The sequence below is a fragment of the Bacillus rossius genome, chromosome 15 (genome assembly GCF_032445375.1).
Source record: "Bacillus rossius redtenbacheri isolate Brsri chromosome 15, Brsri_v3, whole genome shotgun sequence".
In the NCBI taxonomy this organism is placed as follows: Eukaryota; Metazoa; Arthropoda; class Insecta; order Phasmatodea; family Bacillidae; genus Bacillus; species Bacillus rossius.
In genome coordinates this window covers 16866163-16938251 of record NC_086342.1, presented here as the reverse complement: position 1 = coordinate 16938251, position 72089 = coordinate 16866163, and the positions used below count along the sequence as shown (strand labels likewise).

At 39.1% G+C, this 72089-nt stretch overlaps 2 protein-coding genes and 1 non-coding gene across 4 annotated transcripts; all 3 read right to left on the bottom strand.

Moving 5' to 3' along the window:
* Nucleotides 1-7048: 7048 nt before the first annotated feature.
* Nucleotides 7049-7120, bottom strand: Trnaa-ugc (transfer RNA alanine (anticodon UGC)). Its single transcript has one exon. It is a non-coding gene; the product is annotated as a tRNA-Ala (tRNA).
* Nucleotides 7121-27856: 20736 nt separating this feature from the next.
* LOC134539397 (uncharacterized) lies at nucleotides 27857-41349 on the bottom strand. 2 transcript variants are annotated; one of them, XM_063381397.1, is made up of 5 exons: nucleotides 41315-41349; nucleotides 36619-36726; nucleotides 34708-34883; nucleotides 32248-32329; nucleotides 27857-29955 (listed from the first exon to the last, which is right to left on the bottom strand). In XM_063381397.1, the coding sequence occupies exons 2-5, from the start codon at nucleotides 36683-36685 to the stop codon at nucleotides 29777-29779; spliced, it is 504 nt and encodes a 167-aa protein (XP_063237467.1). In that variant the 5' UTR covers nucleotides 36686-36726; nucleotides 41315-41349; the 3' UTR covers nucleotides 27857-29776. The 2 variants fall into 2 exon arrangements, with proteins under 2 accessions (XP_063237467.1, XP_063237466.1); XM_063381396.1 differs by lacking the exon at nucleotides 41315-41349 and adding an exon at nucleotides 40259-40319.
* An 11081-nt stretch (nucleotides 41350-52430) lies between these two features.
* LOC134539307 (SIFamide-related peptide) lies at nucleotides 52431-64529 on the bottom strand. The gene is made up of 4 exons (XM_063381225.1): nucleotides 64456-64529; nucleotides 56454-56606; nucleotides 54972-55107; nucleotides 52431-52831 (listed from the first exon to the last, which is right to left on the bottom strand). Exons 2-3 carry the CDS (start codon nucleotides 56593-56595, stop codon nucleotides 55016-55018), a joined length of 234 nt encoding a protein of 77 aa, XP_063237295.1. The 5' UTR covers nucleotides 56596-56606; nucleotides 64456-64529; the 3' UTR covers nucleotides 52431-52831; nucleotides 54972-55015.
* Nucleotides 64530-72089: the final 7560 nt, after the last annotated feature.

Here is a 72089-nt window from a genome sequence, read left to right as displayed (position 1 = left end):
GTCCTGCTTGCAGACGATGCATTCCCTCTGCAACCAAACATCATGAAACCATTTCCAGGCCTCCACGATAAAGAAAGTCTTGAACGAACCTTTAACTATCGCCAATGCCGTGCGCGTAGAGTCGTCGAAAATGTGTTTGGAATTGTATCGGTAGTGTTTAGAGTACTCAGAAAACCACTTCTTCTTGAACCAGAAAACGCTGAAAGAATTGTATTAACATGCGCGCATCTGCAAAACTTTTTAAGGAGGAGCGAGTCGTCAAGTGCATCGTACAATCCCTCAGGGATGTACGATAGTGAAGATGCAAGTAGAACTCTTGTACCTGGCCAGTGGAGGGTGGATGGAATGCCCCAAGGGACACTTCTCCGTCTAAAGCGGATTCCTAGGAAACCCTCAGAGCTAGCAAAGGAGATCCGAAAAGAGTTTGCAGAATATTTTAAGAGTCCTCAAGGATCAGTCTCCTGGCAGGATAAGCATTAGGTTAAGGCAATGTGAAGTCGTAGTGTAATCCTGATTTAATATTAGCACAAACTTACATTAGTGTCTTTTAATTGTAAAAATGTTTATTGTAAATTGTAAATTTTTTTCAGTAAAAATATACGTAATTATTAAAAAAGCTTACCTGTGGGCCTACTGCTTCTTGCTTCCCCGCTGTCTCTCGAGCTTGCCTGGGGGTCGTTTTGTCCTTCAGGAACATCATTGGTTGAAAAAACTTCCACTTGGTTTTCCCATCGTCGGCCCCCGATCCAGACTTATTCCCCTTTTTAGCTTCTCTATTGAATTGAATAATGAGGTTCTTCATTTCATTTTGTACCTCTGCCTTGCTTAAATTCATTTCACGTGAAATGTCATTCCATGCGTAGGTTTTCATGTTTTTATTTTTGTAATCGGGAATAGTTTGGTTCCACAGGACTTGCTGCTCTCTGTACAAGCTAATTAACTTTAGAATGTTGTCTTCTCCCCACTCCATCTCACTCAGTAAATTTTCCATTGTCACTCACCACTGATCACTCACAACACACACGAGTGATCACGTGAGTGAGAGTGGAGGTGGCAGCGAAGGGGATGGCGGGGAAATGTTTCTGTTTCGTGTTTCAACGGCACATAGTGACTGAAACCAGTGTTGCAAACAAAAGTTTGCAACTCCCTTTGATCTTTACCGACTTCAGATGGAAACAAAAATTTATGTTGCAAACACTGAAAAACTGTTTGCAACAGCGAAATGTTTCGTCTAAAAATGCGCGTTTTTAGAGATGTTTGCAATTTCTGTTTGCAACTCGTGTTTCAAACTCCGGTGTTAACGCGCCTTTAGAAACACAAACGTCGAACCACATAACTTAAAAAAAAAACACCATAACCTATAAATATTATGACCTAGAAACACACAACAAGAACTGTCATAATTTAGAAACACGTAAGTTAGACACACCTAACGCCGAACTACATAACTTATAATCGCCATAACTTAGAAACACACAACTTATAACAAGTATAACTTAGAAAATTCTATATTGTGTGTTTCTAAGCTGAAAAATTTGAATTACGAGTACGGACATCACCATCTGTATCTGATGTCATGAAAATTATTCGCCAATGAGAAGCATGGTGAGTACAAAAAAACTGTAAAATATTGCGAAAATGATAATTTTCTAGCCAAAATTTTAATTTTAGGCCTATATATTCATAATGTCGTATTGGGCACAATTATGTTATATTTGTTTTCCGTTAGGTTTTAAAACGGAAAAAGCAAGTCCGCGAAATTGAAAACAACTTATACTATCACGCGAACCATATGACTGGGGCAAAGTGAATGTCGCACGCTACAGACAGCACAGTCGGAAAACACTGTCGGATAGCCCAGACACACGCTACTGCAGGAATGTCGCAGAGACTTTACTGTCCGTTATCTACTTCACCCTCGTTTGCTGTTCATTGGACGATATTTCATGACAATTCGTACAAAATACTTGGATTTATACACGATGTTGAACAAAACAGTAAAGTAAAATTATCTACAAACAAACAAAATTATTTATGGAGATGTCGGGGATCGAACCCGAGACCTTTCACATGCAAAGCGAACGCTCTACCACTTTTTTTTTTTCACTTTTTTTATTTTATTTATTTACAATTAGCTTCATGCGGGTGGCATGGTACATGTACATAGGAAAGGTATAGGGCAGAGGCTCAAGTGCGCATGCCCACCCTTTCACATTTTACATTTTACATTTTACATTTTACATTTTTACATTCACTCAGACATTACCATTACATTACTTGGTTCGGTACACAGATCAAAAGAAAAACAGGTAAGGACCAAACCGAGGTTGCAGCGTTTTGTAATTGATCATACTCCACCGGGCACGGCGAAGTTGGTCGACAAAGTCACGTACAGAATACGGCGTTGGGGTGTGTAAGGAAAAGTCAAGCAGGTTCATGATGAGCCACACTATTGCTCTACGTTTGACGGTCGGAAACACTGTGAAATCAAAAAAGCAAATTTTCTGTACGATTATGTCCTGGATCGGGACATTGAGTTGTCTTGCTACACGTCTCCTGCACCAGAGCCACAGAGGTTTAGAGTAGACACAACTAGAGACTCGGTGAAGCGCTGTATCACATTGGCCACATAGGTCACAAATGTCGTCATTGTCGAGGGAGATTTGTCGTCTTCTAATCTTCGTAGGGGTGAGATCATTGACAAAGGCAAAAGCTGACGCTCGGAGAGATGTTGATAATTCGTCGTCCGCTATGTTCTTCCAGATACGCGTCCAGTTGAAGTACGGCCATTTTGACTGTATTTTGGGAGTAATTTTGACCGTTTGGCAATATTTGTCGTATAATAGCGGGGTAGTTACACACTCCCCGTCGGGCAATTCATTTATCTGCGATCGCAAGTCATGAAGTGCTACTATATAGGTGCGCGGAAGAAGCCTCTCATTCGTCCACACGGCGTGATGTAATGCCGCGAAGACTACATCGTCGGTCATTAATCGTTGGACAATAGTTTTCCCAAACAGGGCTTTGGCCTTCAGATGGTGGTCAATTAGCCCCAATCCACCAATATGAGGTTTCTGTGTAATCTGCTCACGACCTGTTCGGAATAGAAATCCATGCCATACGAACCAACCGACATATTGTCGTATTTGTGCCTCTGTACCACGAGACATGGGGATCAGCTGTGCGACGTACCACAATTTGGATAACATGTACATGTTAACTATGTGCACTCTCTGAATAATGTTTATATCTCGTAGACGTGCAGCTACAAGTGTTCCTCGTACGTTGTTTACCACAGAGTCCCAATTAACCTTGTCCATTTGACTTGTATTTTGCATGAAGGTGATTCCTAGTGTGCGTAAAGTTTCGGTTCTGGTGTATGGCCTCACCTGCTGCAGCAGATGGGGCGCCATCTTGAGGTCTACTATTTTTGTTTTTACGGCATTTACTTGGGTGGTAGAGGCTTGGCTGAAATTGGTCAAGGCGGCTGATGTCCTGAGTACATCATCTTCACTCCGAATTATGCAGGTGACATCGTCAGCATAGGCACTGCATGTGATCCGGTGGCTGGCAATGCTAATTCCTGTTAAAGTCTCATGGAGTGTCCGGAGCAATGGTTCTATATACAGTACAAACAGTGCCATGGACAAGGGGCACCCTTGACGCACGGAAGAGCGGATATTAATTTCTTCGCCCAGTTTCCCATTAATATAAATCTGCGTCGTAGAGCATTTACGCAGAGTGTGAAGCATGCGGACCGTAATTTGTGGAAATCCGACATGAGTTAGGAGTCTGTCGAGAAAACCCCAGTGTATCCTGTCGAAGGCTTTATCAAGGTCAACGTTGAGTAATGCCACTGGACCGGGCAAGGATTTGGCAAGGAGCTGTACATCACGTAGTACCGCAATCCCCTGTATAATAGATTTATTTGGAACTGCGCAACATTGCTCGGGTCCAACGAGTTCGGGCAGTACACGTTTCAATTTTTGTGCAATTGTACGGGCAATGATTTTATAGTCCGTGCACAGTAGAGTTATAGGCCTGTAATCCACCAGGTTTATCGGTTTATTTTTCTTTGGAATTAAAACCAGGATACCGTTTGTTTGAGACTTGCAAAGGGCACCGCGTTGAAGCACTGTACGTGCCATTTTACAAAAATCGGTTTTTATTATTGTCCAGTATGTTTGATAAAATTCATACGGTATTCCATCCTTTCCCGGAGATTTTCTTTTCGGAGCATCATGAACAACTTGCGCAATTTCTTCGTCTGTAATCTCACTCTCCAGAAGATCCCGCGCATTGTCGCTCAGGCGGGCTGTTACTCGTTGTATGAAGGAAGTTCCGGCGTCAAAATCGACCTGGTGTTCCGAGTATAAGTCGGTATAATGAATACGGAAGGCGGTCGCAATGGCCGTTGTGTCTCGGAGAGTACTGCCATCAGCTGTCGTCAACGCGTCAATCTGTCGTTTAGTCTTACATTTTTGTTCGTTTGCCAAGGAATATAAGCTGAGCCTCTCATTTTGTAATGCGCTATTTGTGTGAAGGAAGTGCAGCCGTTCTTCCATATATTTCCTATGAATGGTCATAATTTTTTCTTTGAGCCGACGCTCTTTTGCCTTGACGTTCGTCACTGTCATAGCTGCCGCGCCGAGATCTCGCAGAGCCCGCTCATATAGGTACAAGAGTGAGGCTTGCTCCCGTCGGACACGTGCTCCATGGTATTGAAAGAGGCGTCGAATGCCCGGTTTTACACAATGTTCCCACCATTCCGCGACATCAGCGTATCGGTGTTTCTGCCTAGTCCACAAAATCCACCGTTGCTGGAATTCCACATCCACCTCATCTTGTCCCAATAATCGTGTCTGCAGGCGCCAGTAGTTTCGCCCGCGAACAGGGTTGAGTGTGGGGTAAGAGAGAGTGCAAAGTACAAGGGAGTGATCTGTGAAGGCCGCCGGTATGACGTCATAACTGACCACTGAATTGCGGTTGCTTTTGGAAAAGTAAAACCGGTCCAACCGCGTACTAGACGCATGGCCATGGAACGTAAAGTGGGGTCGAGGAACTAGCAGAATATCAACTGCATCCTCAACTTGTATGGCTGAGAATAAATCTTGTAACGCTGTGTTAGTCGTATATGCTCCTCCATGGTGGTCAATAAGGTTCAGCACACAGTTGAAATCACCACCAAATATTATTTTGTTGCGGTCACCTTCCAAGAATGGTAATATTTCTTGTCTGTAAAAGTTCGTCCTGGCTTGCCTGTTTTGTGAACCCGAAGGGGCGTACACGTTCACACATAGAGCTAGTTCCAACAAGTCATTTCCAGGTGGTAGAGAAGGCATGACAAGAGTTCCTGCAATGATTCGTCCCGAGGGGTGTGCTCGGATATTTATTAGCTGATATCCATTCCGTGTAATGATACCCGTACCTCTTCCGTGGGAGCCAACATTTGTATACACATTGCAGTTATCGAAGTGCGGGATCTGATTTATTGGTAATTCTTGTAAAAAAATTACGTCGATGGCGTGAGCGTAAGCTAGTGTATATAACACACGGTATTTGCATGCCATCTCCATGGCACAGACATTTACAGTTGCAACTGTCAAAACGCTGGCCATGACCCCTCTGGTGATGAACGTTTATGGAGTTATCACCGAAGGCAAGCCGTGTGAGTCCTCACACTTTCCTATGGCTTGTTTGGCTACGGCAAGAGGGTGAGCTCGTTGTGATTGAGGGCTGTCAGGGACAATTTTATTCCGTCTGGGACTTCGACTGTTTTGACGAAATTTCTTCCCTGTACGTCCTTCCCCGCGCACATCCTCAGTACTCCCTTTTTTACGTGGATGTTGTTTATCGCCACGTTTCCCTGTCATTTCGTCATCTGCCTGTTCTCTGTCCCCAATGTGTGCGTCTGTGGTTCCTGCACTAACATCCCCGCCCTCAGTAGTGAGTAACTCCCCCATGTCAATTTCCAGCAATGGTGAAGTGTTTGCCAATATACCCTTTATTGAAACCATGTCCCGAGCACTCCCAGTCGGGTGTTCCCCCGCTGGGGTTTGAACCGGAGGTCTACGGAAGGTAGCGCTGCTCTCCCGCGCCGCTGCGGTGTCACGTGTGTCACTCTTGTCCGAAGCCGCGCCGCGCACCCCGCCGACGAGCGCCTGCGCCCACGAGCGCCCGGCCGCGGCCGCGGCAGGGGCAGGCGTGTCGCGGCGCGGTGCAATGGGGCAGGCGGCCCGCGCATGTCCCGGCGTGTGGCATATACTGCATGTCTGAGGCTGGCCGTCGTACAGGGCCACGCCTGTGTGACCCTCGACCGTCAGTACTGATGGTATGTCCTTATCTAACTCAATCTTGACCACACGTACACCGGTTTTAACTTTGTATTTGCAGTGTCCCCCCCAAAGTTCGTCAATTAAGGACAATACTTTACCGTATGGAGTCAGCGCCTTAACTATATTATCATTAGTGACTTCAACAGGAAGGTTTATCACACGTACAGTTTTTAGGTTGTCTAGGGCAATTTCAATGTCAGCCAAAATAGACTCACCCGATGCTGTTAGAATCTGCGATGAACCGCCAGTCAGTCTCATGATCCGTTCGCAGTGGAGCATGGATGTTAACTTGATAAATATGCAGCGTTGACGCCCGTCCATTTGGACAGCCACCAGCTCGTCTTCTTTTATTCGGAGAGTCTCGTCCATCCAGTTGTGAAGATCCATGGCGAATGGCTTCGTTTGACACTTCACACTAAGCGTGTTGACGCGTTTGGTAGGTGTATGCACATCCATATTAATAGGATAATATGGCTGTGGTAGCAATGTAGATTAATGTAAGCAGGCCGAGCCTAGCTGAACACTTCTGAAATCGCGCGGCACGAACTGTACTCACGTAAGTCGAATGCACTCGCATGTAAACACGTCCGCGCGCCTCGGAATCCCAAGGCAGACTGATATTTCATGACAATTCGTACAAAATACTTGGATTTATACACGATGTTGAACAAAACAGTAAAGTAAAATTATCTACAAACAAACAAAATTATTTATGGAGATGTCGGGGATCGAACCCGAGACCTTTCACATGCAAAGCGAACGCTCTACCACTGAGCTACATCCCCACTTAAAAGACTGATGACCGAGATGTGTTTTCTTTTCATTCGTAAATCCGAATGTTGTCTGTTTACGAAAAGCATTTAAGAATACGTTGGGGATGGATGGGTATTTCTGTTTTTAAACTTTTATTTAGGCACGGTAATGTATGTTGAAAGCACCCAAGAGCCTTTCTTTACACCTTATTATCTTCAATTCTCTGCCATTTAATTTAATGTTTACCGCTCAAAATTCATGATTGTCGTATGCGCGACGAGAAGACTGCGCGCCAGTTCAGAGCCTTGCGCTTAGAGGCGATATCGCGCTAGAAGCACCAGCGAGCGTCGCCCCTGACACCCCTGACTAGGCGGGCCCCTAAGTTAATAAAGAACAAGAACACTCTGTTTGAGCACAAATGTATGATTTTTATTAGGAACTGGTTTACCGCTGGCGATTTATTTCGGCGATAAAGACCCTTTTCGCAATGACATGGAAACGTGAAAACTGAACGGGATAATAGAACCACAAAATATTTAAGTTTCATTACCCGTCTGCCACTTCAACTGTGCACAGAAACGTAACAAATGTAAACCAGTTGGATTGAATTTCACGGTTACGTAAAAATAATTTATTTGGAAAAAAAATTGAGATTCGAGAACATACATAATAATAATAATAAATTTATTATTATTATTATTATTTGAGTGCATACCAACCGTCACAGCCTTTAACAGGTGGGCACTTAACAAATATAATAATAAACTAGAAAGTAATCAGAGAACCAAGGCCAAATACTCAGCTACTATTGACCGTAATGAATGGTAACGTAAACGGAAGAGCAGAGAATTGCCGAGCTAATCCGTACGGGTCCGTGTCCGTATGCGTGACATCGTAGATTCGCCGTTCCGTGAGATCCGTCACAGCTTCCGTTTGATTGTAGAACGGGCCTAATAAGTAAACTTTTTACGTTAGCAATTTCAAATGTGCTAACGAATGTAACGGAACGAATGTCTCTTTTCCTCTTTAAGTGTATTCGGAGAAATATTTAACCAAATCAAATTCTTGAATGAATTTTCATCCCGTAAGGGTGTGTAATTTTGTGGGGGGGGGGGGGACGGTTAAACGCAAATACTGTTTTATAATTTAGATTAAGCCACCTTCCACATTTCCAGTTTCTGTGATTCGGCTATAAATCATTGACTAAATAAAATTTAAATAATGCAATTTTTACTTTATTAGAAAAACTGTGAAAAAAACTGGCATTTTTATTTTGAAAGTAGGATACGAATACAAATTTTATTAATTTATTCCACGAGCTTCTCACGACTTTCCCCTTTCCACCAAAGGTATAAAAAAATATAAAAAATCGACTCGTCTTTATTTTTAGCGTAAAATATGTATGTGAAAATTACCAATTTTTCTTCCGAAATATTTTAAGCATGTTTAAACAAAACACATACACTTTTCACTTAATTGTAATTGAAAACTCAACAATTAATATTAAAAACATAGAATAGTTAATATTTTTTAATGTGTATACGTCAGGCCCAGTTTTTTGTCTCTCACTTTGTTGGGTTCGGATGTATTAATTATTCTTTATAAAACCAATTTGTTTCCACTTTGTAGATGTGGCATTTCCAAAATCGGCAACGAGAAGTTGGTGGTTTTTGTATGTTTATTGTTCATATCATTACAGATAAAATAAGATCTGAAGCTGTCATTTCCCACAATTTATTTCATTAAGTAAATTGAAGCGCTTTGTTTGCCATATAAATGGATTAGCCAGACATTTACCAAAATGTTTCTCAGCGATAATGGAATAATATTCAGCTGTCGAACTAATAACTTTGATAAAATTACCTGTCATAAAAGTTTTCTCGTTTCGTGGTATATGCGAGTAATATGCGTCCAATAAAGTACAGCTGTTCTTCAAAGCTCGGTAATGAATCAAAGGGCATCTCGAAAGATACTCGTCCGCACAATCCTTCAGATTATGTTTTATTCATCATTTTGCATATGAATAACGAAAGGGAGAATGTAGCCTACACCTGAAGCTATTTTCTCTGGTATCTGTATAGGGGAACACAAGCACAAAGCAATAAATGAGAGCTGGAATTCGTGGAAACACAGTTGATGTACACGCACGCAAGAAATTCAATCATCCAAAGCCGCAAGTGATCAAATTGTTCTCTCTTTATATATATATATATATATTTTTTGTGTGTGTGGATCCTTTCGTGTCAGCGGCAAGATGAAAGAATAAAATGTCTCAGGGAATTTATGATGCATTTCGATGCTAAATATTTAAAACAGCTGTCGACGGCACAAGTTGGTTCCCCGGCTCTATTAGGGACGCGAAGACAGGCCGAGACAACGCGCGTGTAAGACGAGGGTGGAAAACGGGGGGGTTGCAGAGGAGGCGAAATTAATGGGATGGGAGTATCCGATTGGTGGATCAACCATGGTCCTCCGGTCCGCTGAGATTACAAATATCTTAAAAAATAAATAAATACACGACAATTTGCCTCAGACCCTGTACATACGTTGACGTGAAGGGAAAATTAAGCGACTTTATTACAACCTGGTATACGGAACGGTTAACGTCTTCCGAATTCGCGGGGGTCATCACGGCGTGTACTTTCATTTTTATTCCGAATAACCGTCGCGTTGCAGACGATGATGGTTAAGTATACGGGCGAGAGATGTTCGGTCGGTTAAAAGGTTGGAGGGGGGGGGGGGGGTAGTAATGACATCGTAGCGGCGAGGTTCGTCGATGGAGGGTGGACAGCCACGCGACATGTGAATGAAGATTAGTACGCTTGCAAGATTCATCGGCCGACGTTTAAGGGACTTGATCGTCATGTTTTATGCACGCCCAAGATACGGGACAGTAGGCTACTATTTCCGAGAAGAAGAAAAAGGCCTCCCTGTGGGACGAATTTCCAAGGTTTAATGTGTTAGGTGGTTAATACCGACTTATTTTTATCAATAATTAAGATGCAAAAAGATCTCTATTAATCCCAAATAGACTAATTAAGAAGAAGCTTGGCAGACACGCGTATTTAACCTTATCTGATTCGAAATAAAAAAATGCACACGCATCATGGCTTTCCTCTTAAGATTGGAATATAAAGGGTTGGCTTACGTAAGGTTAGCTAAGCACATAAAGAAAACTACTCAATAAAAATAGACCTAAAACTTTTAATAAACAAAGTTTTATTACCTGGACAGAACATAGGAGTCAAGCCATTTCGAAATGTTTTACCGGTTTGATAAAAATGGACGTTTTAATGGTTTGCGGTACTAACTGCATTATGTTATTCGTCGATACTTACCATTATTACGGATCAAACCATTGGTCAAATATAATTCGAAGACCGGTTACAGTACATATATTAAAATAAGTTTTCTACAAAAATTAAGTACTCTGTTTGCAACAGGAAAAAAAAAATATTTTTTTTTTTTTGTGAACGGTGAGGGATGCCTTTACTTCTCTCAAAACAATATCCGTTCTAACGCAAAGAACCATGCAAAATGTCCACTGTACTGTTACACTCATACAGAGTATTTTAAGTTAATTGTTTTGGTTAATGAGCATCAAAATTGTAATTATGTTTATGGTATAAAATTAGTACTGTGATATGTAGAAACAAGTTTTGCTCTATGGCACCTGATATATCTTTGGTAGAAAAAAAAAAGAAAAGAAAACGGTTGTTATTCCATGTAATGGAGAGGAGGATAAACAGAAGAAAATAAAAAGTGTGTGTTCTTTTGAAATTGTGATGATTATTTTATAAAAGATATTTATTGTTATAAACTTGGTGTTCCAGACTACATCAATAAGGACCTTTATTACTCACTCAGTGGTCCGAAGTAAGTGGTCTTATGCTCGTTACGTAAGTAGCTAAGCCGGCGCAGAAAATTTGAATATTCTTCAAACCAATGTAATAAATTTAAATAGTTACTGCTGAAACCAGCACACCATCTTTTATGAAATTGGAAACCACTGATTTTCCAGCACGTGGTAGATAGCTTATAGTTTCACGGTCAAGTCATAAGCGTCGACGTAACATTTTGTCAGTGTCAGTCTAGAATTTCCTTGGATATGAATCTGAAACTTTACCACAATTAATTTCTAACCATTACGTAGTCCGCGGAAATAAATGAACCAATGCAGGAAGTATATTTTTTCCAACAAAAAAATTAGGAGGGGGGAGCTAATAAATGCTCGATAGTGAATGGTTGGTACGCCATTTCCTGCCTGCCGTGCCATTGGCTGGCTCCTTAATTATACCGCAGCAAACCCCATCCTCGCATCCGGTTATTACACTACGATGGTTGACATAACATGGCTGACGTTTCTCATTGTGTCCTGGTATTTTGTATAAAGGATCGTCTCCACCTGATATGTTGGGTGTTTGTAATATTGAAATATTACGTTATTATTTCCTTTTTCGTATCGATTCCCACAGTTATGTTGCTATAATAATCGCATATTAATTTACTTGTTAGTTTTTGCGCTACAGATATTCTACACGCCCAGAAATGTTGCGGATTAACTTAAACGACAAGTTAAAGCTCCTGTAGTGTATCCTAAGCTTAGTGAACACATTAATTTGCTCATTAGCAAGGTTTGACGTTTCCAATCTCTGGCGAGTACTGAAAAACTCGCTCACTTTTCTGCTATTTATTATTAACTGCACAGAACACATAAAACATAGTTTTTTTTTTTTGCAACACTGCAATAATAATTCACAGTTTCTTGCCTTCGCATTAGTTTAAAAAAATGATATCTGGCCCTCAAAGAGAGTGGTGTTGTCAATCACTGACCTTAGGAATAAAATATGTGCCTTAGAACCAAACGAGTTTAAGTCACAGCTGGGTGTCTATACAAGAGAGTAAAATAATCTGATTTTTCAATGATACTGTGTTATCCATCAATCTCCATATGCGTGTTACCAGCAAAAAATAACTTAGGAATACAAATAAAAATAAATAAATAATTAAATAAAAATAATTACAAAATAAAAATACATTATTAATAAAAAATAAATTAAATAAAAAATAAATTAATTTCTTACAAATGGGGGATTTTTTCCAACAGCCACGGGTGCATGACATTGTAACTGACATGTCTGTCTGGCTAAACTAAAGCTTCGGAAATAAGCTCTTATAAATGTCGCTAAATGCTTGGGAAAAATTTTGATTGAGTTGCAATGTTATTATTCTGTACAGAATGCCCTATAACTTGACGCCAAGCCGAGAACAGTTGATACAGCAGTAAAGTCCGTCTCTGAATCAGAAACACAAAATTAAAAAAAAAAAAATGGCTTGGTTTTCGAGTCATAGGCTTCTCGTCAAAGTTTTCAAATCTCCTCCCCCTCCCTTTTCAACAATTTATTAGATACTGTGACTAAAAATCTTTTTCTGCGCCATTATAAGTAAGTAACCGTACTATTGACAACAATTCAAATTAAAAACAAGGGTGCTATACTTCTAGCGGAATATTTATGTCTTAAGGGGAAAATATTTAAACGGAAATACTTAAACATTCATACTGTAAAAAATTTAAATCTTTGCTAACTTGGCAAGTTATTTGAAAATATGGCTAATTATAGCAAATAACTTGGTAAGTTTATGACAGTACCTTTTTTATATTGTGAATAATTAAAGTAAAGCAATTAAAAATTGTTGTGGCGTAAGCCGTGTGGGGAAATTTGTTTCACGAAAGTATATATTTTTGATTTTATTTTGAATTGTTTTAAACAGTAATACTATTCATTATTGTGTAGCAAAACTTGTAAGTCACAGTATCTTACAATTTGGTGCAAGAAGAAGATTTAAAAACATTTAATAAATGCCTATAACTCTAAAACTACGATATTTATTGAATTTCGGTTTTTTGATTGAGAATCGAGATTAATTAGCCTATCAACTGTTTGTGGATTGACGTTGAGGTATCGGACATTATGTAAAAAAAAAAAAATTATAACGTATTATGCAGTAAGACAAAAATCGCCTAGTTTCGACTTACCGTCATTCGGCTCCGATGTATAGAAATTAACACAAACAAGGTGGAATGACTATTGGTATTAGTAGGTACTTACGATGTCCACAGATATCTGTCTTATCCCCCTTCATGAAAAGTAAACATAATTTTGCATGCAATCAATTTGGTGGTTGGAAATATCTAGAGAACAGATGTCACTTGAAAAGAGACATTGCGTTTTTTTTATATATAATGAAAATACTGAACTGTATCATTTAAATCATTTTCAACCTTATAATGTAGCAGGTTGCAAAGGGGAAAAAAATATAAAATTTATGGTGCATCATTAGAAGACGCTATTTTAACTGTACCCGTATCATTTCAAGATTGTCTCTGGACAGTTTGTGTAATTATCGATCAAATTGCTGCATATTTGAGAGCAATTCAGTATAGGCTATTGTTGCTGGACTTAAACGTTGCGGTTTTCGGGGTGGATGATCAGGAAACCTAGAGCCACATGTGTAGACGTTGAAATTACTCTGATGACAATAACTTCTTATTTTCCCGTCAATATATTGTGATAGCAAATGGTCGCTATGCAAAGGACACCACGAAACAATATACCATCGGGGCTATAGAAGCCAAGAATTTAATAACAAACCGTAAGTATTATTAATTTTAAAAAATTAGGAAACTTTTATGAAGATTTATTTCGCACATTGCTTTTGACTTTCCAATAAAGTAGGTAAACTCTAGGCAGGGTCTTACACATCACATTATTTTTTTCTTTTCATTTTTATAAATTCAACAGTTTACCTAGTTTGCATGTGTTGTTCTGTTAGAAATATTTTCCACAGATATTCCCCTCAGTGTTATATAATATGTGTAAAAAAGTCGCGCAATTGTTTGTAACTAATTGCTACCACTTGCGCGCCTTTTTACGCCCATTATGTAACACTTTACAAATATCTGTGAAAAACTAAACCCCGGCTTTAGAACCTGATTTTCGAAAACGAATTTTATTGAATTACTGCGAATCTTGATAAAATTCACTAAACAAATAATGTTTAAAAGTTTCCTTACACTTCAGAAGTTATACTTCTATGGCATTACTAAAATATTAACATGAAACATTTTAAAACACATACTGTAATGTAACACTGAGCAGGCCATCATGTTTGTTTATTTGTTTTTGCTTAAACTACCAAAACCAGCCTGTAAATACTTCCTTTGAACAGACTTTAACCTTACTGAGCTGATTCAACATTATTATTACATAATATTATAATGTTATTTTATTTAAAAAATTGCATTGAAGAGGTTTGAACCACGTCGAAAATTACGCCTTATGCTTAATAAGAATGCGATCTACCGCTGATATACGAATCAGACTATTCATAATTTACAAAAAGAATATTACTATCGTCATTGTAATGTCAGTTTTCTTATGTATTTTAAAACTTGTCATTACTTTTTTTACTACGACTATTTTAGTTTACCAAATATATTTATTACATGGTAGTTTCACTATAATAAAGTTTAATTTAGTACACCAGTACGTTTGGTATGTCCCTTAATGTTTACGACAATGACTATATACGTTCATTGGCACTTTTTAGCGCCTCTTTTGGCGGTTTATTCCCACGTTGTCATTGATAATACCTCTAATCTGCTTCTGCCTTTTTATTTATTGTAGGCATGATATTAATTCACGCTCTCCAGCTGAATAAAACGAAAGAACAAAGAAACACTCCAATCGAACATAAATTACACTTATAAATTCTATCTCACGAGTCTGTAAATCCTTTTGACATTTCAAATCACAGTTGTCACGTGCCAAAAATAAATTACACTTATATGAAGCTAACCTCTTAAGACTATACTTTTTTTTTTTTACATTTTCAATCCCACTGTTCACACAAAAATGATCGAAACTTATAAAGATAATTGCAAAAATCTATAATTCTTTTCCACACGTATAAATACATTGTATATACTTTAAATTAAATAAATATTGTGGCGTAATTGTTAGTCGTTACGAAAACTGGGGAGTAGACAAACACAAGAATCGTTACGAGAATTCAGAAGAATCACTGCTGCGTCATTTCTACCTCTCCCCTTGCGTCTCCCCTTCCAACATTTACAATACGCTAAGTACCTATCCCCCCTCTCCTTTTGCCATCTTCCCATTCGACCGCTAGCGCATGCGTTGGAGTGGCGTCGCCGCTGACGCACTCTCCTCAGTAGTATGTGAATGACGGTCCGGAAACTGGCGCCAGCGCGTGGTGTCGGTGTCCAGCCACCATCTTGGATTGTGACGTCACGGAGGCCATCTTGGATGAGCGTAACGGGACACAGCGTAACGGGACATAGCGTAACGGGACAAGTAGATCACGGCGGCCATCTTGGATGACCGTGACCTTGACCTTTGACCTTGATATTTAACTGGTCCTTGACCCCGGCAGTCATATTGGATCCGCCATATTAGATCAGACATCTTGGATACCGTCGACTTTGTTTCTGTTGTTTGTTCCTAGATAGCGCCAGCGTCGCTCTTGATTTTTTTTTCTGTTCAACTGGAGGCCGCCATCTTGGAAACCGTCGACTTTGTTTCTGTTGTTTGTTCCTAGATATCGCCAGCGGCGCTCTTGATTTTTTTTCTGTTCCACTGGAGGCCGCCATCTTGAATACCATCGACTGTTTCTGTTGTTTGATCCTAGATAGCGCCAGCGGCGCTTTTGATTTTTTTTTTCTGTTCCACTGGAGGCCGCCATCTTAAATACCGTCGACTTTGTTTCTGTTGTTTGTTCCTAGATAGCGCCAGGTCGCTCTGTCTCATCACATAAGGTCGATGTTTCATTACCTACCAGAGCTATTATGGTCCTTATCGACATATTAAATTTAATTTTTTATGCAAAATACATTGGAAGCACTGTGATTCGAACCAGCACAGCTCTGATCTCTAGGTTGGAAAACATACGCCTTTGACCGCTCGGCTATCGAGACATTAACCAGACTGAGAATTAAATAAGGTATATAAAAAAATAACATGAATATTCGGACTTGAATTTTTTTTTAATTTTAAGTAATAATAGCACTTCCTGTTTGAGACAGAACCACCATCTTGTATTATAACGTCACTGTTGCAATTATCGTTACGCCCGCAATCATTAAAATCCTCAATTTTTATGTTAGAAAATCGGGAAAATTTTTAAAAATCATTAAAAAATTAAATAATCGAATTAAATAATAAAATATTATAAACCACTGTTGCAGTTGTCGTTACGGTCGTCATCTTGAATTATATATATGATGCATGTTTCGTTTCGTCCATCCATCTCGGTTGAGTACGATGTCATCGTTACACTTTATGTTACGATCGTCATATTGGATCCTATTAATATTGCAATTACCATTATGGTCGCCATATTGAAATTTAGAAGCCATCTTGGAAATCCGTAATTTTTATGTTAGAAAATCGGGAAACTTTTTAAAAATCAGTTAAAAGGTCAAGGTCAAAGGTAAGGTCACGGTCATCCAAGATGGCCGCCATTATCTACTTGTCCCATTACGATATGTCCCGTTACGCTGTGTCCCGTTATCTGTGTCCCGTTACGCTCATCCAAGATGGCCGCCGTGACGTCACAATCCAAGATGGTGGCTCGACACCGACACCACGCGCTGGCGCCAGTTTCCGGACCGTCATTCACATACTACTCTCCTCCTATACCGGTAAACCCCCCCCCCCCCCACCACGTACCTAACTATTCCCCTCATGCGATTGGAATTTTCGTAACGGTCGAAAATTGTAGACACCTCAGCAAAGAAGTTTTACTTAAAAAAAATTGGTTGTCTGTAAATTCGGTTTACGGACAATAGTTTAAAGTGACAACGTCATAACAAAACATTGATGAAATGATTGCATACTTTTATGAATAAAAATGAATCATTTTTATTTTAATAATAAAATAATAAATACTTGAAAATTATACTAGTAATCAGATTTTTTAAATTCAAGAATAATTAACCTTTATTGCCGAAATTGTTGTAATAAGCAATGAAAACCACATTAACTTTTCACTTCATTTTATAAACAGTTGACGAAACAGTTCACGTGTAGGTGACTTGTAATTAATTTTAAAAACTGGCGTTTAGCTATAAAGTTTAAATATAATTATGAACAAGTTTTCATATAAATATTCTGTAATCAAATATCTATCATCAATTATATGAATCACCATAATTTTTTAGTCAATTGTAACATAACCTAGTAATACTGCACTCGCCGACAGCGTAACGGAACACAGCGTAACGGGACAATGTGCGTAACGGGACACTTTTTCGTGCGTGCAGCCGGCGTTCATCGATTTATTAGACGTTGTCACGTCAAAACCGACGAAGATCTCCTGTGCTGGTTTCTAGTGAATATTTGGTTCCACTTGCAAAGCACGGAGATGTCCAGCCAGTTCTTCGTCGAGGTCCTACATCGTGCTGAAGAGACCCGCAGGAGATACGTGCAGAGCGCATGCAGCGGTGGGACGGCTGTTGAAAGGCCTGTCCAAAATATATCTGTACCTCGAAGGTATAAGACACTGTGTCATAAAAAACCATAGCAGTTTAAATAATTACCTATAATAAGTGTCTCACTTACATACTCAGCTATTTTCCACCCAAATTATGTGAATTTTTGACACATCGCAAAAATCTTAGTCTTATATGCCAATATAAAGAACGTCAAACGAGGGTCAAGTTTATGGCTGGAAATTCTTTTTTCTTTTCAAAAGTGGACATAGTGTCTTGTGCCTCCGAGGTACAGATATATACTTAAATGATTTCTGTAATCTTTTGTGCCTTGAGTCTGCCGTCTAAACGTGGCTGTGGAGAATGTAAACTAAACTGGACACACGCCACCAACCGCCGTTTTTCTGGCGTGCCTTTACGTCCAAGTCGAACTCGCGCATTACGCGGGCCTAAAGGGGCACGAAAACAAGCGGTCATTTTCCCTCGTGAATGGGCCTTCCTCCGGCACTAATTCCGTCACGCCACGTATGCCAACTGCGATGCGGTGGAGGAGAATGGAAGGGGTTGATGGGAAGGGGGGAGGTGACGACGTATGGTACGTGCCGGAATGTTTAAGAGTCTCTGTGTCACGTAAATTGTCTAGAATTTTGAGTGTGCCTCAAAAGTGGCAACCAAGTGGTACCCATTACACAAATTGTAATTTTGCGAGGTCGCTGGGAGCCAACAAAAAAAAAAAAAGTTCTTCACAAAGCACTGTTGACAGAACAACAGATGCAGAAACGATACACAGACAGTTTGTGCCACTTTTTAGAACTGTCAAATTCGAGACAAGACAAGACAGACTATATCCCTTGCGGTTGCCGGCTTTAGTCAGAGCAGAGACCGAGGCTATTGGGAAGCGTACATCAGTTTGCGCTCTGCACTCACCGCAGCGAAGAAGCGTAATCGTCGCCTAGGGGAAACAGCGAGGAAGGAAAGGCCATAGATGAAAGAGGCTAATTGGAGCGACAGCGCAAGTAGCACGCCGAAATCAGCAACCTCTATGGAGCGAGAGACGTTCCGAAGAGGGAATCCCAATCAGGGGGTGGCCATATCTACATAATTACATGGCGAGTGTGTGAAACCTTTCTTTATTCAGCTAATTGTTATACCATATTGTTTATACGCCCAAAAACATTTGATGAAGTGTATTATATCGTCGCTTAGCAAACAATACCACCTGACCGACATTTTTTAACGAAATTGACTTTTTGGTTTCAGCGCATTCTAACGGACGTTTCACAATCCACCGATGCAATTTTTTACGGCAAATATTCTAGAGACATCAGTTCAATCGCACAAAAACGGAATCCAAATAATACACGAAACAGACTTAACTGCAGTAGTCTCCATGCTGAGGTAATATGAGAAGTATTTCTTTTTTGTTAGCAATGCTTGTTAGCAAAATAAGTATTCAAAAGGTTGTTTTAAATTAAAAATAGCATTACATTAAGTTCTGTACTCAAAATTTAATGGGACGGTAATGTTAGCTAAGCGAACATGCACTGTGGAAACAGTTTTAAATCACTTTCTTTTATGAAAGTGGCTGTGTTTACAACTACGGAGAGAGCCTAATTCATACCTACTAACCATCATCAGACGTGTTCAAGCACCATTCCCGCAATGTTTTTTTTTTGGGGGGGGGGGACAATATGGCGATGGCGAGGTTAAAAAGCGACTTCAACTGCGTCAGAGCATGCCGTCTCCTGACAATTTCTTACTCCATGATCCCACCATTCATCGAGATGAACTCAGATTCCCGAACAGTACAATATATCCGAAATTTTACGATCGCTCGTGCGCTCATAGTTAAATAAAGCGCCCTGTGTCTATGAAGATCTTACCTGGGCCCAACGTGACATAGATATAATCTAGATTTTAAGATAGGGGAGTTAGTTATGGCTACAATTGCTGTCATGGCTGACTAATACCCGAACAGAGCTCACGATGCATGCGGCCCTCTCCCTGCATGGCTGATCCCAGAATGACTAGGCGTGTAGGCTTCGGCCTGAGACGCACCTAGGTCCCTCCCTAACCCGGACCCTCTTACATAAACACGTAGTTTTAGTTATGTTAAGTGAAAAAATTGGTTGTCTGTAAAGTCGGTTTACGGAAGATAGTTTAACGTGACAACGTCATAACAAAACATTGTTGAAATGATTGCATACTTTTATGAATAAAATTGAATCATTCTTATTGAATTATCACTATTTTGTATGGATGCAAAGAACGAGTGAAATGAAATCTACAATTGAATTGATAAATTTACTTTTATTTGCACTCATTAATTCAAATATGTTTATTACTTTAACGAAGAGATTATTTTAACTATAACTTTTATACATGTTTGCTATTTAACTTCTTCCAATCTGTGTTATTCTGTTAAGGATAGGACGATGATAAGAAAAATAGGAAACAAATGGGAGTGATTCAAGTTTAATGTGCCTTGAAAAAGTCAAATCGATGGTTGTTCCAATCGGGTGGAAGAGAGATAGATGCGGCGCAAGCGTACAATGAGCGTAACGGGACACAGCGTAACGGGACAATGTGCGTAACAGGACAGTTTTTCGTGCGTGCAGTCGGCGTACATCGATTTATTAGACGTTGTCACGTCAAAAACTTCACTCTTTTGCTAAATTTCATACATTTTCACCACTTCCAGATTATTTCAAATGCCACTGATCTAACCTAAGCAACCTTATATTTTAGTTACGATAACCTAGTGCGCAAATCTAACCCCCCGAGAAAAAGAAAATGACGGACGAATGCAACGTACCAAACCTAACTTTATCTTTAACGACAGAAGAAAAAAAAAAACCGTGGGTGCGTGACCGCCACGCGCGTTAGAAGTGAAACTTCACAGACTGGTTGTAGTTCTACGTCCGCTCGCGAACGGCGCTGCAGGCGGCGCTTTTGCTGCCATCTGTGTTTTCGGCGGGATACTTGATAGCTGGAACTTGATACATAAATTCGCGATTCGAGAGGGCTTTGATGTTGATGCTAGTAAAGTACAATCACAGATTATGTATAAGTTATGTTTTATTGAAAAAAAAATTATAAACCATAAAATTCAGTTTATATCAGAATTGAGAGACTTCAGAATAATCTGTGTGATGTGCTATTGACGTATCCGCAGACACAATAAAATGTGCACAGACGAATATCATGACAGATTTCGCATGTCAACACAAATTGCCAATCTCTATGCGATAATTGGCAGCATCCCTTTCTTACTCTCTTTGATCATTTTAAATTCAACTCACGAAATATATTTTTTTTCATCCAGTGATTCTTATCATCCATATCCCGACCTTAAAATATTGATGGTTTCATTTAAATGTTAGTATTATCTGAAATTACATATGATAGCCTACCATCTTGTTTTTTGGTCATGCTTTTGTGATTTTTATTAATGTAGCCTGTATGTTTCGAATGTAACATTTCTATAATAAGTACATTTGAGTTAAATGTACTCAAATTAATAGTTTTTTTATTTTATTTTTGCTGTGTATAATTGATCAAAATACCATTTATCCGTTAGACTTTATTGGTTTATATCAGTACAGGTATAAATATTATAGATATTAAAGTTGGGTTCAGCTGAACTGTCCATAAGGTTGTGGGTATTACAAAAAGTGTGCAATATTTTATTTATGAAACAATTATTGGGTCCTTATCAAGTAAAACATTATACGAATTGTTACAACCTTTTAAAACTAAAGTTTTCCCCGAGTTTAACCAACTCACCCAAAGAAAACCTTCTCGAATGAGCCAGGGACGTTAATATGTTAATATTCTCTCCAATAAAATAATAAATTAGACGATTAGGTCTCATTAGTAAATATCAAGTTATGAGCATTTAATGTAAAACTAAGCTGGATAATCAGTAAAAATCAACTGAAAAGGTTTCAACTTTATGTTCACGAGACACTGACGACACTAAAAAAAATTACATAATGGAAAATTATTTTAGTCATGGTTGCAACAAATTTTAATAAATGAATTTGCATGTATTTTTTTCTACTTATTTTAATGAGCTTTGCACTTAAAACTTTCAGTACACTGGTTTGCAGGTCTGAATTCCAAAATACAAATTTCCCTAAAAATCCACTTTACTACATGTGTTTCGGTTTATGATGACCCTACTCCGTCATCTGTGTTTGAATTTTCAAAGACGCTACCATGTGGCAAATAGCCCAAAATGTTTTAGCAATCATGACCATACAGACTTTCGGCCCAGAGTCGTTTGTGGGGAGACGAGGTGCACACATTTTGAAACATTTTCCCAAAAAGTCGTGCATGGCTCTTTAAACAAACCCCCCCCCCCCCCCCCCTTTTCCAACATTTTTTTTTGTCTCTCCCTCAGTCGATACACTGGAAGATAAACGCGATGTCCTCTAATGGCTCTTCGTCCAGCACGAAAGTGTATCCGCAAAAGCGACTTCGAGCACGGGGGCAATTTCTTCGGCGTCGTGCGTTTTACCAAAAAAATAAAATGAAAACCTTCAAATAAACCACAAAATTAAACTACGCGATCGCAAACCATTGTGCCCCACATGTACCCCGACTCCTACAACTGTCGGAACACGCCGGCTGCCTCAAAGGCCGCTTCGTCGCGACTTTCGCGGCGACATTACGAGCGGCGAAGGGAAATAAATTACGCACGAGGGTTTGGTTTGGGTTGTGGGGGGGGGGGGGGGGAGAGAATTCTCCCCCATAACTCGTAAATGGGCTTTCCACCCCACACACTACCCTCCCCCCCCCCCTCGCCCATCCACCTTGACCATCCGACATATGGAACGCGTACAATCACACACATTTACGCCGCCATTTAATATAAAAATACGGAGCGCAAGAATCGTGTGTGTGTCTAGCGAGCGCCGCGTCTCCGCCTGTGTGTTGTGGCCTGTCACCGCAAAACAGATTGCGCGGGAGAGAAGAAGAAGTGGGTGAAAGATGGGGGGAGGGAAGTCACAAGTATGAGAGAGAGAGAGGGGAAAAAAATGACCAGAACATGAATAGCCGGACGGGTTTAATAAGAAGTCCGAAATTGCCCTGTCTGGTCCCCGCGAGACCGGACATTTCCGTTAATAAGGGCGAGGGATTGCTGGAATTAGCCAATAAATGCACTCGGGTCATCTGGGAAGAGGTTAAAGTACGTTGGGATAGGGAAGAAAAAAAGAGTGGTTGTGCGGATTGGGGGGGGGGGGGGAAGGGAACAACTTCACTTCTACCAAACCCGGCTCTTACTTTTTTGGACGTCGTTCATTGTCCGGTGGGTAATTCTCGGCGTCACAAAGACACCTGCGGCACACAAAAAAATACACCTTGCGCCAAAGATTGGTTTTTATGGAAGGAGAGGTGGAGGGGAATAGAACAGCTTGTTTCCTCCCCTACACCCCCTTCATGACGGGGAACCTGGGGAGGGGAGAACGGACATTGTCAACGAGAATAATGGCGGCGGCGGCGGCGGTGCGATAGAATCAAGGCCTTGCTACAATAGGGACGGTCCTAGGACGTGATGCCACGCGCCGCTCGGCGATTCTGAAAGCCGATTGGTCGTGACGTCAACTCCCGACGACGCTAGCGTCGCGAACCGGGGCCCCCGCTCACGAATCCAGGGCCGCCAGACGACAGTTCGGCAGTCGGCCGGCAGGGCACGAGAGGTCGGTCCTTTTTCTACGACGTCACCCGCGTTTTTGACGTGACAACGTCTAATAAATCGATGAACGCCGGCTGCACGCACGAAAAAGTGTCCCGTTACGCACATTGTCTCTACACTGAAAGAAATTTTTGTATATTTTACAAGGAAAGTCCTTGGAAACCCTGTTGCCAAGGGTATTACTTGTAAAACTACAAGGCAGAGCTTTGTACCATGTGCGATTTTGCAAGACTCTGCCTTGTAGTTTTGCAAGAAAATATCCTTGGCAACAGGGTTTCCAAAGAATTTCCCTTGTAAAAGTACAAATTTTTTTTTAGAGTGTAGTCATAGTTAATTTACGTAGGCGTGCGTTTGTGTTTTGAAATTTTGTTTTTTTCTTAATTTTATTTCTTGGAAAAAAAAATTTCCATGACAAACAGTTCAATCTGAATGGCCTAGTGAAACGGGGCAACGGCTTCTCTTGCATATGGCTATCGCAGGCATGCCTTATCGCAATATGTATAATGAAGCAATCTACGTTACCTTACCTTTTTTCTTCTGCACCGTGGAGGTCTCCCCACCGTCCGCTGCTTCGATGTCGTCTCTCGGTGTTCCGTTCCGACGGGTCGGCGCGCTGCGACGTCTTAGGCCAGTTCTCGCAGACGCCGTAGCGTCGTAACACTGGCGACGATCGACGCCTCCCGACGTCCGTCCTCCGCCGCGGCAACGAAGCCTCTTCAAGGAGGTGCCTCCCGTTTCAGGTCATGATTTTATATTTATATTAATCACTGATCGACTTTTAGACTTTCCCAATTTTTTTCAACTTTCACGAAATGGAAAAAATATATACACAGCGCATACTTTTTGCATCATTAGCTGCCAAAGTTACACAATTTTTTTTTAACGTTTTTGGGGTTTATTGCAGAACTGAAATTTTTTTTAGGTTTGGCTGTAATTCTACAGGCTACTTCAGAAAATAATAATTAATTTTACCCAGAATTTCCCAAATTCTCAAATTTGTTACGATTTTGACGAGTAACGAGTAACACGAAATGAGTTTTTAATGGAACCATTTCGTGAAAGTTAAACAATTGAAAAAAAAAGTCCACAAGTTCATCTGTAATTACTGTAAATGTAAAATCTTGACCTCAAATGGGAGGCACCTCCTTAAACTCTTTGAAAGATTTGTGCAATGGGAGTGCATGACTTGATGTAAGTTTTTGGACATACGACATACGACATACGCCATGGCCATTACGCCATTTTTTTTTTAGCAATGGCGTATGTCCAAAAACTTACATCAAGTCACCTCCTTAAACCCCGCCGAGGTCACCTCATCTGCCCTCACTTGCCTCGAGGCTACACTTGCCTAGCACACGCGATCACCAGGGACATGCGTCTCTCGCGGAAACACTGCAGCGCCGTCCGTATGCCTTGATCACTAGGCACGTCTGTTTACAACGCCGGTCGCAGCCATCCAGCGCGGGAGCAAACTCGTCCATGAATGGCCCGGTCGAATAAGGCAGTTGTTCCTCCAGCAGACGGCCGCCAATCAACAAGGAAGAAAATCCGCCTTGCAGTCTAAATGGGAGTTTGAAATTTTTTTTTTTTTTTTTTCGTGAAAAATATGTAGGTACATTCGCCTAACGATCAGTCTTGTGATTGCTGTTGCTGTGTGGAATGCATCGTTTCATCGTTGACTAGGGAAGAAACATTGGTTCCGCTTGTAGTTACGCTTTAAGTCGGAACAAAAAAAAGTCAGCTCGGTAACGAGCATATTCACGTGTACTCTTGTAGTTCACGTTGCAAAAAAAAATAAACTTACAATACCAAACGCGGACACGAAATTTTTCGTAGAATTCAGAGCGTCATAAATATACAGATAAATAAAGATTCGCTTTCCAAATAATACATCCTTACTTTCAGGGCCCGCCACCAGAATTCGCAGCCTGAATCGTAAACGTTGCTTTCAACCATCACGCGCAGATAGCAACACGAAAAAAAAAAACTGTTAACTATTAGAAACGGTAAGAAAAATACCTCATTGAGCTGATCCAACATTATTATATAATAAAGTTTTAAAAAAATGTTCCAGTGATGAGGTTTTAACCACGTCCTTTTAGGTCAATAACCGCGTGCTATATCACTGTGCTACTGAGCCTAATAGGAATTAAGAAAGAGAATATAAATTTTTATTGTAATATCAATTTTCTAAATATCTTGGTTTTTAATATGACTATTTTAGTTTACCAAATATATTACAGAGTAGTTTCACTGTCATAAAGTTACATTTGGCACACATAAACGTTTGGAATGTCCCATAACATTTACGAAAGTGACTATATACGGGTCTATGTTGCTACACGTGGGTCCGCCATCTTGGTTACACATCTCCGTTCATCGACTTCCGTTCCATTTTCACGAAATAGATCCTACTTAATGCCGTATGCCGAGAGCTAAGATGTTTACACATCAAAGGAGGGGGAAAAAATAGCAAAGCAACCAAAGAGTATAAACAGATATCTGCCATTACAATCAGCTGATGGACTGATTGTTTGTACTGGCGAGACGATGTTCCCACACACAGCTTGAGTGCCCACAGTCCGATTTGATGGGAAGCCGTCAGTTCCGACGAATCAGTCCATCGTCCTTGAACACACGTGGCAGTTCCGACTGATAAGTCCGAGCTGTCAGTTCGGACTGCTCCAGGTTCAGCGTGAGAAAAAAAAAATAGTTGAAAACCTTTATACGTCCTATGGTCTGAAGCACTTCCCAAGTCTTTGAAGTTGAAGCTGAACAAAAATTTAGTTGTAAATAATCGAGAAAGTATTTAAGACGGAACTCTGAGTGTCTAGGTTGATGTTTAAAAATTCAACAAAGTTCCACAACCCCCGCGAATTTTGTCGCAGTGGCAAAATATTTACATTTATTTTCCAAATATATTTTTGGCAAATTACTATCCCCAAATATTTGTCAGCACTTCAGTGGGATGGATGGGAACCGAAAATTATCCAAAATTTTATTTCGTTAAAGCATAAGATGTATTTAATTTGTATAGTTGTAGAACTGGTTGCTTAGAATAGTTTATTCCTTTGAAGTACTTGGCGTTTAATATTGAATTAATTTCTGAAAATAACTTCAACTGTAATAATACTGTTAAAGTAATCACGATAGTAGTTTTTAATAGCCGAAGCTGACACGTGCTGCAGACTGAGTAGTGAGAAGCAAGTCAATGGCTGACTGCTGTCTTAGAATTACGAGAGAAAAAATCGTCCAAAAAGTCACAAAATATTCCTTATTCCGAAGGAAAAATTCAAATTTTGAGACAAATATTTTCGTTTTCATACACAAATATTTTGGAGGCTTGAAAAGCGGCTTATGATTATTTAAAAAAAATTAAAACAAGATAACTATCCTCACTGACTGATACACACTTAATTCAAATATTGTATGTACAAAAGAAAAAATATTTTAATGTTTTAAATGTTTGTTTGAGCTTTATTTATAACATGTTGGAATGTTAATGCTACAGTTACTAAAAATTAAAACGCTACAAAACTACAAAAAAAAAACATTTTTGCAAAATTCCGTTCTCCCGGAGAAACCCCCGGAATGGCCACCGCATGGGGAGCCCAAGAAAAGAAACGGGCTCTCCATATGGAAGCCACCTGGAAGGTTTTTTTCTGTTCCACCCACCGTTTCTTTGGTCGCCTGACTTGTTACAAGGGATTGTATTCCTACCAGAGAAAATGCCACCATTTTGTCTGGGCAATCCGCCTTGGAGGAGCCGGGGCGCGAACCCGGGTCCTACAAGTCACAAGGCAGGCGCTCTACCCCAGAACCTTAGTGGTAGAGCGGATACTTGCAGTCTTTTTAAAACTGACATCATGTTATTCCACTAGTTTACTGTAGTTCCGTGTGTCAATAACACGTGCAGTACGTGCAGTAACATCTGACCTCGGTAACGAACAAATTTATGTATTCTTATGTTCTTCGTACAACATGAATTGTGTAATTTCATAACAGTGAAATATAATTTGTATAACTAGTCTTGCAATATTTTAGTTTATTTTCTGCAAACGAACTTACAGTCCCGCTGTACGATAATTATATACTAGTAAATACACTAGTAAATAATTATGTCGATGGTAAAGTTATTTTGAAATAAATGTTAGATATTAAAAGTGTGTGTTTAGTTCAAATATGTGTGAGCTTACAAGCATGAATTTATTGTATAACATTTTATTTATTTGGTTTTAAAGCCACAGAAAAGTTAACCTTGTTATTTCACTTTCGGCTTTTTTGTTTTGTTTTACCATGCTTAATATGCGCAGCTAATACTGGAAAGCTATTCAAACAACTGTTTGCAAATAGGCATTTTCAAAATCTTAAATTAAATACTAAATCAATGATAGTGTTGGAGATGTCAAATTAAAAAATACATTTCATACTGACATCGCCGGAATTTTAGGTAATGATAGTACTGCCTTTAAATCGATCCGTTTCTGAAGAGAAAAACATATCAGCAAATTAAACACTTCGATTTCCTTTCGAAATAAAATTCAATTGCAGAAATCTTGTCCAAATTAATTTTATTCAAATCCAATCAGTTAAACATTACAAAAAACTACAAAGTTTACTACATCATACCCATTACCTCTTTTTAAATCAACATGACAATTAAATATAAATATGAAATAAATATAATTAAACTAACATTGCTGGCAAATGTATTTTCGGCCACTAATATTACTACTGTATATATATTTTTTTTTTACTTGTTTCATCTTGCTTCTTGAGTGAAATAAAATTTAGCCCACTGAAGAAATTGTTGTGTGTATTTACATATAGTGTTGATTACAGCATAGTTGTACACATACAGTCCTTGATTTATTTTACTTTGGCAAAAATGTATTAATAATATGAACCTACTTATCCAAGATGTTGTCATCCGCAGTGGGTGTATGCCTGGCTTTGAGGTATATTAGATATTGCTGTAGTGGTTAGATATTTTCTGAAGTTTATGAAAGTATTTAAGTTAGTGGGAATGCACTATAGAATAATACACGATGTTCGATATCCATCGCAATAATGTAGAAGAAATTTCTATTTGTGAGCGCATCGCGGACAGTTTTAGAACTTCAATAAGAATCTTTCCTTCAGAATATTGTAGACCCAGGCAAAACAACTAGAAATTGATTTTAATTTTTTAATATTAGTTGCAACGCCCTGAAAATAGTTTATTTGGAAAAAAATTAATACCAAAATTAATTCGAATTCCGCAGCTATGTGTGATGTATCGGGGAATAGTGACTGCATCTGAACACTACGTTTTAAATAGTGAAAATTGCTCCGAATGGAATAAATTACATTGACAATTAACTAAAAACGTTAATTTCGGATCAGTGAAAAACCTTTTGGCTATTTCAGTGACGATAACTGTTTAATTTATCATTGAGTTCACCCGATTTTCCTTGGAAGTTGATGCATGTGTTGCTTAGAAGACGTAAAACTTTAATGACAAGCATTTCACATACGTGAGCTCACTTAAAGTGAGTTCATAACTGGACGTCGTGAACTCGACTTCTGACAACCATTCCTGCCAAACAACTGCACAAAATTTTAACTTGCAACAAAACCAGTATCACACCTACAGCAAACAAACAACACGTTAAAAGAGTAGAGACATATTTAATAACACTGAGAAAATATTAGGAATTAATTAAATTTGAGTAACGGGTGTGTGATAGGTTACCAAGGTTCAGTACCAGCAATAATTTAGTTTTTCAAAAAAATATTCATTTTGTAGTTCCAATCCAATTAAACATGTGAGTAACTTCCATTACATGTTTAGGAATGTTGGCCAATACTAAATATTTTTAGGGTGATCAATTTTGGCAACCTATTATGAGCTACATGTTCGGATATAAGGTTGTGTGGGTTGCGGACTCGGGTAGAGTAGGGAAAGGTGCGTAATAAGAGTTCGTCAGCGACCAAGAGGAAGGAGGGGAAAGCGAGTAAGGGTGAGAGAGGGATGGGAGGTGAAGGCGAGTAAGGGAGAGAGTCTACGACTGCGGAGGGGAAGGTTAAGGAATATTAGGAGGGGGAGTAGGTCAGTGGCTGGGGAGAAGGGGAAGACGAGTAAGAAGGTCCGTCAGAGACCAAGGGGAGATGGAAGCGAGTAAGGGTGAGAGAGGGACGGGAGGTGAAAGCGAGTAAGGGAGAGAGTCTTCGACTGCGGAGGGGAGGTTTAGGAATGTTAGGAGGGGGGAGTAGGTGAAGTGGCTGGGGAGATGAAAGCGAGTAAGGGTGAGAGAGGGACGGGAGGTGAAAGCGAGTAAGGGAGAGAGTCTTCGACTGCGGAGGGGAGGTTAAGGAATGCTAGGAGGGGGGAGTAGGTCAGTGGCTGGGGAGAAGGGGAAGGCGAGTAAGGGTGCGTGTCAGAGGCCCGGTGGGGAGGAAGGGGAAGGGGACGTCGTCCTGTGTCCTCGCCGTTCACACCTCCGGCTGCAGGCGCGCCTCGGGCAGCTCCCGGTCGCCCGCGGCGCGGCGGCGCTGGCGGCCGTAGTCGGGTCCGTCCCGGGGCATCAGGCCGGCGTCCTTGGACAGCAGCTGCAGCAGCTCGGGTCTCGCCTCCAGAGCCTCGTCCAGGTTGTCCCAGGTCAGCTCTGGGTCTGCGCGCACACGTGTGGCATCCAGGACGATTTGTACAGATCCTTCACTGTACAAGAACGGGGACGCACCAGAACGGGGACGCACCACAACGCCGAAATACCACAACGCCGAACGTACAATAACGCCGAATGCCAAATTGACTTCAACGCCGACAGCTAGAAAACTGCTGTGTACCACAACGCCGAGTTACCACAACGCCGAAATACATTAACGCCGAAAAATGTAAATGCAGGACTGCCACAAAGGTTAGGTTAGGTAAGGTTAGCACACAAATTCATTCAGTTGTTTTTCATTTTGCTCCTGTGCACCCTTCCCCCCCCCCCCTTCCCCGCAGCAACATTTTTCGGCGATACTGTATTCCGGCATTTTGGTACACAGCAGTTTTCTAGATGTCGGCGTTGCGGTCAATTTGACATTCGGTGTTATGGTATTCGGTGTTATTGTACATTCGGCGTTGTGGTATTTCGGCGTTGTGGTAACGACCCTACAAGAACTACATTCTGTGTTCCATAGTTAACGTTTTCCCGCCAGATTTATGCTACTTCTTTAAGTCACTCTTGCAACGGGGAAGAATGATTTTAAACATTTTGATGGACTTACGCCATTGATGGGTTTTCTCTGTATGCCATAAAGAAACCACAAGAATGGACAAGGAAGATGAATACACAAACACATAATCAAATCAGTCAGATGTCAAACGTTTGAACACATTTACATCACAGAAGGAATAAGTTGGAAATAAACATCATGGCACATACGATCGCAATGGCTCACAACGATAGGACAGTTGTAACAAGAACATAAAATACAGAACAAAGACGAACTTGACAATACAGTAACAAACGACAGAGACGAACACGACAATGCGTTCACACATTTGACATCCGCTGATTTTGGTTCTTTCTCTGTGTGTTAAGTGTATTCATCTTTCTCGTCCATTCTCTATGGCATACAATTAAAACCAGCAATATGTCCATTAAAATGTTTTCAATTAAACAATACTTGTTATCTGTCATTTGTTAAAATTTAAATAAACAGTCATAACTAAAATCTTATTTTACGAAATTATTTCTAAAATTTAATATTCGAAAAATGCCTTCATTACACACTTTCAATTAAACTGAAAACAAAAAAACTTCAAATGTCATGTTTTGTTATATAATTCCAGATATTTCTTAAAAAAAAAAAAACCTTCGGAAAGAGTAGTTGTATGCGTTTCCCGCCGAGGACACACAAATATTTAACTGCTATATGTAACCATCATAGAATTAGTCAGGCAAAAGAACTAATTATTAAGGTTTGCCTGGCTTGTAAAATATCTCAGTTATCAAGTGTATTGGGAAAACCGTTCTGTTTTTATTTATAAGTACCTTTTCTTTAAAAATGAATATTTTTTCGACAAAGGCTACTTACGAACAGTTAATTTGAAATTGTAGACAACACTACTACTTAATGCTCTCAATTTATGCTAATATTGAAATATTAATTTGCAATTAAATATACATTTATTGAATCTATGAAAAATTTATAAAGACAGTCACTGAGGGCTATATTACGATGCTATTTAATATTGTGAGCAAAAACACGTAACTGTAGAAAAATAATAATATAGGGTACCACTACCCTCTTAATGTTCTGTCGACTCTGAGGTCATTAAAAGTGATGAATGGTGAAGCAATGTGAACAAAGAAGCGATGGAACGCATTGGTTCGAGAAAATTCGGCTCACAGCAATGTCCATCACGTTTTCCCACTTGCGAAAAGAAAAATCTAGGTTTTATCCCTTGAGAATTGAACCCCGTGTCGCCTTAGTAGGAAGTGAGTGAGCTGAACATGTTATTATATATATATATATATATTATATATATAGGTCTATCCATATTGATAATATAATTTTCTCTACTAAAATAAAACTTTTTTAAAAACATTTGTAAGTGAAAATTCTTTATAGGTTGTAGGGTAAGTCGAGGCGACTTACGACTCATCAGAGCGTAACGAAAAGTGCAAAGTTCAAGATTATGACTATCGATGAGGATTTTTTTTTAGTAGCCATTTTTGTTACAATCCAAGTTTGAACTAACTTCGTCTAGTTTAGTTTTTTATGGATCGCATTAAATATGGTAATTTTTTTATACCTCTACTGGATATTTTGAAGATGGCTATGCAACCATTTTTTAATACTTTTTTTATCTCTCCTGAATTTTTTTTTCCTGTGGCCTTTGGCAGTTGGCACGGTGTCTATCTTCAGCCGGGACCCCTCGCAGGGGCTGCGCGAGACCTCGGGAGACTCACCAGGGTCCGACCGCCGGGACGGTCTGATGACGGTGTCCATGGTGCGGTACCACGGCTTGTCCCCGAAGTCGCGGCCCTCCGCCTGCAACCAGAGGAACACCCGCCCCGTGAGAAGGGGGTGGCGGCCCCGGCGTTTCGCCAGCGTCACGTACGAACGATCGCCAATATTAAAAACATAAAAAAATTAAAAAAAAAAAGAGCATCTAGAAAAAAAATCGGGAGATAAACAACTTTGAACATCCACTGGAACAAACTTTTAGGATATTCACGTTGCTATTGTCTAAGGCTAAGAAATAATTACAAACGATGAAGTGAGACTACTCAGAGGCATTTCGGAAACACGTGGGTTACCCTAAATCACTCCCAGTTAAATTTTGGGGTGGTTCCTTATTTCACCACAATTTTTTTCTCCCTTCTCCGTGTACAGCGTAAGATAATTTCTCACTACACCACAGTCAGCACACGATAATTGTTTACTGTTTTACAGAAATGATACGATAATTTCCACCTAAACACACCATAATTCCTGTACAGCATACCATAATAATTGTGATTATGAACCAAACCAGGTAAAAATATTTTTTTAATATGTGTTTTTCCTTTACAATATTTTTAAACTATTGAATAAAATAGTATTTGTAAAGTAATGCTTTTAATACAATGTATGTATGATGAACACTCATCATGTTTATCTCACATGTGGTGACGGCAAAATAAATGTGTGATATCCACAACACGATTTACTACTGTGATAATAATGGTTACTCTCAAGATAACACGGAGTCTCCAACCCAAATGAATGATTGCTGAGCTGTTGAGCAGTAATTTTTTTCTCAGAATATCATCTGAGTGCCCTTCGTAAATTATGATAACAATATAATAATACTGTGAAAATTGTGAACCCGTAAATTACTGAAAAATTTAATATTGTGAACATAACCATTTTCACGTGGTTTTTGATTAGAAAACTATGGCCTAATCTTTCACGGTTTGTTGTCATGGATGAAGTTATTGAAGTTATACTTCTTATACGAGGTTCTCACGTTTAATGTTTCCGTTACTCTAACGCTGTCGCGGAGGGGATAAAAATAGACAGATAACCGATCTCCATACGTAAACAGAAAATCATAGGTCATAAGTAATTTCTCTATGTCAACCACACTGTCATATAGCGCTATCCATTTTGCGCTAACTCGCTGACAGTATATATCGCCCCGTGTTCAGCCCGGGAAACACCGGGTACTGCAGCTAGTTTTTTTTATAAATTTTTTTTTTGTGCGAGCCAGATGCACCAGACGTATCAGTGCGGCTAGTTGCTACAGATAACGTGTCAGAAAAATAAAAATATAAAAACATGCTCGGATATCATACGGTCAGACGGGTGCAACTGCGCGAATAGTGCACAGGAAAATAAAGTTCTCTGTACATTTTTTTTTCCACAAAAGTTTCCTGTGGAAACCAGTTGCCAGGAAACAGTTTGTGATACACGTGGCTGTGGGTTATTTTTGCGTACGTGAAACATGGGAACTGTTGGAGGTACCGGTACAGCACACAGCATAAATGCCAGGGTAAGAAAGAAAGATAGAATATCTTGGACCCCTCATAGCTTTAGCTCTACGGGAGTTTCCTATATCCCTGTATATATGTATAAGTACTTTGTTTGTGGTATTTCTTACAGGGCAAACAGGGTGTTTTAAGGCAGAGGAGGGGAAGGTGCATAAGAAGGGTTTCTTAAATTACCAAGGGGGGGAGGGGAAAGCAAGTAAAGGTGAGAGAGTCAAAGGCCTTTGGGATGGGAGGTGAAGGCGAGTAAGGGAGACAGTCTTCGTTTGGGGAGGGGAGATAAAAATGTAAGGAGGAGGAGTAGGCAAGTGGTTGGGGGTAAGGTAAGGCGAGTAAGAAGGTCCATCAGAGACCAAGGGGAGATGAAAGCGAGTAAGGGTGAGAGAGTCAGAGGCTTTTGGGATGGGAGGTGAAGGCGAGTAAGGGAGAGAGTCTTCGTCTAGGGAGGGGAGGTTAAGGAATGTAAGGGGGAGTAGGTGAGTGCCTGGTAACCCTGCGCTCTTACAAGCCTCGGGGACTGCCATGGGCGTGGGTAACGGATCACGCCGTACACGCAATCAGGTTATGGGTAGGGACACCTGTATTTCGCGAATATCTTTCGTGTCAAGGTGTTTCACAAAATACTGTAGCTTTTCTCCTGTGGTTATTGGCTGAGGTCGGTGAGAGGCGTCGTCCCGCTCTTGACAGGGCGCCCATGAGAATGTGGTCACCGTAACTGCTGCACCCTCACAATTTGCCATGACTCTTAGAAAAAGCTAGAGTGTTTTGTGAAATACCTTGACATGAAATTGAATCCGCGAAATGCAGGTGTCCCTAGTTATGGGACAACACAACCCGGTGAGCACGGCGGATGCTACGTGTCTGAAGGCGGACGCGGATGCGGATGCGGATGCTCACCGCGGTGAAGCCCCGCCGGCCGATGCGCGGCACGGACTTGGCGGCCTTCAGGAAGAAGTCCAGGTCCCCGCGCCGGCCGATCCTCGGCAGGGACTTGGCCGCCTTCAGGAAGAATCCCCCGTCGTCGGCGCGCGCCGGCCCGCAACTGCCCAGCAGGGCCGCCAGCGCCGCCAGCGCTGCGGACACGCGCGCGGCCGGTCAGGGAAGCACACACCCGCCTCCTGCCTTCGCACGTCGTCAGCAGGGCCGTATTTAGAGGTCTGGAGGCCTCGGGGCAACAGAGGAGCGGAGGCCCCCTGGCCCCAAATTATTTTCCAAATATAATGAACAATTGTTTTCCAGTCGAGTTTTCCAATAAATAATTTATTGTGAAATCAAGTAGATTCTCTTAGTATTTAAAAAAACATACATAAATATAATCGGAGACAAGAATTACATGAAATTAAATTTTAGTGTTTATGAATATTTCTGTTAATATTTAACAATAATATAATCATGTATGTACAAAGTACTGTAGGTAAATGTAAAACAGCGGAAAAAGAATATCAAAGGAAAATATGTTTACTAGTGTTTACTTGTCGGAATTTCAAAGATTTTTTTTCCGAAGTCTCTATTGTGGGGGACCTCGGTTTGTGGGGGCCCTCCGTTTGTGGAGGCCCCGGGGCTTTCACCCCGATTGCCCTCCCCTAAATCTGGCCCTGGTCGTCAGGAATACAGCCAGACATTCAACTGTTTATAAAAATTTAAAAAAAAATGAGTTGTCCGTAAAGTCGGTTTACGGACGATAATTTTACGTGATAACGTTACATCAAAATTTTAAAATTGTTGCTTTTAAAGAGCCCGCCTTCACCTGCTTGATATTTTAGAAGATTTTCTCGCACGGTAGTTGGCCGGTTCTTGCACGCTCGGCTCAGGCGGGACGTGACAATGAGTCATGCTTTTTCGTGCGTGCAGCCGGCGTTCGTCGATTTATAAGACGTTATCACGTCAAAAAAAATTGGGTGTGACTGTGTGTCATGTACACGGCCGTGTGTTGTACGTGAATACGTGTACGTAACAGGTAATATTTTCTATACAAAATGTAAAATACGCTAATTTTTATTTTAACAACCATATATTTTTACTGTGGCTATTTTACTCTATTATGTTTATATATGCAATCGATATATTTTGACGAGAGCTGGCGATTGAAACTCAAACGAACGTCGTAGCTTCTCCGAGTTATCCGAGTTCGAGCTTCTCCAAACTTCTACTAAATGGAAATCTCGAAACGCAGCAAAATGAACTCAAAATGGCGGCGCTTTCCCCCTCCACCCCGCGCGATGCGTCACAGTCCTCACTAAGAGTAACGAATTCTTTGCTCCTTTAGCTATCCAGTGGTGTAATTAAATATTGGATGGAGATGATAGATATGTAGCTGCAACACCAAACTCTATCCCCCGATTTTGTTATGATTCGTTTTTTTTTTAATTGCCTCCCACTATGGAAGCAATTTTAAATACGTATTCAAGTCAAAACATTTTACTTCTGAACAAGTGGGTTCAATGACCCCCGGGATAGCCTTACAGAGGGCGCCTCCACTCGACACTTCTGGGATGAAACTGCAACTGCAGCTGCGCCGTGCAGATGCGATTTAATTTTTTTTTCTAGCTTTAATTATTCTGTGTATGAGGAGGGTCCAGGTTAGGGGAGGACCTAAGTGTGTCTCAGGCCGAAGCCTATACACTCTACCATGCGGGTTTTTAACCACGCAGGACAAGGGCGCGTTCATCATGTGCTATTGGGGTTTACTGGCCAGCCATGGCTGCGATTGGTGCCATGGCTGACGCCCCATTGGTCGTCTAGCTTAAAAGCTAACTAATGTGACCCAGGTAAAACCTGCATAGACACAGGAGAAACCGATGCACTCACCCACTGCGAGGCGGACTTTGCCGAGAACGCACGAGGACTGCGGCCGGGAGCTCGTTTCAGCTGCCATCTCTCACGATCTGCTGCGAGCACCTTCTGAGCACCAGGTACCTGCAACGACACAGTGAGTGGAACATCAGTGACACATTTGTACTGCTCGTCAGACTTCAAAACACTTCGTTCGTGTTCACTACATTGCTTTACTTTTCTCCACAATATATGTTTGTCGATATACAAAACACCTATAATTTTGCAGTCTCAACAAAACGACGTATCAGTAAAATACTTGAAAATTCGCGTTATGTTAATTTTGCATGATAAGGAAAAGGGGGGGGAGACGGGAAGCCATAAGTAGCCTACATAACAGAAATGTATGAAAAAACAGAGGTGTTACCTCAAAAATATTTTAAGGTTTTTTTTTATTTTACTATACAGTTTAAAGTTGTGTTGTAATTTTATAACTTTTTTCGAGCAAACACTTTTCCACGATCTCAGCATTTCACCTGAAATACTGTTATGGGTTGAGGTAACAGGTCCGAAAGAATAGCTCAGTCAATTAAATACAGTTTTATTCGTGTAATAATAATCGTATGTCCACAATTTAATCCCTATTTCATTAGTCCACAGTTTACTCTCCCCGCTGGAGCTCGTCTCGACAGTGGCTCTCTCTACTGCTGGTCTCTTACCTCGCACCTCTGGCACCAATACACACCGCCTCGCACCACTCACCAGTCTCCGCACTCGAGGTCCGTCTCTCGTCGCCCGCTATCGCTCGCCAAGTAATTCAAGCACTCTAAGAAAAATGGCCTAAAGAATATTCAACGAAATAAAAAAAAAGCTATGTCCAGTGATAAATATACGCAAATTGTGAGTTTTCAACTAAATTTATGGACGCGAATCACACTGTTTTCCCCACCCGCCGCTAGAATTCGCTGCCAGGACAGCTACGTTGACTATCGAATCATTCCATTTGCAGACCGAAATTTTTAAACTATAAAATGAAACGGCTCCGACAAAAGCGAAAAAGTCCTGAAAAAAAATTCTATACCTCGGCTTTGGATTTAATTGTTGACAGGGAAGTTGTATTAAAAATACTGCCTATCTTGTTTGAATTCATCAAACAGTTAAAACTAAAAAGTTTCCTTTGGCTTTGTTATTTTTTGTTCGCGCCATCCACCACACACGGCAGCACCGTTCCACACGAATACCGTTAAAATCACGAATTATTCCTACTAAATGCCGTATACCAAGAGCTAAAATTTTACAGATAAAAAAAACTCTGTGTGTGTTTTAGCCACAGCAGCATAAACTAAATTGTGACACAAACCTTGGTAGTCGATGGGCGGACTGTTGTCTGTGTAAAGTCTGAGTCACGTGACTTGTCCCAAATTTCACGGGAGACCTAAGATGCACATAAAGTTCTGCCATTCCCGATTACACCCGAACAATTCACCTTCGGCCAACTTCGGGATATGTTTTATTTTTGCGCAGGAAAAATGAATTCAAATATTAAAAGTGGTCGGTTAGGTTAGCTACATTAAAACACTTTAAAACACTATGGACGGTTAGTTAGGTTAGTACAGCTACATTAAAATAAACAGATAAATATAAATATACATATAAATGAACCCGAGGTTGGCCGAAGGTGAAATGTTCGGGTGTAATCGGGAATGGCAGAACTCTATGTGCATCTTAGGCTTCCCAAATTTTCACAGTGCTCAAACACCAGTGGTGCTCATTTCCCCGAATGTCACCTAAAATTCGACCTTTGAAGTTTCTTGAACAGTGACAACCAAGCGAAGTTATAGAAATAGAAACACAGTAGCAGAAGGATGCGTGGACCATTGGTAGCATATTTGAAAACTGTCGAATTTCCAGTCAAGATACCCGACAATGCTACGTGCCGTTAATGGACGAGTCGAAGATGAGGTAAATCATTATTCCATCTTAGGTATACGCCATTGCTAGTTTATTCATAGAGAAAACCTGAAGAATAGACCAAGAAAAATGAATACCTAATCACACAGAAAACAAACCAAAATCAGCCGATGTTAAATGTCAAGACCGCATAGAGAATTTCGCGGAAGTAATTAGACAGGACAATATCACAGCATAAAAAAAAACAGTGGGCTGACAAACGAAGAGACAGTTGCAACTGTGTTCGTCTGTGCTGTGAAATTGTTGTGACTAATCCCTTCCACTGAATGCTCTGTGCTGTCTTTACATTTAACACTTGGCATCCGCTAATTATGGCTTGTGTTCTGTGTGTTTGTTTATTCACCTTACTTTGTCCGTTCTTCAGGTTTTCTCTATGATAGACAGTGTCAACTAGCAATGGCATATGTCCATAATAATTACTCATATCAAACTTTACCACTTAAAGTACAAAGAATCATTCAAATATCGTATTGAAGATGAGTGTTCATTCGTTTATTGAAGTTATAAGTATTTATTCAGGCGCATTGAGGGAACATTTTTAGTATGCAGGGAAAATGAAATTAAATGCGCGCGCATCACACAACAGAAAGATTAACAGGTTCGAAAGTCCAAAGCGCATGCGTGCAGAAACAGCTAAAGCCACGAGGCGAAGTCTTCAAGATGGCGGACCCGCGTGTGGTAACATGCACCCGTACATTTTTACTTTCGCGAACATCGCGGGTTGCACAAAGGGTATTTGGTTTGTCACACCGAAACTCCATCATATAATGAACTCTCCCGGAAAAAAAACACTTCATAAACTTGAAGTCATAACGTTATAAATACCTATAATTGACTTGGCCAAGAAAATCGTGTTGGAACCATCTTTGGCGTCAAAATGTATTCAACATTTTTTTTCTCTATCAATGCGGCGCTATCTTTGAAGGAATATTGACGTGACAACGTCTAATAAATCGATGAACGCCGGCTGCACGTACGAAAAAGTGTCCCGTTGCGCACATTGTTCCGTTACGCTGTGTCCCGTTACGCTCATTGTACGCTTGCGCCGCATCTTATCTCTCTTCCACTCGATTGGCCTATGCGTCCGAGGAGAAGAAAGACAGCGGCAGCACTCAACTTACATCTACACGTGAACTGTTTCGTCGACTGGTTATAAAGTGAAGTGAAAAGTTTATGTGGTTTTCATTGCTTATTACAACAACAATTTCGGCAATAAACGTTAATTATTCTTGTATTTTGAAAATCTGATTACTAGTATAATTTCAAGTATTTATTATTTTATTATTAAAATAAAAATGATTCAAATTTATTCATAAAAGTATGCAATCATTTCATCAATGTTTTGCTATGACGTTGTCACGTTAAACTATCGTCCGTAAACCGACTTTACAGACAACCAATTTTTTTTTAAAAACTAAAAGTTGCAGTTAAATAAATATATATTTAAAAAAAGACATGTATGTAGTGTAACCTCTAACGTATGTACATGAGTATACGCAGAGTACATGTAGGTGTGTATATTACCGTGAGACGCTGTTTGCGACGGGGCGCAAGGATAGCTCAGTCAATTAAATACAGTTTTATTCATGTAATAATAATCGTATGCCCACAATTTAATCCCTATCTCGTTTAGTCCACAGTTTACACACTCTCCCCGCTGGATCTCGGCTCGACAGTGGCTGTCTCACTACTGCTGGTCTCTTACCTCGCACCTCTGGCTACTTCCGGCCGACGCTCGCCATGTTCGCCACTTCCGCTGCGGGCCCGCCCGCGACCGACGCCGACCGCCGACTGGGACGGGCGTCCCGCGGATCTTCTGCAGCGGCGTCGGCGTCGGCGTCGGCGTCGTCTTCATCAGACAACCTCTCGTACCTACCCCCTCACCCCGTCCTTTCCCGTTCCCTGCTCGGTCCGTGGATCGGGCACTCGGGCCAACACCGAGGTTGAGGGTGTTGTTTCCCGATCCTCACCCCTCTGTCCACCTAACCAACACCCACACGGCGCGAAGGTACACTCGAGTAGCTCGGAGACGCGTCGCCCCACTCAGCTGCGCAAACAACACACAACTCCCGCCCCTTACCCCCAGGGTGTGACGTGGGGATGTACGTGTTTAGTCTCCAGACCACTGAACACCATTTGTTAACCTCTCCGTCTTGCATTGCATCCTCAAGTATTTTCAATGAAGCTCCCTCGCTGAATATTCATATATATTAGTATGGCGAGGCTTAGGGACTTAGCTTTGGCTACTCGTTGAAATGATGAACAATTTTTAAACTGGTGTGATTGTGTTCTTTGATAGTCGTGTGGTCGTTCGAGTGAAATATAATAAGCTGTTTCCTTTTGAAGCGGCTTACAGACTTAAGAGCCCGTTTGTAAAATATCTGGTTTCAACAAGGTACGGAAGTACCGACAGATATTATTTTTATGCCTTTGACATCCCGGAAAATTTTGGGAGATCGAAAGTAGAATTATAGAAAAAAAATGGTGGGTCCCTGATTCCCCCCTTTAAGGCTAGTTCCGAACATTCTTTTTTTGGTTTGCTTTTGGTTCCCCGGAACTACCAAGATTAGCACTGGACTGGTTGGAACACGGGCGATGTCTTTCCGGGCCAATGAATTTTTCACGTCTTTCTTTTTTTTTTTTTTTTTTGTCAATCCCAAAAAATCCCGGGTTTAGGAAGTTTACATCCCGAAAATTTCGGGACTGGGAAGTGAGCCGGGATCCAGGAGTCCTTGGATCGCACCCACCTTGCAGGACTCACCTCGTTGGACGCAGGCGGCGGCGGCTCGCTGGGTGGCTGTGTGGCCGCCTCCGGCCGCCCCCGCTTATATCCCCCCGGGAGGCAGCTGGAGGTGGGCGGGTCACCGCCCCCGCTGCGGGGGGCGCACCTGCCCCCCTCGCTCGGCACGTCCGCGGTTCCGGGGAGGCTTCCAACAGGGCCCGCCATTTGAAACAAACAAAAAACCTTAGTAGAGCGCATAACTTTCCGTGCGTACGAGTGCACGAAATACATGCGACTTTGATCAACAATTTAGTTATTATGGACTAATGAAATTTCGCAACGTGTCTGATAGCTAAGTACCTGATCTTTACTCTGGGACAGCTGACAAGCAGCTTATGAACATAGTTTTTTTTTCTTCCAAATATATTTTAATTGAAGTGAATCTGTTTTACAACCGGTAGAGTGATATATTATGAATCACATGGTAAACGGAGTTGATGTGTGTAACGTATGTAACGAATATTGCTGGATGGCGCAAGGTTTCTTTAAAAAAAAAAGTTTTGAACTGAAACATCTCTACAGCCGGTCGCACGGCAGCAGAAACGCGTGATTTCCGTGTATTTTCCAAAAGTTTTGTAAACGTCTACATGCTATCTCATACTTTTAATACTCTCACATCTCGTAATTTGTAACTCTAAACTCTAAACTTTGAGGTTGGATCCAGTGTTAACATTAGAATTGTGACAAATTTGTAGGGACACTTCCCATAAGGTCATGTATCATATTTCATCTATCATCAACCCATTAATTCATTCCTAGGTTCCATCGAAAACATGGACAGACACTAGTAAGTGAAAGGTCTATTTTCAAAGCATGAATTCGCGTGTTCAGATATTTAAGTGCCCCAAAAATGTGCCATCCCTCTTAGCTGCGAAGTCTCACTTCTAACGGGCATAGCGGACATACACCAAATTTCTTTGTCAACGACATCAACCTCAAAACATTTATATTTACCTTTATCGCTATTCCCTGGATGACTGAAAAGATTTTTTTTTTCCTTCAGATCATAAATTAGACGTGGAATGTAATAAATTCTGCAATTACTTGCCGCCGTGACATTTTGGTATAAATCATTCCCAAATCCCACGTAATCGTCACCCTAAACTGCCACTAAGTGTCGACAGACCTTTTGCTGCGACAGGCGACCTGCCGCTCTGTTCCTTCTGGAGTGAGGGTCAGATGCGCCAGTCCGCGATGAACTGTAGCGTGATTCAACTAACAATAAGTGTTATCAATATGGGCTCAATACTAAGAATTGAAACCAGGTTTTGCGTGACATGTGACGTAATATGTTGGGTGGGCCCATAACTACTAGAAAAAAAACTCGGATTGGAGGTTATTAATAAATTCCGACGAATTTGATACTAAGAACTGAAACCAGGTTTTGCGTGACATGTGACGCTATATGTTGGGTGGGCCCATAACTACTAGGGAAAAAAAACTCGGATTGGAGGTTCAATTCCAAGGTGATAACTTTATAATAATAATGAAATTACTTGACGACTAATTGCTTAGCATAATAGATTGAAACTGTGCAAAAAAAAACACATAACACTGTTTTGTAATAATTTCATTGTTCCTTCCCACAGTTTAAGCATGCGTGCTGACTGGCAACCTGGAGGTAGACCAAAGACGCATGCGCAGCTGGTACCAACCCAGACACGCACAAACACGCAAAGGTCCAAATCTCCCGACCCCAGCATGGTTGTCACTTTCTGTCCCCGACCAACTCTTCTCCCTGTACCATCATTCTTGCTCCTGTACCGAGCCTGCCTGCTCAATGCCTGCGATGATTTTAACCTCGAACGAATGAGCCGAAGGCTTTCCCTGTGTCTATGCAGGGTTTTTTTTTTCCTGTGTACCAACTTACCTGGTTGCAGTCTGAATCGCTGCCATGGCTGACCAATCCCAAAAAAAAAAATACACGGTGCGTGCTACCCTTTCTTGCACGGCTGAAACCCAGCATGGTTAGGCGTATAGACTTCGGTCTGAGACGCTAACCCAGATCCCTCCCATACATAAACCAGTGCCGGTGCAAGGTAAATTGGCGCCCTAGGCGAAAAACTTTAATGCCCCCCCCCCCCCCCCGGCGGACACCACAAAAAAAAATTTCCTTGCCTCAAAATGCATCACGTAAGCCTAAGATTTTGTTAACAATCAAATATAAGCAGGCGTGTGTTTTTTTTTTACTACTTATTACAAATCATAAACAGGTCACCGTGGTCTTTAAATATTTACTCATATCAATATAAACATACCTACCAAACTGTTACAAAAATCCATTTTCATCTAGTTTCAATAATCGTTAAACATATTATATCAGCTGTTATGTGTCGTGCTGCGCCGCCCCCAGCTACTTGACGCCCTAGGCGGTTGCCTAGTTCGCCTATATGGACGCGCCGGCCCTGACATAAACATCCCTTATATAAACATGGACACAGAGTTTACGAGCGGTCAATATCTCATAGCCTAACCAAATGTTTGTAGACTTTCAGCAATCGTACTACGATACAGCCAGCACCAATATTGGACCCCCAAGAGTTAGACTTAGTTGGGTCAGGAAAAAAAATGGCACTGTCTACATTGCCTGTTGCACCGTGTGTCTGTGACAGGATTAAAATATATTATTTTTCCTCCCATAGACACGAACGTAATATAGATTCGTAGACATGGTTGTCGAATCTTGTGCACACTATCCATGTACCTACTTTGTTACTGTATTTACAATAGTTGTGTATTCAAATTAAGGCTCTATCACACTTACCATGCTGGTAATTCCGTTTTATTATCATTACTATCATTTGAGGGCATTTCCTGTAAATGTATCACGATAGCGCTTTTGCGTTTTGTGTTTAAAATCAACTATTGCCACCAAATATGTTCACTGTGGCTCTATACCGGTGAGACATTTCACACAAATCTATACACAGAACATTTTCTGTACTTTACAAAAAAAAATCCTTTAGAAAATCAGTTGCCAAGAAATAGTTTTTTATAAATTCCTTTCGACACAGTTTACAGGCGTAGGTAGATTCCGACGTACCTACCTATTTCTTCTGAAAATATTTTGGAAACTTAAGAACTGAATGTAGCCTACATAACATCCTATATGTTCTCCAATATTAAAAAAAAAAACACTAAACATTTTCTCATATTCCATGCAGCGAAAATATTTTGAATGTTTTTAACTTAATGCAGCCAGCATTGAATATCTTTAAAAATTCATATTATGCCTTCAATGGTAGCTATGCAATTATTTTTTATCTTCAAAAGCTAATTTTCATCCCTTGCATTAATCGTGTTCGTATAAATGTTTTTTTTTTGCAAAGGTTTGAGGTAACAAGTTGGTTATTAATAAATTCCGACGAATTTGATACTAAGAACTGAAACCAGGTTTTGCGTGACATGTGACGCTATCTGTTGGGTGGGCCCATAACTACTAGAAAAAAAAACTCGGATTGGAGGTTCAATTCCAAGGTGATAACTTTATAATAATAATGAAATTACTTGACGACTAATTTCTTAGCAGAAGAGCTTCAAACTGTGCAAAAAAACACATAACACTGTTTTTTAATAAATAAAAGCATGTTCTGTATACATGAGAAGATGCAGTATTGCTGGTATGCCACACCACATAATATGTGGCAACCAAAATAAAGTGAATTAAGTTTCACTGGTTTGTTTGCCTGATGATAGCTGATGCATTACTTCTCACAATCAATGTAGCTATGTTAGAAATATATTATGAAAGATACTATATATCTGATGGACCCAAGACTACTTCAAAAGCTGTGTCTCAGTCTAGAGTTTTTCCCTCGTGGTATCCATGTCCCAGATGAGACTCACAAACATTAACAAACACTCACGATCGCATGAAGTTGTTTACAAGCACTGTTGACGAACAACGGTGTCAGAAGGTTACGTAGACCATTGGCACTAATTTTGAGGACTGCCAAATTTGATACAATTTACGCGACACAGACTATACCTGTGTTGGGGGGTTGAAGGGGCGGTGAAGGGAGAGAGGAGCACCGGATATTGCTTAATTGACGCTCGGGAACAGTCTGATAACTTCCCCAGGGTTCCCAGTAGTTCCAACCGCACAAACACATACGTACACACTCGTCCGATGTCGCGAGCTCTCAGGGCATTACGTTGCAAATTCGAACCCAAGGCAATTTGTGGATGGTTGTAACGTTACTGCAGGTGTTCGTCTAGGTTTGCTTTGGTGTGTAACTCTGGTTGGTGAAGTAAGTGATATTAAATTACGATTTTTTTTTTTTCATTTTTCCTGTGAGGTCCTGCTATTTTAGGTACATAGATTTCTAAGAAAGACAACATATTGTGGCAGTTACCATGGTGCTACTTCCAGAAAATTTTCACATACTTTTTCGTTTCATGATACATTGACCCTAAAGTCATCGCAATTTACAAATTCATAACTTTTTATGGACACGATAATTGCAATTATTATACGCAAATGAATTCCAAACTGATACATAAAATACAGTAATGGTAAATCTCGACCGAGTTCATTAATATACGAAATTTGATCGAAGGGGTAGAGATGGGAAAGATTTTTTCAAGCCAGAAAAATCGCTTTCTAAATATGAAAAATATCGCAACCGTATGAAGTTATTATAGCTCGTTAAATTAATAAGAAAATTTTTGTTAAATTAATTTTATAACATCAACTATTCTTGCAAGGAGTGGAAAAAAACACGAGTAAATAGACAAAAATATTCATAACTTGGTTATTAGCCACACAATCAAATGTATTCCAACGTATTGTAAACATTATAAATATGATAGTAAGCCTTGTTTCAAAACAAAATTTATATGATAAATTAATGCTGAATGCATTAAAACCTTTTGCGCTGCATGGAAAAAGAGAAATATGTTTAATTGATCATCTATGAATATTGCAGACGAACGTACAGGATGTTAGAATTATTAAGTTCTCAAATGTTTTCAGAAACTATCTCTACTTCACCCCCTCAAATCATACTTTTGCTACTTCTTGATTAAACCTTGCACATTTTATGTTCAAAATTAAAGAAAAATTAATATCTACCACTGATTCAAAAAAAAACTTTACTCTTTCCTTTAAATGAAGTTTGCATTTTTTTGTGCATGAAGCCCGGGCAACATATAGCTACATATAATTAATTTTATATCCATTATGCTGTAACATATTTCTTGTTACAAAAGTTGTTTGGTTATTATTTTATAATTTTAGCAACAATTAATTTAAAAATAGTTTTGTTTATTAAATGAAAGAAGAGGTATAACTTCAAACGCACCTACCTAAGTAAGTACGTGCACTTTTATTCATAAAAACCGTACCTTGTACACTGTTAAATCTATTCCTGTTTATTTAAAACCCTAACAAATATTATCTACAACTTTTGTCCGAATATATATTTTTATATAACCAATCGTTACTGCAAGAAGTAGAAAATATATAGGGTTGAAATACAAAAAAAAAAAGTAATAACTCCCTTAGTAAGAACACTATTAAAGCCGTTCAAATTGTTTATAAACTGTATAAATATTATCTAAAACTTTTGTCTGAAACAATTTTTGATACGACCAACTATAACTGCAAGGGTTGGAAAAATCATGGATTAGAGGACAAAAGAATTCATAACTCCCTTAGTAGGAACACAATCTAATCCGTTCAAAATTTTTGTAAATATTATAATTTTTATTTAAATTTTTGTCTGAAACCATTTCTAGTAAGAAGAACCATTGCAGCAAGGTGGTAAATAAAACAGAGTTATAATTTTAAATAAATCATAAGTTCCGTACCCTGTAGGTACACCATTAAATACGTTATTTTTTATTGTAAATCCTTAAAATATTATATACAACTTTAGTCTGAAAAAAAATATTTTATACGACCAACCATTGAAAGAAAAAAGTAATAGTTCCCTTATTAAGTACACTTTCAAATACGTTAAAAATATTTGTAAACCTTATAAATATGATCTAAAACTTTTGTCTGAAACAATTTTTGATTCAAGCTACCATTGCTGCTAAGGGTGAAATAAACAGGGGTTAAAGGACAAAAACAAACCTAACTCCCTTATTAAGTAACTGGTAAAATATATAATTAATTGTAAATCTTCTAATAATTATCTCAAACATTGGAAGGAACAATTTTGGATACGACAAACCATTACTACAAGGTGTGGAAAAAAACCGGGGTTCAAATAAGAAAATAAATCAAACTTACGTACAATGTACACTATCTAATCCGTTCTTATTTATTTCATGCCTTCTAATTACTGTCTAAAACATTTGTCGTAAATAAATTTTTATGTAAATATTACTGCAAGGAGTGGAAATAACAAGGGTTGAACGACAAAAATAAAATCATAACTTGTTTAGTCGATAACTTATGAAATAAGTTTTCATTTATTGTACAATTCTAAACATTATCCAAAACCTTTGGCTGATACAATTCTTGATGAAACGAATTATTACTGTAAACACATAGGTTAAAATAATTTTAAAAAAATCAATAGTTCCTTGCTATTAAATTCGTTTGAATATATTATTTAAACCTTGGTCCAAAGCAGTTATTTATACGTCTACATATTAGTGCAAGGATAAAAAATTAGCGTTTAAAAGTCAAAAAAAATTCTTTACTACCCTAGTAGGCATAATATGAAATTCGTTCTCATTTATTAAAAGCTGGAAACATTAAGTTAAAAACATTCCAAACATTTTCGCTGCATGGAATATGAGAAAATGTTTTCTTAATCATTGGAATATTAGACAACATATGGGATGTCAAGTACATTATACATTAAGTCCTTAAAAAGTTCCAGAATTATATAGAAGTTTCCAGAAGAAATAGGTACGTACTTAAAAATCTACCTACGCCTGTAGGCTGTGCCAAAAGATTTTTTTTTTGTCAGTACAAGTAACAAAGTAGAATTTATTTTATCCAACAAAATATTTTACCATGGGAAAAAAATGTTTCTGTGAATATAAATATTGTGTTGCCACAAACAAGCCCCTTTTTTTTTCTCAATGACGGCTTTTCACCTACGAGAAGCCTAATATTCATTGAACTCCGATCAGTCATAAAATATTTTCGTGCAACATCCCGACTGGAATATATATATAAATAATTTTGCGAGACTTCGTATATTTTTACGATCCTAGAATATTTTAAATACCACTGATCCAACTTAACATTATTTATTTTTTATGGAATTTTTTTAATAAACCTGTTTTTTGGAAACTAATTAAAGAACTAGGTTTGCTAAAGTTGTATTGATGTAAAAGAACAACTCTAACCTAACCTAACTATTACATTTATAACAGCAGAAGAAAATTACCTGTGTGCTCTTCCGTCACGCACGTTCGAAGTGAAACTTCATACTTCAATAATCCACTTTTACGATATGATAAAGTAGTCAATAATTTATTTGAACCCACACAACTAAAGAATAACTTACACGATGTAGTTTCACACTGGACGTTTACAACTGTATGGAACATGGCGAAGAAAACTCTGTTATATGTTCATTACCCTCCTCAGACTCACCGTCAAATGCCCCACTTCCGAGCGCTGCACTTTAGGTTTACGCTCTTACTGCGTTACCGCCTCGACTCGCCCTAAAGCGTGTCTCATATGCAGTTTAGTGGGCACGTGCTCTCTCTTTCCAATGCACAGTATCACTGCTGTCTGCGCCATCCTTGTCTCGATGTTACGGTGTGCTCTGTTGCCAGATATGGTTATCGGCTTCCGCCCACAACCAGCACTAGATGCCTTTTCTTAATCAAGGCCTTTTATCATCATATAACCAATCAAATATCCGTACGTAGATTAACACCCATGCCTTTCCCGGGACTCGAACCCAGAACCCCTCGCACCGTAAGCCGATGTGCATCAGACTATGCTACGTAGGTTGGCTCTTTTTCCAGATAGCCTATACGTAACCTATACGTAACTAGTTGTATTTCATCAAAAGCACCATCTGATAATATTGAATACTTTCTTCTAAGGAAATATAACTGAAAGATGGCACCTTAGTTTCAACCGTTTTTGTCTTAAATTATATTATGTAATTTAATATTTAAAATGTTGACTCTGACCATAGCACATTGTTATTAATAGTGACACGACTGATACAAATAATAATTTGTATTTTGAATTCATCTTATGTTTTTTTATATTTCAGAATGTATACAATAATTACAACTAAAAATCTTCATTTTATGGTCACATAAAAATCAGAAAATATTAAAATAAAATATATATATCAAGTTTTTATAATCCTCGATGGTATGAAAAAATAAGAATTTTATTTTCGATAAGTCGGGTGGTATCAGTCTGGCAGCTATGGGCACCACTTGTTCTGTGCTGGAAACTAAGCGTGATGTAAAGAAGGTTCACATGACCAACCCGCAGATTGAAGGGTGGGTGTCTGACTCTGGCCCAGTGAAGCCCGAGGCTCCCCCGCACAGCCTATCAGTATGCAGGGAAGGCGCGGCCCTCGATGCTGGTAGACGTGGAAGCGAACGCGTTTGAGTTACGTGGCGCAGGTATAGAGGAGGGGGAATGGGGGAAGGGGGTTACTCTTCGTGGCTCACGCGCGCGTGGTGGTCGTCAGCCATGGTTCACGACCCCGCCGACACGCCGCGCCACTGAGGTCGTTGCACCCCGAGGAGTGGGGAGTCGTCGGCAGATGGGCGTGCTGCGACGTGGTTCAAGTCATTTCACCGAAATATCGGAGGAACGATGTTCGGTCTAGTGCATTTCGATCTAGTCCCTTTCGAGCTAGTCCATTTTGGTCTAGTGCATTTCGGTCTAGTGCCTTTTGGTCTAGTGCCTTTCAGTCTAGTGCATTTAGGTCTTGAGATTTTAGGTTTAGAGACTGTTCGATCGAGTGCCTTTCGGTTTAGTGACTTTCGGTCTAGAGCCTGTTCGGTCTGCCTTTCGATCTAGTGCCTTTCGGCTAAACGACTTTCTGTCTAGTGCCTTTCGGCTTAACGAATTTCGGTCTAGTGCCTTTCGGCTTAACGGCTTTCGGTCTAGTGAATTTCGGTTTAGTGCCTTTCGATCTAGTGCCTTTCGGTTAAACGACTTTTGGTCTAGTGCCTTTGGGTCTAGTGATTTTCTGCCTATTGCCGCGTCTTCCACTACAAACACAGCAGTATGTGTGACTTTAAACTTATAATTATTTTACATTAAAATAAAAACAACCCTATGAGGTATTAATCTTACTTGTTAAATCCTTGAGACAAAACTTTTTATTTATTTTATGCTCAGAGGATAAAAGGCAAGATGTAAAAGGCAAGATATTTGAATGTTTTTCCTGAGTTTCTCAAAACCTTATTTCAAATGAGGTGAAAAGAAGGAAATTTCGGTTTTGTAAAGGCTATGTATGAAACCAAACCAAATGGAACAGGAAAAATAAAGTCATCTGTATCTACGTTAAAAACAAAGGAGTGGATATTTTGCCCCCCCCCCCCCTTCCCCATTTTTTTTTAATTCGCTCCCTAATGCAGTTGAATGGAGGTGGATGATTTTATATTTTATCTTCAATGAAAATAAATATTTATATTCATCGCCTCTTTCGAAATTAAAAAAATATATATATATGTGAGTGAAACTTTAAGGTGAACTGATATTTTAATGTGTATATTGCTTTTCTTACGTATTGATTAAATTCATCACAAACAGTTTTTTGCAAAGTTAAAACAATAGTTATGTTCTAAATTTGCCTTAGCTAAGCCGCGGGTGATCAGGTAGTACTAAACTAGAATTAATTACCTTCATTTAAAGGAAAGGGAATAGTTTTTTTTAATCGGTGATAGATATTGATTTTTTCTTTAATTTTGAACATCAAGTGTGCAAAATTTAACCAAGAAGTAGCAAAATTATGATTTAAGAGGGTAGGGTAAATGGTTAGAGATAGTTTTGCGAAATCAGATATAAACAGTGGTTTCCCCTTTATTTTATTTCCCCGCTATTTTAGTTTGTAATCACATGGAAATACAAATATTTTGTGTTCATATGTCTTGTCTTTGAAGCAACAACAGAATAACTCCAAGAATACAAGAATTTTGTCGTAAGGGCACCCAGAGTGGATATAATTATTACCCAGTGCATTGACTTCACTTTTTATCAACAAACCGAATACACTCCATTTTCATTTTCATTCCCTTAAGCTGGAATCACAATGTCACGACGAACACAAGACAAATACGATTAGGCGTCGTACATCGGCCCAAAACGACAAGAGTTAGCAAGGCACGATCACAATACCACGACAACGTTAACATGACGAAATCTACAATGGCTGTCGGCAAATCATTTCAAACCTAAAATCTCCATAAAAAGCAGTAAACAATGCGCCAAAAACACTGTCGGCCCTACATGAATATTTTACTTACTGTTGATAAGCAGAAGTGCATAACAATATAACATTTAGTCGTCTCTTGCACAAAGTGAGATTAAGTTTATTTTTATTTACAAGTACAGAAAATATTCCGCTATTAGCTATGCTAAAAAAAAAAAGAAATCAGCATAATAAACAGTTGAAGTCACACTACAAATGTGAAAGTGTGCCCAGACGTAAAACGAAATTTTGTTTTTCAGCATAAAATTTACCAATTAGGTAAATATTTTTTAAAGTTCAAATCTGTAAGGTTTTCCGTTTTGCTTTCCGCCGTGCAGAAAGACTTGAAGTTAGAAATATAATCTACTTCTTGCGGGCCGTCGGAGCGCGTATTTTGTCGTGCTGATGTCACTGCGGATCTCGTCTTTCATTGGCTACTGAGCGTGTCGGGCCTGTCGTGTCGTGTTTCCGTCGTGGACTTGTGACTCCAGCGAATTTCATAATAAGGTATAAGTAGCCTATGTGTTAATCTAGTGTATGGGTTACCTCTGCTTCAAATTATATCAGAATTAATTAGTTTTCAAAGACGTGGTTGTGTTACAAATATCCAAACATCCAAACTTCCACATTTATGTATCTACTAAAATGGTGTGCTGTATAGGCTAAAGTTTTCAGAAATTACATAATAAAGTACAAATTTATTTTCTTCTTTTTTTATAAATAAAAACAACATGTAGTTTATTATAGAGGCTTTATTAAATTGGTTTTGATAAAGAAAGTACAACATTCTAATATTTAAGATTTAAAGCTGTTATAATTAATTAGTTTTCTGTTGATGAAAAATTTAAATTTAAAATACTACCGAACAAAATCGAGAAAATTAAATCAGCACACATGATTAATATTATTTTAAAATATGTTATCAAGTAGAATGATAATTTAAAAAAAAAATCATTCCTGTACATTACAAACAATTTTTTCATATGCTTGGAAAATTATAATCTCTTGCAAATATATATTGACTATTTTTTTTTTAATTACTAGCATTGTGGCGAAGACGACTAAAAAAATGTTCAGATCTTGAGTTGAAGAACCACTCCGTGAGTTGCATGGATCCAGGGAAGCGACAAATCTTCTGAAAGATAAAAAAAATAGCATTAGTTCAAAATATTTTTTTAGATAACACTGAATCACCGCCGGGAACGGAGTTTTGCAAAAATATTATTTGTAGTTTTGTAGCGTTTTAGTTTTTAGTAACTGTAGCATCATCATTCCAGCATGTTATAAATAAAGATCAAAAAAACATTTAAAAAATTTTTGCTTTTGTACATAAAATATTTGAATTAATTGTAGGTATATCAGTCAGTGAGATTTATCGGTATATATTTTCTTCAAGTATTATTGGCAGTTAAATTTTAGCCACTGTTATGTTATGTAGTATTTTAGTCGTTTTTGACGAAAAAATATTGAATAAATGTTATTTAAACTGTAATCGGAATATATTTGTGTGCACTTGCGCGCCAGTATAACACCCAGATATAAATAATATATTCAATTTATATCAACATTAGAAAATCCTTTTTTTTTATTTACAATCCAATTTATTATAAAAAAAATTATTAATTTTAGGCCTCGTCAAACAATGCGTGGTTAGTATATGTTTGTTTTAATTATATTACAAATAGACGCTTTGCATTAGATGTACCGCAAAGTAGTAGCTTATTTCAACTACTTTTTAATATTGAAGAAATGATATTCCAACTGTAATTGGAATTGATCCAAAAAAAAGTCTGCAGGAGAAAAAAAATGGAAATATGTTTGTGAAACTATTCAGCAAGATATTTAAGCTGTCCAGATCTGGTTTTAATTTTAACAAACGTCTCTGAAAAACGATAGCAACTAATTTAATTAATTATAATTATCACATAGTAAGAAATGACATTAAACGTGGGGTATTTTAAATATGCTACATTCCTATATAAATTTTATTTGCATGTTCTATTTACAAGACGTTCAATCAGTGATAGGTACACATTTTATTATATACGTTTTTTTTTTTTTACAATTTTTGATGCTTCAGACATAACAATTATAGAATAAGTGACACTGTTAAAACCATTAGTAACTATAAAATTTGTAAAAAAAATTATAACTCTTTTTGAATAATCTTGAAACATTCATTGGTAAAATACAAAAAGTCATATTTATTTTGTATACTCCATTTTAGTTTCTGTTTAAGATTTTTTTGAAAACCAAAGTAACAATTAGTTAATATGAACTTAATCAATCTTTATTTATCTGTGTGTTGTGTTGTTTCTTGTTTTGTCGTAAAGTTAAATATATGTATCAGTATGTGCTTATACGGTACCTATTTTTTATGTATATGTCATAATTCGTTTATAAGTGTTGTAAGACACGAAAAACTGAATTTCAATTTGATCTGACGGTTTTAAAGAAGCAGAATAATATTTTTGAAAGACTGAAAGGCTGTGCAAATCACACCAACATTCCATGTACGAGCCTATGTCTCCCCTAGAGCGCCTGTGCTGCTTGCCCTGTGCCAACAACACAAAAATATTTCCCTCGCATTTTTCAACTTAAAAACCCATTTCATAGACTTTAAATAATTTAATATGGCCCTTGAATATTTGCGTTGGATTTGCACTACAATTACTTCAAGTATTCTTTGTGCAAAAATGTAAATTCTATGAAGCTAGTTACATTACGATTTTACGAGTAAGGTCGTTTTCCTCATTCCATAGAATGTATAAGAAATTGTGGCAGAATACTCCTTCGTACATGGAAAACTACCATATGTATTTTTTTTTTAAATCGTCGTAATAAGAATAAAAATAATAAGAAAACATTTATTTTTTTTCGTCTGCGATCTGGACGTTATATGTAATTGCAACTATCACCGTCAGAAGCGTAATCTGTAAGCTTTAAAGTTAACCTGAGAAACAGCTAGAGGGTTGACAGCGCTACCTACCGAGTATTCTATACACTACATCGAGGGCAATGCCGCTGTACTCTTTCCATAGAGTGTATACGAAAATATGGCAGAATTCCGTTTCGTCCTTTGAACGTATGGCAGTTTTCGGTTATGGTACTTTTTCCGCCTTTTTCGAAGAGGCCAGGCGGAATACTGTTATTATGGTAGTCTTCCAGTATGGTAGTATTCCGACCCCCCGCCCCTTCTGAGTATTCTCCCTCCACCCTCCATCCCCAGGGGGAGTTCACGCCTCTGTGACGAACAGGCTGACTGGCAGACTCACTGTGTCTCCGGTAGAGCGTGTGTTGACCTTGAACCTCGTCCACGTTATCGCTTGTCCGTCTGCGGGAACCACGAGGCGCAGGCTTCCGACGCTATCTCGCACATGGCGGACAGCACCCGGCCGTTGGACTCGTAGTCTGGCGAACAGAACACACACACACGGTGTCTCTACACTGTAACTTTTTTATTCGTGAATGGAAGATCACAGATATCTGTAAATTTGTACACGTGCATGCAAAAACAACCGTATCTCTACAAAGTGGCATAACAATTGGGTCAACAATTTTTAAAATAAAATAAATAAATGTGTGCGTGTAGTCCACGCGCAACATAAGTGAAACTTCTTGCTTATTTAGGGATAAATTATTAGTATTTTTTTTATTGAACAAGAGATAAAAATTTAGATTATTAAGGTTTCGGGTATGATTTCAAATGGTAAAAAAATATATCTATGCCATTTCCCGCGTTCTGTACTCTCGCATCCGTTCACTGGCACTTTGCCTTTGGTTATACCTCTTATCTTTTACCGCCTTTTTATTATTTTTAGGCATGATGTTAAAATCACGAACTCCAGCTGAATAAAATGAAGAAAAAAAACACCCCAATCGAACAAAAGATTACACTTGTAAAGTCTATCTCACAAGCCTGCAAGTCCTTTTGACATTTAAAAACACAGTGTTCACGTGCACTTATGAAGCTAACCCTTTTAAGTCCATGCGTGTTTTTTTACATTTCCAGTCACACTATTCCCATAAAAATTTACGATATCTCTATTTCCACTCAAATAAATACATTGTAGATACTTTAAATTAAATAAAGAAAACAATATGCTACCATCAATCGTTACCTGTTACGAAAACTGAGGAGTAGACAAACACAAGCAGAGTTACGAGAATCCCGTAGCTTCACTGCTGCGTCATTTCTACATATCCCCTTCCGTCTCCCCTCCCGGCTGTTACAGCTAGCATGTAGCATGCATGCTACGATACGTATCTCTCCCCATTCGACCGCTAGCGCATGCGTTGGAGTGGCGTCGCCGCTGACGCACTCTTCTGCTCTACCGGTTCCCCCCACCACGTACCTGACTATTCCCCTATTGCGATCGGAACGTAATTGTAGCCCCCTCAGCAGAGGAGCTCCGCTTGAGAAGCGGCGTGGTGACTGGGTGAGGGGGTGTGGAGTTAGGGGGTGAGGAGTAAGAGGGTGAGGGGGTAAGGGGGTGAGGAGTAAGCGGTTGAGGGGAAACGGGGTGAGATGACAGGTGGTAAGGGGTAAGGGGTAAGTTGGTAAGGTGGTAAGGCGATGAGGGGGAGAGGGGTGTGGGGGAGAGGGGGTGAGGGGGTGAGGGGGTGAGGTAGGGAATGGGTGAGGAGGTGAGGGGGGTAGGGTGTAAAGGTGATGAGGGGGTGAGGGGGGTAAGGTGTAAAGGGGGTGAGGGTATGAGGTGGTGAGGGGGTGGGGGGGTGAGGGGGTGAGGTCTCACCGCGGAGCTCGGCCACGTAGTTGCTGCGCTTGCCGAAGATGCTGCCGTTGAAGGGCGGCTTCTTGGCCGAGGTTGCCGCGGGGGCCGCCAGGAGCAGCAGCAGCGCCGCCAACACCACGCGCACCAGCATCGCTCTCTGCATGACGGCCGGACCTGCGAGAAGGCAGTTCTGGGCCCGTCCGCTAGATGGTGGCTTCCGCAATACATCGCTAACATAGCTACATCGATTGCGGGAAGTAATGCGTAAGCTATTATCGGTCAAACAAACCAGTGAAAATTGAATTCACTCTATTTTGGTAGCTACATATTTTTGTGGTGTGGCAAACCAGAAATGTTTGCATCTCCTACTCATTTATATATATAACATGACCTTTTTATTACAAAACTGCATTAAGTGTTCTTCACATTATTAAGTAATAAGTCGTAAAATAGATAAATTTACAGTACTAACATAAAACTTTGTACTAGAACCTCTATACCGAGGTTTTTTTCTTAGTTTTATTTAATTTTTATTTATTTATTTTTTTTGCTAGTAGTTATGGGCCCACCCAACAGATAGTGTCACATGTCGCGCGAAACATGGTTTCAGTTTCCCATGTAAGAGTCGCACTTCTATCTCCCTCCTTGTTCTGTGCTGGGCGGAGCCCGCGCCAGGATCGCGCCAGAACCCAACACTTCTGCACTCTTATCAGATTATACTCAGGCCTGCGCACTTCTCAACGACACAATCATCTTAACTCAAGACACACAATGAGTTCTTCGTGATTTCAAATAACTGAATCTTCGCGGAAACTCGACTCCTGAGTTGATGTTTCGTTCTAAAACAAAGGTGGACTAAATAAATTATGAGTGTTCTTACCGCAGACTTAACAAATTTTCGAATGTTTTTTGTTAAAAAGTTCTTTTTCGATTCAAATTCAAAGTAAGTTAACTCAAATGTCCGTAAATTTTTAACAGTTGTAGATCATACCATTAAATAATTCAGAGATTTGGCCTTAGATTATGGTCGCAGCCAGGATTTGTGGAAGGCTGGGGCCGAAGGAAGTTGTAGGAATACATGTTTTGATGCAACTGGGATGGAATTATTCCTCCCCCCCCCCCCAACTTTCCTGTAAAATTTTAATATATATATAGCCATATATATATAATCTTAAGAAAAGACATTTTGAGGCTGTTTGAGGAACTTTAAGTGTTTTTTTTTTTAACTTTAAATTCTTGAATGAATAATTTTCCTTATAAAAATTGATTCAGTCCCAACGTGTGTTTGAAGAGAAGGATTTACTTATAAAAAAATTCGTATTCAGTTGCCATTTATTGAACCATACATCAATCATTTTAAGCTGGTTAATGAGTTGTGTTATTTTGGAAAGCAAAGTTTCAGAGGGGGGCCATGACCCCACCCTGATTCTTCCTGAATACCCACCTTTCCCATGGAATATTTACAAATTTGTAATCTCAAATACTGAACGTTAGACATTCATAAAACCTTTAAAGAAAGAAAATGTCATAAATTTAAGTAATCTTAAATATAACATCAAAGATTAAAAACAAAAAATAATCATTCCAGCCTGGGAGGGGGTATTTATACCCTAACCCCCCCCCCCCCCCCAAACACCACGCCCCGGCCTAGGGGGGGAATTCGGTCGTAGCCAGGATTTTGTGAAGGATGAGGTTCAGCAAAAACATTATATCTTTTTATGTCAGTAAGTGTTTTTTATAGTTGCATTTTAGAAGAAAATTAGACTTTCCAACTGAAATATTAGGGAATATTAAACTTTCAGAACTCCAATGTTCGCAAATAAAATTTATGTAGTAATTAACTTGAAAAAATAAGTTTTTTATTTAATTGTTTTAAATACTTTTGTCGTCAATTCGATTGTTTGGTGACTTCGTTAAAACAAGTCATTTATGTGTTTAAGTTTTGAATATGTTTTAAGTTTTAAATACACGGAACAAACATGCTTATTATAACGCGTGTGCAAACCGGTGTTAAAGACAGACTACTTGGAAACACAGTTAGTTTATTCCTGTCGCTTCTGAATATGAGGTACGTCGTGCTATAATAGGGCGGTATTACATTATTGTAGCCCACTGATGATTACAATAATCCTGTCAAAATAATTTATTTGTAACCTGTAGGTAAGTTACAATAATTTTATAATTATATTTACGCTTGTAATTTTTTCCTTTTAAATCCTGGAAGTAATGCGTCCGCACCATACAGACTTCCTCCCCCCCCCCCCCCCTTTTTCTAGTTTAATGTCCCAGCTAGGGCTGTAGATTTACAAAAGATTCCTTTGGAAACCATTTGTCAAGAAATAGTTTGTAAAGCTACAAGAAAGATATTTGTGCAACACACGGCTATGGTTTATTTTTTTAATATACGTTAATAGTACTGAGTATTTCTTACGAATATTGGCGCATAATGTTAGTGTTTTAATTGATACCTATTTCATTCAAACATATTCTTTTAAACCTTGGAAATGATTATGAGTATACAATAATTGTACTTTATGTTGTTTTATTAGTGTTATTAAAGTGCGCAGTTAATACTGGAAAGATGATCAGGGAACAGTTTACAAATAACTTTAACTATTGTAGGCACTGAGACAACACAAAGCATAAATGCCCCGGTCAAGAATCCGAACCCAGTATTACTGCGAGCACTGTTATTTAGAGATACATTGGTTTTCATGTAAATATACAAATTTACAAATTTCTGTAATTTTAAATTAATAGTTCTGTTCCATTTAAAAAAAAAAAAAAAACATTACAATGTAGCTTCTTGCGTGCCCTTGTTCCTATAATGTAATATATCCACAGTTTGTACGTCACTGTTTAACAGAGATATTGGAAGATTCCAAATGGGGCACGCGCTAGCAAACTAGACTTTTGCTAGTAGGCAACGACCGGAAAAAATAAAAACAGTTCTTTTCAATATGGCTGTCATAATATTCACTTACGTACTCTCTTATGGACAAATCAAAACTTTTTTTTCAATGCAGCTCAACAGCTGTATTCGTCTCCACTATAATTGGCTTAACTAGTCTCCCTCGTATATAATCCAGCTTTATGTTTTCCCTGTGGCGAGTTGATGCTCTACTTCCAGTGTTGATACTTCGTTCAAGATAAGGTAGGCGAGTGAGCTAATGAATGAATGAATGAATGAACGAATCAAGGCTTAACGTCTCGTCAACCTGGAACATTGAAGGAATGGATCTGTAACGGAAAACGGAAGTAATCCAACAGAAACCCCGCACACGGAAACGTCCGCCATGTTTTCGCTTGCAAAATATGAGACTATTTATTTGTCATAGGTGCCGAAAGGAACGTCCAGGCTCTAAACGGCTGGACATTTTGACGTAAAGAAAAATATACTCCGCGTAGCACCTACACCAGTTAATAGAGTATAAATAATTAATTTTTTTTAATTTTATAAAAAAGTAAAAAAGTAAAACAATTTCTCCCTGATTTCACGAGAGTGTTGAATTTACAGTATACATGTGTGGACTTCTCGAAGAATGATAAACCTCAAATAAACGTAATTTTCTTATTAGTTCCAAATAACGAAACCGTAGTAGTAACTACGTCTTATTCCAACTTCAAAATTCTGGGTTCCGTTTTAACAGTGTGAACATACACTTGGAATATCTTTTATTTTGCTTCTAACATTGCGTGTTTTACACATTATTTTAAATAAATTATTTATATAACAGTAACTAATTGTTTATAAAAGTCTTATCGTACTAAACGATTCCTTGTTTAATGGTTTTATTGAACTTAGAAAGCAAATATTTATGTCAGTTCTAGCATGTTTTGAAGGCATGGAAGCGTGTGGTATACAGTTTTGAATAAACAGTTTGTTTTTAGCTTATGTGTTCACACTCTTTAATTTCATTACATTATTCATAAATCAATAAAAATTTTGTTTTCCCAAAACCCAGAAAAAAAATTTAGTACGGTTTTGAAAAAAAAACTTAATTTTTATTGAGTTACGAATGATATGCTAAAATTAAAGTGTTTGAAGACTTAGACTACAGACCAAAGATCATCCATAACTGTACACCACAAGTTTCCATGTTTTCAGTACATGCTATGGCTGACATAAATATCTGCCGTTAAAGTTCATAAAAATCGTTCATTAATGTTTTCTGTTTGAAATGATTTAAAAAAAAACGGAATATTAGAATAAAAATTATTTAGGATGCTCGCCGAGCATAGGACAACTATGAAATTCGAGTGGTAACCGTGACATTAGATGGCTGAGAAATGAAGATAAAGGTGTAATGCAAGTCCTTTGAGTGTTTTTGTTAACCTTTACCGGTTTGTTTCATGTCTAAAAAAAAAAATTAATCTGAAAAGATGCGTTATAGCCCTTTTCATTCTTAAAAAAAAAGTTTTAAAAAAAAAACTAAATATGGTAACACAACCACACACCTGTCCTCAACGTATTCTTTAATATTTTTATTTTTTATTTTTGTAAACAGACACAACTCTGATGTCTCAAGCAGTTCCAAAAAAAAAAAAAAAAAGCGTGGTTTATTTTGAAGCCCTGCGTACCGCGTGTGTGTGTGCCCTCAACAAGTCATGTATACGCCAATGAGATCCTCGTGAGTCCAAATGAAATACTAGGAAACCAATTTTAAAAGTCCCAGGCACACCGCGTTATCCTGGACCCGGTAGAGGCGAGCGCATGGTTCTTCCTTCCCTTCCCCCCCCCCCCCTTCCCCAGCACCTTGATGGACGTAGAGCAAATACGAGAGATAACAGCCTCTCCTTGGACCACTTGCTGCCGGCCGGTCGATACCCTTCACGCCCACTGACCGCCATTAGCCCGAAGATGTCCTGCTCTCCTCTCAGGGGTCTCCCCCCTCCACACTGTCACCAGTCTGCAGGGGCGGACCACCACCCCCCCCCCCCACCCCTCCTGGAGGCTCCGGCATAGCACTGGGTTCCCCGGCATGTTCTGCTTTTTCCAACGGTGATCCGTGCAGTACCACTGCTCTATGATCGTGTCCTGAAACTCGTTTAACGACAATGTAAAAATGGAACAGAAACATTCATGTAAAAAAAAAAAACATACATATGTGCATTCACATGAGGAGAAAAAACTATGCTTTTGTGTTGTCCCAGTACCTCCTACATTTAAAGTTTTTCGTAAACAGTTCCGTGAATAGTTTCCCGGTATCAACTGCGCACATTAATAAGCATAATGAAACAAAATAAAGTCAAATTATTGAAAATTCTATTATTTTTCCCCCCATGGTTTGAAAACGTTATGCTTGAATGAAACATCTGTTAAATAATGGAATTACGCGCCGATTTTCGTAAGAAATACTCAGTATTGTCTCGATAAACGTATTTAATACAAGCATAAATAACCATAGACACATGTTGTGCAAAGTCACGATATATTTCTTGTAGCAATGCAAACTATTTCTACGCAAATTTTTTTTTTCCAAAGGGATGTTTTTTTAAATACACATATGTGTACACATTTTCGCGTTTATGATTGGACCACAGAGCTGTAGACACGCCCCTGACGACCCATGAGCAGGTCGTGAACAAGTGTAGCCTCGTGTAAAAAGGTGCAGCTACGTGTAAAAAAGTGCAGCCTCGTCTAAACAAATGTAGCCACGTGTAAACAAGTGCAGCCACATGTGAACAAGTGTATCCTCGTGTAAACAAATGCAGCTACCTGTAAACAAATGCAGCTACCTGTAAACAAATGCAGCTATGTATAAACAAATGTAGCCACGTGTAAACAAGTGCAGCTCGTGCAAACAAGTTTAGCCACGTGTAAACAAGTGTAGCCTCGTGTAAAAAGGTGCAGCTACGTGTAAAAATGTGCAGCCTCGTCTAAACAAATGTAGCCACGTGTAAACAAGTGCAGCTACGTGTAAAAAGTGCAGCTACCTGTAAACAAGTGCAGCCACATGTGAACAAGTGCAGCCACGTGTAAACAAATGCAGCTATGGATAAACAAATGTAGCCACGTGTAAACAAGTGCAGCTCGTGCAAACAAGTTTAGCCACGTGTAAACAAGTGCAACCACGTATAAACCCGCAAAGGATGTGACCTTGTTATATCGATTGACGAGTAGGTACCGGGAAAATTCGCGGGTCCAATGAACTCTACGATAGATTCCGCGATCCAAGCTCAGGCAAAACTTCACCTGTTGCTGACTTCAGGAGTCTCAACTGGGTCAATTGTGATTCGATACTTCTTTGATAGAGGGATCTCTAATTGACCCCAGCTTAACAACGAGCCAATGGCAAAAGCAGCACAAAGGTTTACAATAATTTTTCGAATATTAGCATATCACAAAATGAATCCGCGTTTTTTATATCAGTACTAATGATCAGTCTATACAAATATTTGACTATATATGTATATTATATATATATAGGAAGTAAAGATCTACACGTCCATTTTTTATGAAATATAATTAGCACCAAGTCCATGTAATACATTTTTCGCTCAATGTATTGGTAATAAATTATTCATACCGTTATGTGCTAAGTGAAAATTTTGTATTCTTAGACCTAAAACACTATTCGCCCCCCCCCCCCCAAAAAAAAATAAAAATGAAAAAACTAAACTATTAGGCTGAAAATATTAATTTTTGTGAAATAAATATGTTAAAGAATAATGTGTTAAAAGTTTCATAAAACAATTACTACCACTAGTAAAGAAACCTGAAAATAAATAAAGTTGAAACAAATTGCAAACTTGCTCTCCTCGAAAATTATAATTTTGTGACGCGGTGTTCTATACTTCAGGGTTCTAAATAAAATAAAAAATTGTCATAGTCTTCGAGCTATAAAAAAATTTCAATACTCACCGTGCACCAAATTATTAGATAATGTGACTAAATATATTTGCTACGCAATCAAAAATAATCCCTACAGTTGATAACAATTCAAAATAAAGTCTAACATGCTTCACTTTTAGGGGAAAAAAATTACTTGGAAGTCTCACGCGGCAGAAAAAAAAATTGACTATTCTTCTGTAAAAAAAATACTTTCTTAACTTAACATTTTATTTGAAAACATGGCTAATTAAAACAAATAACTTTTTAGTTAGTATTTTTTTAAAGTGTGAATAATCAAAAGTTACCCAATTAAAAATTGTTGCCGCAAAAGCCACGCAGAGATTTTTTTTTCTCCCTCAAAAGTATGACGTGTTTGATTTTATATTGAATTGTTACCAACAGAATGAATATTTATGATTGCGTAGTAAAAAAATGCAGGTCACCGAATCCAATAATTTTGTGCAGGGTGGGTGTTTAATAACTTTTGGGGGGGGAAATTGTCAACAGCTCTCAAACTACGACACTTTATTTATTTATTTTATTTTTTCAGATTCGCAATTTACTGGCTTGTCACCTGTTCTCGGCTTGACGTAAGAGTTCTGGGACATCCTGTGCGTTACAGGCAATTGAAGTTTACAATATTTCTTATAGAATCAGCATTTTTTTGTAAGTCACGCTCGTATTTGTAAATGTACCCCGAGGTGGACCAGTCAGTATGTGAGTGTTTTCATAGCAACTTGTATAATTAAAAAAAAAAAAACTAATAAATCGACGGAACCATAGATTAAAAAAAAAAAGGGGGGGGGGGTAGTCTGTAAAGTTGGTTTACAGACGATAATTTTACGTGATAACGTCATAAGAAAAAATTTATAAAAAATTTCATACTTTTTAATTTTCAAATATTATTTACAGTTTTTGCAAATTTAATTTAAATAATTTATTTAAATATATATCACGGACAATTAGTTAAAAAAAAAACGCCCGCCTTGACCTGTTCGATATTTTAGAAGATTTTTCTCGCACGGTGGTCGGCCGGTTCTTTCACGCTCGGCTCAGGCGGAACGTGACGATTTTTCGTGCGTGCAGCCGGCGTTCATCGATTTCTAAAGACGTTATCACGTCGAACAAAAAAAAAAAGTTGCATTCGTCAAGTTTTCGGTCATGGTCTGCTCAGCATGACTCACTCACCTAAGGTTGCGCAACACACAGCGTCTCTTGGAGTCTGTGGTCAGGACTCCGGACAACAGCTTCTGCGAAGATGGCTGTCCGAGGGCCCGGCTTATATACCACGGCCGGGACGCCACGAAGGCTGTGATGGAAGGCACTTCCACCCCCCACCTCCACCCCTATATTCCCTGATACATCTATACCCGTCTCCAGGAAACACCCCCTCCCCCCTGGCAGGTTCTTTTCGCGCGTCCCCTCGGCGAAGCGACGTACAGACTTTGATTCAATTACCCGCGGTCCATTCCGCCGCATGTCCGCTCGCCCGGGGACCCTAGCTTCCAGGTGGTGGACAGTCGCTGCCCGGTGGTTGTGGACCTCGCCCGGCCCTATCGGACATCTCGATACGGGGCGTTCTGTGCGCGGGGGTGATTACACAGAGGAAAAGGTTTTGTTTGAATCAAACAAATATTCGTTTACATAGTATGCCGAAACGAATTATTACTTGGAGGAACAAAAATATTTTGTTAGCTTAACCAAACTCGGTAGGTAACAAAAATAATTTGTTACACCTAACATAATATATATTCGAGTTGTCAAAATCATTTTGTTGAGTCAACAGAATCTTTCCTACTACAAAACATTTGTTTGAATTAACAAAATATATTTATTTCGCCATATACAAGCAAATGTTTTGTTGAGGCAAACAAACCTTTCTCTCAGTGTACATTGGCAATCCTGTTGACGCTCTTCGTGGGGAAATACATCCCCTTCCTTTTTTAAATATTGGTAGTGGTAAGTTCTCTGAAGAAGTTCTGCCTAAATCATACACCACTCAAGAATTTTACCAAAACAATATGGCGTGTGGCTGTGTCAAGGACACGACCGTGTGTTGTACGCGAACACGTGTTACGTAAAAGGTAATATTTTCTATACGAAAAAATATATATATAATACGCTATTTTATGTATGTTATAATCATGTTTGAACAATAAGAAGCCATGCATAATTTCAACCGCCCCAAGCTGCAGATGTACTGGCACCATCGTTGATCCGCTCGGCCGCATTCATTCTTTTACATTCCCGGCACTGCTTCACTCGGTCATATGGTGTTTTATTGGTATCATTCGATTGCTTTTGGGGAGCCCTTTCTAGCCATGTACAATCTCTGTATTTGGATTTGGCGTTTTGACGCGTTTAGGCCGACATTATGTGTTTTTTATTATAAATATATTTTTATTTTAATACCATATATATTCACTGTAATTATTTTACACTAGTGTTTTATATATGCGATCGATAGATTTTGACGAGAGCTGACGATTGAAACTCAAACGAATGTCGTAGTTTCTCCGAGTCAAAAGTTACACTAAATGGAAATCTCGAAATGCAGCAAAATGACCTCAAAATGGCGGCGCTTCCCCCTCCACCGCGCGCGATGCGTCACAGACCTCTGTTAGCGTAACTAATTCTTTGATCCTTTAGCTATCCAGTGGTGTAATTGAAGTATGGATGTAGATGATATATGTGTAGCTGCAACACCAAACTGTATCCCCCGATTTTGTTATCATTCGTTTTTTGAATTGCCTCCCACTAAGGAAGCAATTTTAAAGACGTATTCACGTAAAAAATATGACTGCATTTATATTCAAAGATATTATTAATAGAAATTAATATAGTTAAAAAATACACCATTTTAAAATTACTATAAAATATCCATCTAACAGGTCATATACAAAAAAAGCTTGGGGAGTGCGCAATTATTTCATGTTTAAATTAAAAGTTTCTTCCAAACCAAGTTTATTTTTCGCCCATTCAGGTGCACGCAAATAGATGACGAAGATTCTGTCCCACCAGAAGTTCGCGTGGCGTAAACACAGTTCATCCAGACCAACACCATCTACAATCAGATCAGCTGTACTCACAATTTCTCCCGTCGCTGCCGCAGAAACACTCGTAGCTAATCTCGAAAACAAAGGCATTTAAAAAAATTTCCGTGCCTTTAAATAAATATATATCTTGGCCTGCCCCCCGAAAGCCGAACAAACGTGCTCGATGCTCAACGTGTGGAATTCGAAGTCTCGTGAACAGTTATGCACCGCGCCCGGGCATGGCCTGTACACTCACACAGTCTAGGGGCCTATTTTACTGCCCGCGCGCACAGGCGCTACAACGAGGTCTCGCCTCGGTAACTTCTCCCGTAAGCTAGCGGCCAAGTCGCGGCGACCAGGTCGCGGCGACCAGAAACACACACGCGACAATGTCGGCGACCACGCGGCGACATCGACAGTGCAACAACGGAGCTCGAAGAGGCAGGACTCTTTTATTGTTCACTCCTTTCGAAACGCCGTGCCGAAAGAAAGAGAACTATTTGGGTTCATCCCATTCTTCAATCGTGACCATCAAAAGGTATGTTTGTAACTTTTTTAACGTGACAACGTCTAATAAATCGATGAACGCCGGCTGCACGCACAAAAAAGTGTCCCGTTATGCACATTGTCCCGTTACGCGCATTGTACACTTGTGCTGCATCTATCTCTTTTCCACTCGACTGGAATAACCATCGATTTGACTTTTCCGAGGCACATTAAACTTGAAACACTCCCATTCGTTTCCTACTTTTCCTATCATCGTCCTATCCTAAACAGAATAACACAGATTGGAAGTAGTTAAATAGCAAACATGTATAAAAGTTATAGTTAAAATAATCTCTTCGTTAAAGTATTAAACATATTTGAATTAATGAGTGCAAATAAAAGTAAATTTATCAATTAAATTGTAGATTTCATTTCACTCCTTATTTGTATCCATACAAAATAGGGATAATTCAATAAAACTGATTTAATTTTATTCATAAAAGTATGCAATCATTTTATCAATGTTTTGTTATGACGTTGTCACGTTAAACTATCGTCCGTAAACCGACTTTACAGACAACCAATTTTTTTTTGTTACAAAGATTTGAGAAAACGTGAAGACTAATTCTTTAATTGTACGACAATGTCTGTTAAGTCATTTGATGAACTTCAAGAAAGTTAAACGTAATTCTATTACAGGTGTGGATACTCGTTTGGGGAACAGCATTTCGCCAGAAGGAAAGCTTCTTGTCACCTCAAGGTAAGGAAAATCTTCCTCTGTGATTCAGTAATACATTGGCTGATAATGTTTTTCTATTTACTAGACAATCTACAATAATACAAAAGTATCAAGATATGTTAATTGTCATTAATTGCGAGTGAGAATGAGCTATTTTGAACAAGCAAGTACACACAATTTATGTACTACTGAAATTTTTATAACAAATATAAATATCAAGCAAGTTTAAAGTTACATAAAAAGATCATAGATTTGCGATTCACACTGAGATCCATTTGCACTTGAAGCGGAGGAGTCCACCGAAACAGATATTTTCGCTAGTGCTTGTTGACCGCGATAGCACTGGCGGCAGCGAGCTATCCGACATGTTGAGACATGCACCCGAGTGCACCCAACTGCGACCACTTTCATGTCGCAGCGACACGTCTGGTCGCCGCGACCAAGTGCGCGCTTTTACAACTGTTGTCGCGTACCTCCAGGCCATCTAGTGTGCGGGAGACCCGTGTAAGCAGCGGACTGCTGACTCCCTTGTGACTTCACCACACACGGGAAGCCTTCTTTTCACAGACGAGAGAGCCAAAACCCGAAGTTCCCCGAAGTTCATGTTTTTTTTTTCCGTATCTTTAATGTAGATAGATCCTAACCAAATCAACTGTCCACAATGTTTTAAAGTATTGACCATTAGTATCATTTTATCAACACCGCCATATTTATTTACAATGAACAAAAAAAAAACCGAAGATGCACGATCGGGCGTTTGGCTCTCTCGTCTGTGAAAAGAAGGCTTCCCACCACACACACACTCGCCAACGTCTTTTTTTTACAGGGCAGCCAACTCACACTTCCTATTGCCAACTGTCACGTGAACTATCTACACGAGGAAACTGATTCCGCACTCCCGCGCAACTCCCCAGTGATACAGTACAATTAGAAACAAGAAATTATTAAAAACCTAGGATAAATAGCTTTTAATTTAAAACCCAAACTAACCATTAAATATAACATTCAAATATTTTTAAAAAATAAGTAAACAAGCATATATTATTATTTTTTATATTAATAAAAAGGGTTTCAAATACAAAACAGTATTTTGTTCAGAGTCCTGGCCACAAATTGGAGTATTTTTCATCGTGTGAAAATTTTGTTGCATGGTGCCCGCGCGTCGTAAAAATTAAAAAAAAAAAAAATCTCGAATTTTTCAAATCAAATCACGAAAAAAAAAAATGACTACAACGAAGATAAACGGAAAGAAATATTAAAAAAAAAAACCTTTAAATTCACATTTATTTAACCAACAACACCGTGTCGATATGATGCAAGATATTACTACGGAAAGGATGGGTATCATCGATGTGATAGCCCTTTTCATGGAGATCATCGGGAAAAATAAAATAAAAAGTTGAAAATCGTTAAATGATTTAAATTAAAATTTTTTTTAACAAAAATAAATTTTTTTAAAAATTCGCCACAGATGGCAGCACCGCGGTTGTCTCACACACACACACACACACAATGGGGAAGGAGGGGGGGGGGGGTATGGGGGAAGGAAGGATTATGAAGTCTCTGCGCGGGGACCAGGCGGTCCCTCGGCCAATCCTGCTTCTCTAACCTCGTCTCGCCAAGAGCTGGTGCGTTTTAATTGGGTTCACGACCGGGGGTTGTCGTAGACCCGGGCGTACTGGGTGTGGCTGAGCTGTGACATAGCTGTCAGTGTGGCCGGACCCATCGCGTCCGAGAGTTTAAAAGAAAACAAAACAAACAAGCGAAGACCAGATAAGAGCCCGTCTACAATAGTCCGAACCTGTGCGTGGTCCGTGTCATCCGAATGTGAGTGACGTCACATTGTCTCACCGAAAACTGCCCTGTCCACAATTGCGATGTCCGATGTCCAAATGTATTGATTTATAAAGATGTCACCAGAGCGCAGTAAATGTGCCAAGCCAAATGTTTTTGTTTATTGTTATGATGCTTTGTAGTTTGAGATTGAACTTATGAAAGTTATGTAAGTTATAAGTGACTTACAACACTTTCCATTTCCTTCAATAACAAAAACAAACACCACGTTTTCAAACGGGAACCGGAAATTCAAATATCGTGAGTGTTCTGTTCTTTTTCTGTGTCCGAAGTACACAGGTTGGGACAAAAAGTTCAAAATGACGAATGTCTTCGGACCAGGTAGGTTCGGACCTTCGCCCACTTGACGCATGACGTCAGAGGGTCACGTGGACCAATCAGCGACGAGTGTCCTTCGGACACCGTTTAGGACATTGCTATTGTAGACGGGCCATAAGAAAATCATATATCGTAAATATATATATATTTTTTAATATTTAAAAGTAACATAAACATCCATGTAAAATTACGGTGATTTATTAATTTTTTTTTTGTAAAATTACACGAAAAACAACTCTGTCACTAGAAAATAGTGTTCGCAGTAACACAAAACATTTCCAATGTTTAAAATTATTTGTGAACTGTTCCCATAACAGCTTTCCAGTATTAACTGTGCACATTAATAATCATAATAAAACAACATAAAAGTCCAATTGTTGAACATTCGATTATCTTTCTCGTGGTTGAAAAAAAAAAAGCTTAAATGATGCGTCAATTGAAATATAATATTATGCGCCCATTTTCGTAAGAAATACTCAGAATTATCTCGAAAAAAAAAATATTAGTTCCTACATGCAAAAATAGCCATAGCTATGTGTTGTACAAATTTACAATATTATTCTTGGCAACTGGTTTCCAAAGGAATCTTGTGTAAAAGTACACAATATTTTTGTCTCTGTCGCAATTTAGCAACATAAGGTTACAGAGAGATTATTTGGAAGAATTATTGTAATCCTTAGTTGTTACAATAATGTATTTCCTCGCCGTTACAGCCCGACTTACCTCATAAACAGAAGCTACCTAATGTTTTAATGCTAGTCTGCACACGTGTTACTTAAGAATGTATTTCACACATACTTGTGTGTCTTTCAGGTATTAAATAACATTATTATACGCATTTACGACTTGTTTTAACGAAACCATTTATAAATAGATTTAAGAACAGACAATTAAAACAATTAAATGAAAAAAGAACATTAAATGTTCAGTTTTCGTTTCTAAAGCAAATCAATTACTTAAAATTATATGTGTAAACTTTTTTGAGATCTTAAAAGTGTACTATTCGCTGAGATTTTAGTGTGACAATCAATTTTCCTCAGTAGGTAACTGCTCCCTGATGATGGCAATTGCAATGTCGACCAAAACGTTGGTGAATTATTCGCCAAGGACACGGCTACAACCCAGAAGCCAAGCTTCTTCAGAAAATGACCGTGAAAGCCTGTGAACATCTTAAAAATAATACCGAACGTGATAAATATACGAAAAGTGTGTTTTCAGCAACATTTCTGGGCGCGAATCACACGTAGTTTCCGCACCCGCCGCTATTATTCGCTGCTGTAGCAGCTACGTCGAACATTGAATATTTTTATAAGCAGACCAAAATTTTAAACTCTATAGTGAAACGGCTAATCCCCGACTTTGGACCTGATTTGTAACAAAGAATTTTATTAAAATGTTGCCCATATTGTAAAAATTCACTAAACAGTTAATACCATTTTTTTTCCTTTGTCTTTGTGAACTTTGGTTCGCGCCATCCGCCACAGAAGGCAGCACCGTTGTTGCTACACATTTCCGTTCCTTGACTTCCGCCGTAATCACGAGATTGCTCCCGCCAGATGCCGTATACCGAGAGCTAAGATGATACATAATATAAAAACAATTATGAGTCTTTCAGTACTCGTCAGTGATGTGTTAACATCTAACCTCGGTAACGAGCAAATTCTTGTGTTCTCGTGTTGCAAATACACTTGTAATACGAAACTCGGACACGAAATTTAACGTAGAATTTTCTTTATTCAAATGCCGAGCGTGAAAAATATACGAAAAGCAGTATTCATTTGAGTGGAAATCACCAAAAATTCTCTCCCTTTTAAAACTTCACTGCAATTCTATTTAACAAGATGGCGCTATTGATTCCTCAGGCTTAGCAGAACAACAGGAGCACCGAACTTGTCGCGTGTAAATAAATGCCTCAACGCTGAACATGTGACATTTCTACCGGAATAATCGCCTGTGTTTTTGTGGTTACACTTCTTTAGGCACATCAGGTTGAAATTTTACCATGCATCAGACATGCAATGCAATAAACGCGAATTACACAACGGAAATGTGACAGGCTGAGCGCATGCATGCAGAAACTGCTATAGCCACAAGCCGAAGTCTTCAAGATGGCGGACCCGCGTTTGGCAACATGCACCCGTATATATTAACTTTCGCGAACATCGGGGGATGTATGTACTAAGCGCAATGGTCTGCCAAAGTAAAATTTATGGTAGTGAAATTATCGTGGAATACAATTTGTAAAAAAAACTTGAATAGTCATAACACGATATAATCGCAACTTTAAAAACACCTACTATTCATTAGTCAGGAAAATTGTGTTGGATCAAACATTGCGTCAAATATATTTAAAATTTTGTTGGTTCTCTCAAACATTGCGATCACAGCGC

What these genes read in the sequence shown, in the direction of transcription:
- LOC134539397 (XM_063381397.1), bottom strand. Translation starts at nt 36,685, where the DNA reads ATGGCAGCTGAAACGAGCTCCCGGCCGCAGTCCTCGTGCGTTCTCGGC. An exon ending in GCCGGCGGGGCTTCACCGCG is followed by an intron (nt 32,330 to 34,707) that starts GTGAGCATCCGC and finishes CTCTGGTTGCAG; the next exon opens with GCGGAGGGCCGCGACTTCGG. An exon ending in GTCCCGGCGGTCGGACCCTG is followed by an intron (nt 29,956 to 32,247) that starts GTGAGTCTCCCG and finishes GTGTGCGCGCAG; the next exon opens with ACCCAGAGCTGACCTGGGAC.
- LOC134539307 (XM_063381225.1), bottom strand. Translation starts at nt 56,595, where the DNA reads ATGCAGAGAGCGATGCTGGTGCGCGTGGTGTTGGCGGCGCTGCTGCTG. An exon ending in CTACGTGGCCGAGCTCCGCG is followed by an intron (nt 55,108 to 56,453) that starts GTGAGACCTCAC and finishes TCTGTTCGCCAG; the next exon opens with ACTACGAGTCCAACGGCCGG.